Source organism: Homarus americanus, unplaced genomic scaffold, assembly GCF_018991925.1.
Source record: "Homarus americanus isolate GMGI-L3 unplaced genomic scaffold, GMGI_Hamer_2.0 scaffold4060, whole genome shotgun sequence".
NCBI lineage: Eukaryota > Metazoa > Arthropoda > Malacostraca > Decapoda > Nephropidae > Homarus > Homarus americanus.
In genome coordinates this window covers 701,486-773,574 of record NW_024746161.1, presented here as the reverse complement: position 1 = coordinate 773,574, position 72,089 = coordinate 701,486, and the positions used below count along the sequence as shown (strand labels likewise).

Genomic DNA, 72,089 nt, shown 5'->3' with positions numbered 1-72,089 from the left:
ACACACCCCCCCACCACACACCCCACCACACACACCCCACCACACACTCCCTCATCACACCTCCCCCACCACACACACCCCACCGCCTCCACCACCCCACCTGCGCCACACTCTCCCACACACCCCCACCACCTCCCCCACCACCACCCACCACACACCCCCCACCACCTACCCCTGCCACACCCCCACCACACACACCCCCACCACACACACCCCCCACCACACACCCCCACCACCTCCTCACACTCCCCACCACACACTCCCCACCACCACACACCCCCACCACACACTCCCCACCACCACACCCTCATCACACATCCCCACCACACTGCTCCCCACCACACACTCCCCACCACCTCCCCACCACACCTCCCCACCACACACTCCCCACCACACACTCCCCACCACACACCCCCTGCCACCTCCCCCACCACACCCCCACCACACACACCCTCCTCACACACACACCTCACGCTCCACCACTCCCCACCACACACACACCCCCCCCACACTCCCCTGCACACCATCCTCACACTCCCCACAACACATCCCCACCACACATCCCCACCAAACACTCCCCACCACACACACCCCCACCACCACACCACACACTCCCCACCACACACTCCACCACCACACACACCCTCTCACACACTCCCCCACCACACACCCCACCACACACTCCCCACCACACACACCCCCCACCACCTCCCCACCACACACACCCCCACCACACACCTCCCCACCACACACTCCCCACCACACACCTCCCCACCACACACTCCCTACCACACTCCCCACCACCCCACTACCACACACCCCTGCACACACTCCCCACACACACTCTCCCACCACACACTCCACCTCCCCACACACCTCCCCACTACACACCCCTGCCACACACACCCCACACCCATCCACACACTCCCCACCACACACCCCCCCACCACACACTTCCTGCACACACCTTCCCGCCACACACTCCCTCCACTACCGCCACCACACACTCTCCTCACTCCCCGCACACACCCCGCCACGCATACCACACACCATCCTCTACACGCCATCATCACTGCTCCACCACCACCCCTGCCACACTCCCCCCACACACACCCCACCACACACTCCTACCACACTCCCCACCACACACTCCTACCACACACACCCCCACCACACCTCCCCACCACACACACCCCCACCACACACCCCCCACACACTCCCCACCACACACCCCCCCACCACACACACTCCTCCACACACCCCACTGCACACACTCTCCTCACACCTCCCCACCACACACTCCACCACACACCCCCACCACACACCGCCACCACACCCCCCACCACACACCCCCACCACACACCCCCCACCACCTCCCCACCACCTTCCCTCATCACACTCCCCACCACACACACCCCACCACACATCCCCACCACCTCCCCACCACCTCTCCCCACCACACCTCCCCACCACCTCCCATCTACACACATCCCCACCACACACACCCCCACCACCACACCCATCATCACACATCACCACACACCCCCCACCATCACCTGCACACTCCCCACCACACATCATCAACACACATCTCCCCACCCACACACCACACCCCTCCACACCACACATCATAGCCACACATCATGCACCACCCACACCCCCACCACACTCCCCACCACACATCCCCACCACACACACCCCCCACCACCTGACTCAACACCTCCCCCATACACACACACCCCCACCACACACACCCCCACCACACACTCCCCACCACACACACCCATCCTCACACACTCACCACACACTCCCCACCACACCTCCCCACCACACACTCCCCTGCACACACACCCCACCACACGCCTTGCCACCACACCCACCCCACACTCCCCTACACACCCCACCACACCTCCCCACCACACTCCCCACCACACACTCCTCTCCCCACCACACACCCCCACCACCTCCCCCACACTCCTGCCACACATCCCACGCACCCCCCTGCACACTCCCCCCACCACACACTCCCCCACCACACACACCCCCCACCACACTCCCCACCACACACTCCCCCACCACACACTCCCCACCACACACATCCCCCCACCACACACCCCCACCACACACACCCTCCTCACACACCTCCCCCACCACCACACTCCCCACCACACACACACACTCCCCACCACACACACTCCCCACCACACACACCTCCATCACACACTCCCCACCACGCTCCCCCACCACACACTCCCCGCCACACCTCCCCCACCACACTCCCCACCACACCTCCCCACCACACCTCCGCACCACACACCCCCCACCACACTCCCCACCACACACCCCCACCACACACCCATCCTCCACACACCCCTCACCACACACTCCCCACCACACACTCCCCACCACCACACACACCCCTCACACACCTCCCACCACACCTCCTCTGCCTCCCCACCACACATCCCCACCACGCATCACCACACACCCCACCACACACCCCCCACCCCCACCACACACACTCCCCCACACACCCCTCTCCGCCCTCCCCACCACACACTCTCCCACCACACACTCCCCCACCACCACACACACCCCCACCACACACTCCCCACCACACACACCCCCACCACACACCTCCCCCACCACACACCCCACTCCCCACCACACACACCTCCCCCACCACACACTCCCCACCACACCTCCCCCACCACACTCCCCACTACACACACCCCTACCACTCCTCCCCACCACACACACTCCCCACCACACACCTCCCACCACACACTCTCCACCACACACTCTACCACACCTCCCCACTACACACACCCCTACCACTCCCCCACCACACACCCCCATCACTCCTCCACCACACACACCCCCACCACACCACACTTCACCACACCACACCTCCCCACCACACACCCTCCTCACACACCGCCACCACACATCCTCACCACACATCACCACACACCCCCCTACACACTTTCTTCCCCACCACACACACACCTCCCCACCACACACACCCACTCCTCACACAACCCCCACCACACACACACCCTACCACACACACTCCTGCTACCACCCCACCACACTCCCCTACCACACACTCCCCCACCACACTCTACCACTACCCCCCACCACCACTCCCACCACCACACACCCCCACCACACCTCCCCTACCACACTCACCCACCACCTCCACCACCACCTCCTCACTCCCCACTGCACTCTCCTCCACACACACCACCACACCACACCCCCCCACCACCCATCCACACCCACACACCCCACCACACACCCCCACCACCCCCCACCATACCCTCTCCACATCCCCCCACACCCCACACATCCCCACCACACTCCCCCCATCCAACCACTCCCCACCACACACCCTCCTCACCTCCCCACCACACACACACCCCCCACTCCACACACTACCCCACCACACTTACCCTCCTCACACACTCCCCCCACCACCACTCCCCACCACACACCCCCACCACACACTCCCTCACCACACACTCCCCCCCACCACACACTCCCCACCACACACTCTTTCTCCGTCTCTAACCTCCACGAAAAATACTAATACGTAAACTATGTAAATCTTAGAGTTATTTCTTTACTTTCAGTGTCTTTTAATGCTTTGACTTAAGCAACGGAGGAGGAGGAGGGAGGGAGGAGGGGGAGGAGGAGGAGGAGAAGGGGGAGGAGGAGGAGGAGGAAGAGTCACTGAGAGTGAGGTGTTAAGGTGGGGATGAGAGATGGGGTCTCATAATCTCAAATTACAGCCACAGCAGACGTCCATACATATCTAGTACTATTATATTTCACTATTACACGTCCAAGTACAACATATTTCACTATTACGTGTCCAGGTACAACTATGTTCACTATTACACGTGTCCAGATACAACATGTTCAATACACGTGTCCAAGTACAACATGTTCACTATTACACGTGTCCAGGTACAACATGTTCACTATTACACGTGTCCAGATACAACATGTTCAATATTACACAGTACAACATGTTCACTATTACACGTGTCCAGATACAACATGTTCACTATTACACGTGTCCAGATACAACATGTTCACTATTACACGTGTCCAGGTACAACATGTTCACTATTACACGTGTCCAGGTACAACATGTTCACTATTACACGTGTCCAGGTACAACATGTTCACTATTACACGTGTCCAGGTACAACATGTTCACTATTACACGTGTCCAGACACAACATGTTCAATATTACACGTGTCCAAGTACAACATGTTCACTATTACACGTGTCCAAGTACAACATGTTCACTATTACACGTGTCCAGATACAACATGTTCACTATTACACGTGTCCAGATACAACATGTTCACTATTACACGTGTCCAGATACAACATGTTCACTATTACACGTGTCCAGGTACAACATGTTCACTATTACGCGTGTCCAGGTACAACATGTTCACTATTACACGTGTCCAGGTACAACATGTTCACTATTACACGTGTCCAGGTACAACATGTTCACTATTACACATGTTCAACATAAGAGTTACCAACGTGTCCAGTATGAACACAACGATAGGCCAGGTTTAGGGACAATCACACGACAGATGCCACAGATATAGACGAATCAAGAATCAATGTGTCTGAGTGTTCGGTATACAATTGCCTTCACTTCGATATAAACGAGTTTCCAAAACGAATGTCCGAAGCCCAAAATACCATGTTAAAGCTTCGAGGCAACATATCGATACGGAGGCTTTGAGGTGAAGCTCCGAGACGAGGTATTGAAACGAGGATGTGTACTAGGTCAATAGTGGATTCACACATGAGTGACTGAGGTATCGAAATGAGTCAATGAGATGAGACACTGAATCAGATCACCAATTGGAATCAGTTAGAGAAAAAACTGAAGCTAATCTCCGAAAGTCACTGAGACAAGACCGAGTGATAAGATACCGAAAAAGAAGAACTCACGGAAGCGAGTCACCGAGATGATTCACCGTGACGAGTCATCAGTACGAAGCCACCAAGATGAGATACTGAGTTGAGTTACCAGAAACGATTCAGCCAGAGCAAAATCGGGGCGAGATGAGGCTCGGAGGCAGACAATAAAGCACAGGAGTCGGAAGTTGAGGCGGGGTGTAGTGAGTCTGACGGTAATTTATCCAAAGCGGCATGGCGGCGGGTCTCTGATATGTGGGGCACAGTTCCTCCTGATCTACGACGTTAGGAGGCAACAACTCTGCTTTTCAGGTCGACGATACAAAGGCGAGGAAGCTCATCGTTAAGGAAGAGTTTATGAGGGTTCATCGTGGATGGGAGGGGAGGGGAGGGAGGAAGGGGGTAAGGCAACTGAGGTAATGGCTCGCCTGAGGTTCTTCATCGTCTGAAACTGAGTCGTTGGGGAAGTGATCACACGAAGATTAAACCGCCGGGAAAGTGACTAAAGGGAAGACGTAGACAAGGTCGTGGACGAGGATTGGGTTGGTAAGAAGAACTAGAACGATTGGATTGCTGGAGGGAAGAAAATGGACGAATTCTGGATTTTCTTTTAGGGGTAACTTGAGGAAGGCGGATTCATTACCTATTAAGTAATAACTGGGTCACCGGGGACCGACTGAACGATAACTGGGCCATTGAGGTGTGACTAGAAAAAGACTTGCCTGCTGGGAGAGGCAGGGAGAGGGTCTCTAGAATGTTTTGTTGAATGACATGATGCAAGTTGAGTCGTTTGGGATGTGTGTGGCAGATTAAGTGCTCTTTTTAACTTGGTGTGTATCTGGGTCTTTGTCCTGTCTATGAACAAGGTATCCAAAATTTCTAAACAATCAGATTTATCACTACTGATCAAACTTCGTACACATTGTATTACTGAGATGAGTTGTGACTCACGCCTCGAGCAACACACATTTACCTCCTAATACTGACAAGGAAACCGGGACCATGAGAGGATTGACCCACCAGCTTATATCACCTCATGATTAAACACTTTAATGCTACCTGGGAGGTTAAATTAGGTTAGGTGAGCGTTATGATGGTTATTCTTAAGGTGGAATAAGTTGGCGCGGCTAATCTTCAGATGATCCGGAACTCAGTGTTTAATCAGACCAAGTTTGCGTTAACTGTTTGTTACACGAAAATAAACTTATGGAAGCTTGGTTTTGAACAAACCCAGTCAGTCGTTACACTGTTACACAAATCTAACGTTATTGGAACCGTCAACCAAGCCAAGTGTTACGCAGACAGGCCCAAGTCAACACAATATTATACTACAGTGTTCCAACCTCCTCTAACTTCGACCTTTCAGTAACACATGTCAACACAAAATTACATAAACACAATTTTACACATCGATGCACAAACCAATGTTTACACAGACGCAGCAACAACAACAACTTAACTCTAAGTCTACACGAACGCAAAGTCTATTTTTATCCACAACAACAATGAACATATCTCAGGTGTGTGGCGTGAGAAGTGGCCGTGAGAGTTGATCATCAGTGTGGCTGCTGGGCTGGACATTCTACCCTCACGCTCCCTACCTGTTGTTGGAAGGAAGAAAGACAGGATGAAGGGAGGCGAAGAGTCAGGAAACGGCATTGTATAGATCGCGGGGAGGCAGAGAACAGGTTGATAGGGAGACAGATTAAAGTAAGGGGTGATAAATGGGGTTATATAAATAAGGAACTACTGTATAAGAGGAAAATAGTAAGAAAGAGAAAGAGTAATTAGTCTACGCCAAAGGCGCACACGTTAACCTTGGCTCCCCAACACACCTGACAGTACATAAGAAGAGTTATTTAAACACCACCACCACACCACCACTCTTAAGTCAGTTTGTTCCCAGAACTTCATCCTGCCTCTTGTAGAGACCTCACCCAGCCTGTTGTAGTACCTCACCCAGCCTCTTGTGAGAACCTCACCCAGCCTGTTGTAGTACCTCACCCAGCCTGTTGTAGTGCCTCACCCAACCTGTTGAGAACCTCACCCAACCTGTTGTAGTGCCTCACCCAGCCTGTTGTAGTACCTCACCCAGCCTGTTGTAGTGCCTCACCCAGCCTGTTGTAGTACCTCCACCCAGCCTGTTGTAGAACCTCACCCAGCCTGTTGTAGTGCCTCACCCAGCCTGTTGTAGTACCTCACCCAGCCTGTTGTAGTGCCTCACCCAACCTGTTGAGAACCTCACCCAACCTGTTGTAGAACCTCACCCAGCCTGTTGTAGTGCCTCACCCAACCTGTTGAGAACCTCACCCAACCTGTTAGACCTCAAGCCTGTTGTGCCTCACCCAACCTGTTGAGAACCTCACCCAACCTGTTGTAGAACCTCACCCAGCCTGTTGTAGTGCCTCACCCAGCCTGTTGAGAACCTCACCCAACCTGTTGTAGTGCCTCACCCAACCTGTTGAGAACCTCACCCAACCTGTTGTAGAGACCTCACCCAGCCTGTTGTAGTGCCTCACCCAGCCTGTTGAGAACCTCACCCAACCTGTTGTAGTGCCTCACCCAACCTGTTGAGAACCTCACCCAACCTGTTGTAGAACCTCACCCAGCCTGTTGTAGTGCCTCACCCAGCCTGTTGAGAACCTCACCCAACCTGTTGTAGTGCCTCACCCAACCTGTTGTAGACCTCCCTCACCCAGCCTGTTGTAGTGCCTCACCCAGCCTGTTGTGCACTCACCCAGCCTGGGTTGTAGTGCCTCCCACCCAACCTGTTGAGAACCTCACCCAACCTGTTGTAGAACCTCACCCAACCTGGGTTGCTGTAGAACCTCCACCCAGCCTATTGTAGTGCCTCACCCAGCCTGTTGTAGTGCTCCCACCAACCTGTTGAGAACCTCACCCAACCTGTTGTAGAACCTCCTCACCCAGCCTGCCTCACCCAGCCTGCTGGAGAGTCCCCACCCAGCCTGAGAACCCCCACCCAGCCTGTTGAGAACCTCACCCAGCCTGTTGAGAACCTCACCCCCAGCCTGTTGAGAACCTCACCCAACCTGTTGTAGTACCTCACCCAGCCTGTTGTAGTGCCTCACCCAACCTGTTGAGAACCCTCACCCAACCTGTTGTAGAACTCACCCAGCCTGTTGGGTGCTCCTCACCCAGCCTGTTTGAACTCCCACCCAGCCTGTTGAGAACCTCACCCAGCCTGTTGCAGAACCTCACCCAGCCTGTTGAGAACCTCACCCAGCCTGTTGAGAACCCCACCCAGCCTGTTGCCTCCCCAGAACCTCACCAGCCTGTTGTGAATCTCACCCAACCTGTTGAAAACCTCACCCAGCCTGGCTAAGGTTGTAGAACCTCACCCAGCCTGGGTTGTAGAACCTCACCCAGCCTGTTTAGAACCTCACCCAGCCTGTTGTAGAACCTCACCTAACCTGTTGAGAACCTCACCCAGCCTGTTAGAACCTCACCCAGCCTGTTGTAGAACCCTCACCCAGCCTGTTGTAGAGCCTCACTAACCTGTTGAGAACCTCACCCAGCCTGTTGTAGAACCTCCTCACCCAGCCTGTTGTAGAACCTCACCCAGCCTGTTGTAGAACCTCACCTAACCTGTTGAGAACCCCACCCAGCCTGTTGTAGAACCTCACCCAACCTGTTGAGAACCTCACCCAGCCTGTTGTAGAACCTCATCCAACCTGTTGAGAACCCCACCCAGCCTGTTGAGAACCTCACCCAGCCTGTTGTAGACCCAGCCCTCACCCAACCTGTTGAGAACCTCACCCAGCCCAGTTGTAAACCTCACCAGCCTGTTGAGAACCTCACCCAGCCTGTTGTAGAACCTCACCCAACCTGTTGAGAACCTCACCCAGCCTGTTGTAGAACCTCACCCAACCTGTTGAGAACCTCACCCAGCCTGTTGTAGAACCTTACCCAGCCTGTTGTAGAACCTCACCCAACCTGTTGAGAACCTCACCCAGCCTGTTGTAGTACCTCACCCAGCCTGTTGTAGAACCTCACCCAGCCTGTTGTAGAACCTCACCCAGCCTGTTGTAGTACCTCACCCAGCCTGTTGTAGAACCTCACCCAGCCTGTTGTAGAACCTCAGCCAGTGATATTTTGGACCCCTACAGTATACACTCCTTTCTTGTATATAAATAATATTACCACAGTGTCCACCTCAAGCGTATAATTTCTTCACTAGGCTCACATTGCCTCTCTTACTTGGCTCGAGGAAAATTAACATGTGTTTGGGTCTGTGGCTTTGGAGGGCTTTAACCCTTGACGTAGATAACTTGTAACCACGTGAAGATTAACTCGCCTTTTTTATTTCACCTTAAGATTTATCTCCCTAACGCTTACTTAATTAACTCTAACCTAACATACACTAGCCAGACCTAACCTAATTTATCTTAACCTAACCTAACCTTGCCTTATCTAACCCCCATCAGGTAGCATTAGGGTGTTTATTCATCAGGTGAAGTAAACCAGGTGGGCTAATTATAATTATCAGGTGATAGATAATTCCCCTCATCCAGCGCTTCACCTCACAGTGCTTCTGCTTACACACACACACACACACACACACACGAGGACCCCATATGCTGTCTTCATCTCCTCCCCCACTGTCAGACCTCAACAAAGCTCCCATCCCATGGTGACATTCCTCCCCTACTTGTGGAGAAGTTTCCCCCAGAATTAACTCAACGCCTCTTAAGTCTCTCACAAGTTTCGTGTTCTGCCATTACTTTCCTCTTTTCCTGGATCTCTCTCTCTCTCTCTCGCATCGTCTCAAAAATGGTGTCTTCCTCTCGTGTTCTCTCTATATCTCTAAGTCTTTTATATCACACTTCAGTCATCCTCAGAATCATGAAGCTGATTATAATCTTTGTTATTTTGTAAAAGAAGTTGAATCTCAGTGTTCCAACGTGAGGTTGGTGATGGCCGCTACCAATGTCGTCTTCCTCTCACTTCCCACACAACTTTTGGTTTTCATGTCGGTAACTGCGGCAGTGGTGTTGTCCTCCCTCGTCCAGTGTGTCTGAAAACTTGGGGAGAATTTGGCTTAGGTATTCTTGTTCAGCTTCCCGTAGACTGTATCACTAACCTGTTGTTTTGTCTCCTGTCACTAATGTCGCGATCCCAATATCCTTTATACCTGGGTAGTGAAACCTACCCCAAGTTATTATCAAATAAAGGAACAAATAGGGAACACGGCAATAATTATCCCCACAAAAACCTACTCAACTAAATGTACTTGAATAAGTATGAACAAGTTGAAATAAGTAAGTCACAAAAGGGAAGATAATTAATTAATTCAATTTATCTTCTAAAGGGAGTACTGACTAGCAAACAAGAATTTAAGGGAATAAGTAATTGTATATTAAAATAAGAGTGATGCCGGAAGGGTGAAAATACACCGTAAGGAGTTAGACCAAACGAATATTACTTAACATAACTATATTACATAGACATACAATATATATACAATCCCTACAAAATAGTTATTTCCTACCAAACAGGAGATTCCTTACCACCAGGATCCCTTCCTAGGCCTAACTAAACGTGTCACTAATACCTGATACCCCTAGGGCATTGCAGAAGACTGGACAAGGCACTAGACAAGGGTCAAGGCTAGAGAACGAATGGACACGTCTACCATATGCCACGGTTTTTCGCTACTGGGGAAGCGTGGGGCACGCCGTGGAGGAGCGCGTCTCATATCACGTGATCCAGGACATTTGCTAGATATTTTATATAATTAATTAATACTACTCTTGATTTGACTTAACAGAGTAACACAATGATGCATATTAATAACATACATAAATATACAATTAACCTAAGTAACTAAGAACAATAATAATATAATAAGTACAATTAACAAGTTAATAGCTTGTGTGAAATGTAGGCGTGAACATATGCCTCACGCTATGCGAGTTCCCGAGTGCCACAGGCACGTGACACTAAGTATCCAGAGTGTGATGTCGGGACCACCACCTCGTTGTGTTCTTATCCTGACTCTATGGATTAACTTAACCTAAATATAACTTAACCTTAAGACTATATTAACCTAACCTAACCATACCTAGCACTATCCTTACCTTACCTTACCCAATCCAACTTAACCTAACCTAAGACTATGCTAACCGAACTTAACCAAACTTAACACTATCCTAACCTATCCTAACCTAACCTAACCACCGTAACACTATCCTAACCTAACCTAACCCCTCCAGGAAGCTTAGATGAAATAAGCTGTGGGGAGCTAAACTTTAGGTGACTCCTTTTCTCTCTTTCTCTCCTTCCTCTTCCTCATCATTTCCTTCCCCTTCTTTCCTCCCTCACCTTCCTCTCCCTCCTCTTCCTCCCTCTCCTTCGTTCCTCCTCTTCGTTCCTCCCTTCCCCTACTTCCCTTCTTCTCCCTCCATTTCCTCCCTCTTCTTCCTTCCACTTCTTCTCTTCCTCCCCCTTCCCTTCCTCTCTTCCCCCTCTCCCTATTCTCCCCTCCCCTTCCCCTCCCCCTTCCCCTTCACCCCCCCCTTCCCCCTCCCAGCCACCACACCTCACTGTCCATACAAGATAAGACGGGGCGCGGCTCCTCCCACACACTCAGTAGACCTTCTCTCTCTGTCTGTCTCGTCCCTCCTCTTTATTCCTTCCTTTCCTCTCCTCTTCCTCTCCTCTTTGTTCCTACCTCTCGTCTTTGTTCCTCCCTCTCCTCTTCCACTCCTCTTTGTTCCTTCCTCTCCTCTTTATCCCTCCCTCTCATCATCCTCTCCTCTCCCTCTCCTCTTCCTCTCCTCTTTGGTCCTCCCTCTCCTCTTATTTTCTTCCTCCTTCTCCTCTCCCCTTCCTCTCCTCTTTGTTACTCCCTCTCCTCTTCCTCGCCTCTTTGTTCCTCCCTCTCTTTGTTCCTCCCTCTCCTCTTTGTTTTTCTTTCTCCTCTTCCTCTCCCCTTTGTTCCTCCCTCTCCTTTTCTTCTCTTTACTCCTCTCTCTCCTCTTCCTCTCCTCTTTACTCCTTACTTCAGTTTTCTCCCACTCCTCTTCCCTCCTCTCTTACTCTCCTCTTTATTCCACCTTCTCCTCTTCTTATTCTCTCTACAACCTTCGCCACTCCTCCTCTCCTCTTTTACTCCCTCCTCATCTCTTCCTCCTCTTCTACTCCTCCCTCACCTCCTACTCTCCACTCCTCCTCTCCTCTTTTACTCCTTCCTCATCTCTTCCTCCTCTTCTACTCCTCCCTCACCTCCCACTCTCCACTCCTCCCTCTCCCCTTTTACTCCTTCCCCATCTCTTCCTCCCTCTTCCCCACTCCTCCCTCACCCTCCCACTCTCCACTCCTCCCTCTCCCCTTTTACTCCCTTCCCCCATCTCTTCCTCCTCCTTCTACTCCTCCCCACCTCCCACTCTCCACCCTCCCTCTCCTCTTTTACTCCTTCCCTCATCTCTTCCCTCCTCTTCTAATTCTCCCCACCTCCTACTCCCTCCTCCTCTCCTCTTTTTACTCCTTCCTCATCTCTTCCTCCTCTTCACTCCTCCCTCACCTCCTCCTCCTCTCCTCTTTTACTCCCTCCTCATCTCTTCCTCCTCTTCTACTCCTCCCTCACCTCCTACTCTCCACTCCTCCTCTCCTCTTTTACTCCTTCCTCATCTCTTCCTCCTCTTCTACTCCTCCCTCACCTCTTACTCTCCACTCCTCACCTCACTGGGCAGGTAGAACAATAACCTCTGGGTGAACAGAATAACACGAGTTATTTCTGGTGATTTTTTTAGGTGTTTTTATTGTCGTCATATTCGCATTCTATCATTTTATCCAACCTAACCTAACCTAACCTAACCTAACCTAACCTAACCTAACCTAACCTATCCTAACCTAGCCTAACCTAACCTAAACAACCTTGTATTCCTCTTATGTGTTACAGGGAATTTGTCTAACCAGTAATATGTAATTAATGTTAGGTTAGGTTAGGTTTCAGGGGTTTCATGAAATCACTGGTTACACAAATTCCCTGTAACACATACATACAGTACATTTATTAGTTTATTATTATTTATTTATTTTATTTATTTATTTATTTGTCCTTATTTATTTATTTATCATTGGTTGGTTATTTATTAAGTTATTGGAGAATGAAAACGAAATATTTATATACGAATGCTCTTTGATACTCGACATACATGCTCACTGACACTCTATACACATGCTCCCTGACACTCGATACACATGTTCCCTGACACTCGACACACATGCTCACTGACATTAGACACACATGCTCCCTGACACTCGACACACATGCTCCCTGACACTCGACACACATGCTCCCTGACACTCGACACACATGCTCCCTGACACTCGACACACATGCTCCCTGACACTCGACACACATGCTCCCTGACACTCGACACACATGCTCCCTGACACTCGACACACATGCTCCCTGACACTCGACACACATGGAAGTTGTATAGAAAAAAATTTTTTTTTTTTAGCCGTTTAGATTTTTCATTTATTTATTTATTTATTTTTTTTTTAGGGCAATTCTCTATACCGTTCTTTACAAAGTGTGTCCCGAGTTTGATGCAGGATTACCTCGTGAACATTTTTTAGCGCTGGATGCAGTCAGGAAACTCACACCAGCGACCATAACTCCCGCCACGTTTAGTAACATTTGTTATATAGTCTGTATTTCTAGGTCACATTCCTTCATTAGTCTGTAGATAATAATGTTGTTTTATTTTAGTATAACAAAAAATATAATTAAAACACACCGATATTTTACAAAGAAACTCAATGAAGATACATGTTTAAATAGTTAGGTTAGGTTAGGGTGAGTTAGGTTTATGTTAGCCAAAGTTAGGTTTGTATTGGGTTGAGTTAAGTAAGGTTAAGGTATGTTAGCGTTAGGGTGGTTAATATTCACGTGATCCGTTGACTTGTTAAGAGGGTGAAGTGTTGTAGAGGAATGAGGTGACTGAGGTGAGCGGTGAGATGACTGAGGTAGGAGGTGAGGGGTGAATTGACTGAGGGAGGAGGTGAGACTGAGGTGACTGAGGGAAGTGAAGGGTGAGAGTGAGATGTGGTGATTGAGGGATGAAAGTGAGAGGGAAGGTGTGAGGGTGAGGTGACTGAGGGAGGAACTGAGAGATGAGGAGTGAGAGTGAGCTGACTGAGGGAGGAACTAAGGGGTGAGGTGGGGTGACTGAGGGAGGAACTAAGGGGTGAGGTGGGGTGACTGAGGGAGGAACTGAGAGGTGAGGAGTGAGAGTGAGCTGACTGAGAGAGGATTTAAGGGGTGAGATGTGGGTGACTGAGGGGTGAGGTAGGGTGACTGAGAGAGGAGTGAAAGTATCGCCACTAACTGAGGTCTTCTCCACAGACTGCGGGGGCTGCAACATGAAGTTCTCTCACCCACTCTACTACCGGATGCATTGTTCTGTCTTCCACGACCCTAACTACTCTCTCACCATCCGCAAGTACCACTGCAAGGTAACTAACTACCCCCACTGCTTGTTAACACTACTCTCATCAACGCTACTCCAAGGTAACTACTTCCCTTCCTGCCTAACTATTATGACATCTGCTGTACTGTCATCATCACTAATTATAAAGCTAATGACTCCAGGTGTATTTTACATTATTCTCATTATCATTACGAAAATGTAACTACTCTAATGACTATTATAACTAATTTCACCATCACTAATTAGAGCCTAACTCTCTTTATGTTAGCAAGTTAGTTTAATTTTCTTTACAGTAACGTAACTACACGAGTATGCTAATTAAGATGAACTACTGTCATTTTAAATACCATCATTATCATTATCATTAAAATGTAAACACAATATGTATTAACTATTTCATCTTTCCCACTCTACTGAGTTTTATCAAAGGTAAGTTTAGGATTAGCTTAGGTTAAGTTACGTTACGTTACGTTAGTTTATTTTATATTAGTTTAGTTTAGTTTAGTTTAGTTTACGATTAGGTTAATTATTTTAAAATTAGGCTAAGTTATGTTAACTTAGGTTTTTTACAGAGATAGCCCGCGGGCTAAGTCATCTTTCCACCCATCGGGGCCTGGGAGAAGCCAAGTGTAATAATAATATTAATAATTCAGATAAGTAAAATTTACAATAAAAGAAATTAATGATAATAATAATAATAATAATAATAATAATAATAATAATAATAATAATAATAATAATAATAATAATAATAATAATAATAATAATAATAATAATAATAATAATAATAAAGAACCATAAAGAAATACAAAAATAAAAAAGATCAAGAGTGAGAAACAATATATGCATGTTGTGTTGTCAATGGTAAGAGAAACAATTGAGACCCTGCAATTGTGTGTAAATGAGGCAGAAAGTCAGTTCAGCAACCTGGGACTTGGTCACAATTTTCGTGATGCCATATGGCAGCAGGGTCTACCATTAGACAACACATTATGTTCCAATATCTTCCCAGGCGGTAGTACCTCCCTGTTTGGTAGCTGCCGACTACCTAGGTTAGGTTAGGATTAGGATTTACTTAGTTTAGGACTAGGTTAGTTTAGTTTAGGTTTAGGTTATGGTACTTAAGGCTGGTTTAGTTTAGGATTAGGTTAGTTAGTTTAGGATTAGGTTATGTTACTTAAGGCTGGTTTAGTTTAGGATTAGCTTAGTTAGTTTAGGATTAGGTTATGTTACTTAAGCTGGTTTAGTTTAGGATTAGGTTGGTTTAGTTTAGGTTTGGGTTATGGTACTAAGGCTGGTTTAGTTTAGAATTGGGATTAGTTAGTTTAGGATTAGGTTATGTTACTTAAGGCTGGTTTAGTTTAGGATTAGCTTAGTTAGTTTAGGATTAGGTTATGTTACTTAAGGCTGGTTTTAGTTTAGGATTAGGTTAGTTAGTTTAGGATTAGGTTATGTTACTTAAGGCTGGTTTGGTTAGGATTAGCTTAGTTAGTTTAGGATTAGGTTATGTTACTTAAGGTTAGTTTAGTTAGGTTACATTAAATATATATTCAGGGTCACTCTTAAACCTCTTTTATCTTAAGGGATGAGAACCGTTCATATAAACAAGGAAGGTAACTAGAGCCCTCCTCCCTCCCCACCAGCAGGAAGAGTTGCCCCTCCTCCTCCTCCCTCCCCACCAGCAGGAAGAGTTGCCTCCTCCTCCTCCCCTCCCCACCAGCAGGAAGAGTTGCCCCTCCTCCTCCTCCTCCAGTGGGAAGGTTGCCTTCCTCCTCCTCCTCCCCCACCAGCGGGAAGGTTGCCCTCCCTCCTCCTTCCTCACCAGCAGGAAGAGTTGCCCATCCTCTTCCTCCCTCCCACCAGCAGGAAGGTTGCCCCTCCTCCTCCCTCCCCCAGCAGCAGGAAGAACTGCTCCTCCTCCTCCTCCTCCTCCTCCCTTCCCGAGCAGCAGGGAAAAGTTCCTCTTCCTCCTCCTCCTCCCATGACCCAGCGGGAAGAGTTCTCCTCCTCCTCCTCTATCCCCCAACGGCAGGAAGGAGTTGCTCCTCCTCCTCCTCCTCCTCCCCAGCAGCAGGAAGAGTTCTCTTCCTCCTCCTCTCCTCCTCCCCCCCAGCGGGAAAAGTTGCTCCTCCTCCTCCTCCTCTCCTCCCTCCTCCTCCTCTTCCTCTCTTCCCACCCCAGCAGCAGGAAGGAGTTGCTCCTCCTCCTCCTCCTCCTCCTCCTCCCTCCTCCTCCTCCTCCTCCTCCTCTCCTCCTCCCCCAACAGCAGGAAGACTTGCTCCTTCTCCTCCCTCCTCCTCCCTCCCCCAGCAGCGGAAGGTTGCCTCCTCCTCCTCCCTCCCCCAGCAGCAGAAACTTGCTCCTTCTCCTCTCCTCCTCCTCCCTCCCCAGCAGCAGGAAGAGTTGCCCTCCTACTCCTCCTCCTCCTCCTCCTCCTCCTCCTCCCTCCCAGCAGCAGGAAGTTGCTCCTCCCTCCTCCTCTCCTCCCCCAGCAGCAGGAAGAGTTCCTCCTCCTCCTCCTCCTCCTCCCCCCCACACAGCAGCAGAAGGTTGCTCTCCTCCTCCTCCTCCTCCCCTCCCCCCCCCCGCAGCAGCAGAAAGTTGCCCCTCCTCCTCCTCCCCCCCTCCCCAGCAGCAGGAAGTTGCTCCTCCTCCTCCTCCTCCTCCTCCTCCTCCTCCTCCTCCTCCTCCTCCTCCCTCCCCAGCTGCAGGAAGAGTTGCCCCTCCTCCTCCTCCTCCTCCTCCCTCCCAGCAGCAGGAAAAGGTTGCTCTCCTCCTCCCTCCTCCTCCTCCCTCCCCCAGCTGCAGGAAAGGGTGCCCCTCCTCCTCCTCCCTCCCTCCCCAGCAGCTTGAAGGGTGCCCCTCCTCCTCCTCCCTCCTCCCTCCCCTCCCCCCTAGCAGGAAGGTTGCACCTCCTCCTCCTCCTCCCTCCCCCCCACCAGCAGAAAAGTTGCCCCTCCCTCCTCCTCCCTCCTCCCTCCCCCCAGCAGGAAAAATTTGCACCTCCTCCTCCCTCCCTCCCTCCCCCAGCAGCAGGAAGAAGTTGCACCTCCTCCTCCTCCTCCTCCTCCTCCCTCCCCCCAGCACAGGAAGAGAATTGCCCCTCCCTCCTCCTCTCCTCCTCCCTGCCCCAGCAGCAAGAGTTGCTCCTCTCCTCCTCCTCCTCTTCCTCCTCCTCCTCCTCCTCCCTCCTCCCTCCCCAACTTGCTCAGTTTGCTCCTCCTCCTCTACCTCCTCCTCTTCCCTCCTCCTCCCTCCCTCCTCCCTCCTCCCTCCCCCCAGCCAGGAGAGTGCACCTCCTCTCCTCCCTCCTCCCTCCCAGCAGCAAGGAAAAGTTGCACCTCCTCCTCCTCTCCCTCCCAGCAGCAGGGATTTGCTCCTCCTCTCCTCTCCTCCTCCTCCTCCTCCAGCAGCAGGAAAGTTGCTCCTCCTCCTCCTCCTCCCTCCTCCCTCCTCCTCCTCCTCCCTCCTCCAACAGCAGGAAGAGTTGCTCCTCCTCCTCCTCCTCCTCCCTCCCCCCAGCAGCAGGTTGCTCCTCCTCCTCCTCCTCCTCCCTCCCTCCAGCAGCAGGAAGGTTCCTCCTCTCCTCCTCCTCCTCCTCCCTCCCCAGCTGCAGGAAAAGTTGCCCCTCCTCCTCCTCCTCCCTCCCCCACAGCAGGAAAGGATTGCTCCTCCTCCTCCTCCTCCTCCCTCCTCCAGCAGCAGGGAAGAGTTGCTCCTCCTCCTCCTCCTCCTCCTCCTCCTCCTCCCCTCCCCCCAGCAGTAGGAATAGTTGCTCCTCCTCCAGCAGCAGGAATTGATCCTCCTCCTCCCTGCCCCAGCAGCAGGAAAGTTGCCCTCCTTATCTACTCCTCCTCCCTCTCCTCCTCCTCCTCCCTACTCCTCCTCCTCCCTCCCTCAGCAGCAGGAAAGAGTCCCTCCTCCTCCTCCTCCTCCTCCTCCTCCTCCTCCCTCCCCAGCAGCAGGAAAGTTGCCCCTCCTTATCTCTCCTCCTCCTCCTCTCCCTCCTCCTCCTCCTCCTCCTCCCTCCCTCCCCCAGCAGCAGGAAGAGTTGCCCCTCCTCCTCCTCCTCCTCCTCCTCCTCCTCCTCCTCCCTGCCCCAGCAGCAAAGTAACTCCTCCTCTTCCTCCTCCTCCTCTTCCTCCTCCTCCTCCTCCTCCTCCTCCTCCCTCCTCCTTGCAGGGACAGTTGCTCCTCCTCCTCTTCCTCCTCCTCTCCCTCCTCCTCCTCCTCCTCCTCCTCCCTCCCCCAGCAGCGAGAGTGTTGCTCCTCCTCCTCCTCTCCTCCTCCTCCTCCCTCCTCCCTTCCCCAGCAGCAGGAAAGGATTGCCCCCTCCCCTCCCTCCTCCTCCTCCTCCCTCCTCCCTCCCCCAGCAGCAGGAAGAGTTGCTCCTCCTCCTCCTCCTCCTCCCTCCTCCTCCTCCCTGCCCCAGCAGCAAGAAGAGTTGCTCCTCCTCTTCCCTCCTCCTCCTCTTCCTCCTCCTCCTCCTCCCTCCTCCTCCCTCCCCAGCAGCAAGAAGTTGCTCTTCTCTTCCTCCTCCTCCTCTTCCTCCTCCTCCTCCTCCTCCTCCTCCTCCCCTCCCCAGCAGCAGGAAGTGTTGCTCCTCCTCCTCCTCCTCCTCCTCCTCCTCCTCCTCCCTTCCCCAGCAGCAGGAAGAGTTGCCTCCTCCTCCTCCTCCTCCTCCTCCTCCCTCCCCAGCTTAGGAAAGTTGCTCCTCCTCCTCCCTCCTCCTCCCTCCTCCCTCCCTCCCCAGCAGCAGGAAGGTGCCCCCATCCTCCTCCCCTCCTCCTCCTCCTCCCCTCCTCCTCCCTCCTCCTCCTCCTCCCTCCCCTCCTCCTCCTCCCTCCTCCTCCCTCCCCCAGCCAGGAAAAGTTGCTCCCTCCTCCTCCTCCTCCTCCTCCTCCTCCCTCCTCCTCCCATTCCCCCAGCAAGAAAGTTGCTCCTCCTCCTCCTCCTCCTCCTCCCTCCCTCCCCAGCAGCAGGAAGAGTTGCTCATCCTCCTCCTCCTCCTCTCCTCCCTCCCCCAGCAACAGGAAGATTGCCCCCTCCTCCTCCTCCTCCTCCCTCCCTCCCCAGCAGCAAGAAGAGTTGCTCTCGTCCTCCCTTCTCCTCCTCCCTCCCCAGCAGTAGGAATAGTTCCTCCTCCTCCTCCCTCCCCCAGCAGCAGGAAGAGTTGCCTCCTCCTCCTCCTCCTCCTCCCCCCCCAGCAGCAAGAAGATTGCTCCTCGTCCTCTTCCTTCTCCTCCTCCCTCCCCAGGTAGGAATAGTTCCTCCTCCTCCCTCAGCAGCAGGAAGAGTTGCTCCTCTTCCTCCTCCACCTCCTCTCCCTCCGCAGCAGCAGGAAAATGGTCCCTCCTCCTCCTCTCCTCCTCTCCTCCCTCCCTCCTCCTCCTCCTCCTCCTCCTTCCCCAGCAGCAGAAAGAGCTGCTCCTCTTCCCTCCTCCTCCTCCCCTCCTTCCCTCCTCCTCCCTCCCCCAGCAGGAAGAGTTGCTCCTCCTCCTCTTCCTCCTCCTCCTCCCTCCCCAGCAGCAGGAAGAGTTCCTCCTCCCTCCTCCCTCCCCTCCCAGCAGCAGGAAGAGTTGCTCCTCTTCCTCCTCCTCCTCCTCCTCCCCTCCCCGCAGCAGCAGGAAGAATGGCCCCTCCTCCTCCTCCCTCCTCCTCCCTTCCCCCCAGCAGCAAAGCTGCTCCTCTTCCTCCCTCCTCCTCCCCTCCTTCCCCCTTCCTCCCTCCCCAGCAGCAGGAAGAGTTGCTCCTCCCTCCCCTCCCTCCTCCTCCCTCCCCAGCAGCAGGAAAACTGCTCCTCTTCCCCTCCTCCTCCCCTCCTTCCCCTCCTCCTCCCTCCCCCCAGCAGCAGGAAGATTGCTCCTCCTTCTCCTCCTCCCTCCCCAGCAGGAAGAAAAGTTCCTCCTCCTCCTCCTCCTCCTCCTTCCTCCCCAGAAGCAGGAAGAGTTGCTTTTCCTCCTCCCTCCCCAGCAGCAGGAAGGTTGCTCCTCCTCCTCCTCCCTCCCCCAGCAGCAGAAGAGTTGCTCCTTCTCCCTCCCAGCAGCAGGAAAAGTTGCTCCTCCTCCTCTTCCTCCTCCGTCCCCAGCAGCAGGAAGAGTTTCTCCTCCTCCTCTTCCTCCTCCCTCCCCAGCAGCAGGAAGAGTTGCTCCTCCTCCTCTTCCTCATCTTTCCCCAGCAGCAGGTAAGAGTTGCTCCTCCTCCCTCCCCCAGCAGCAGGAAGAGCTTCCTCCTCCTCCTCCTCCTCCTCCTCCTCCTCCTCCTCCTCACTCCCGAGAGAGTTTCCTTCCTTCCTCCATCATCCAAACACTTTCCTAGCGTCTACTATCATCCTTCATCCCTCCCTAGCAGTAACAGGTAAAAGTCCTCCCTCTCCCAGCATTAAACAACACCTCTCCTCCCTCCTAACAACAGCAGCAGCCAACACCCCCCCTCCTTCCCCAGCAACAGCAGCAGGCAACAACCCCCTCCCTTCCCAACAACAGCAGCAGCCAACACCTCCTTCCCCAGCAACAGCAGCAGGCAACACCCCTCCTCCAGCAACAGCAGCAGGCAACACCCCTCCTTCCCCAACAACAGCAGCAGCCAACACCCCCCTCCTTTCCCAGCAACAGCAAACACCTCCCCTTCCACCCCAGCAACAGCAGCAGCCAATACCCCACTCCTTCCCCAGCAACAGTAGCAGCCAACACCTGTCTCAGCAACAAGTCACCTAACCTCCAGTTACTCTTCAGACAGCAGTAGTAACTAACGCTCCTCTCGGCAGGTGTGCGGTCTGGCGGTGCTGGGCAAGGAGAACATCATGCGGCACGCGGCCGAGCAGCACGAGGGACGCGGCGCCTACCAGTGTCAGTACTGCAAGAAGGTAGGTGGTGCTTGACCTGCACGCTCACCTGCATGACACTCGTCTAGTGCTTCAGCCGCTACACCTCACACGCCACCTGCCGCGGGGACACCCACCACCCATGCCTACACTACAGCCCCGCTGGCCACAACTGGTAAAAGTAACTCCCTGGAATAATGAAGTGCTGCGTTACTTATGGGTTACATGTTCAAGTTATAATTGAACTTGTAATCAAGAGCACTGGCTGCCCGTGTAGTGACTCACGCTTCCTACGTATTTTTCCCACAAGGAATTGTGTTAAGGGAAGACACTAACTCGCTTATACAGAGCTCCTCACATCACTGACTCAAAAATTATTCTGCCCTTCGTTCTCAGTTACTTACTTAACACTAATTAGTGTACAGGGCTCACTGCTGCTGTGTCATGTATTTAGTCAACTGAATGTAAGAAGAATTATCATATGACAATTTGAACTACCATATTAAGTTGTTGTTCAAGCTAATTTGGGTAGTTGAAGGAAAGGAACCCAAACTGTGAACTACTGTGCAGGGTATGACATTGAATCTCGTGTATAACACAAGGGTCTGCTGGACGTCACCATGGTGGATTTGTCGCCCTGTGACCCTGCTAAGTGAGTTACGAGGGTGTACCTCATAACCTGTCAGGGGTGATCTGGGAGGTCCTGGTTACTAATGTTTCAGTTCCCTTCCTCCACCACCAATGGGACACAGGTAAACCAGTAAACCTCACCGGGATGAACTGTGATCCTCGCCAGTGTGGTGAGTCTTTCACCCCGGCAGTTGGTCGCCATGGTGAGTTATACAGATGGTAGAGGCTTCACCTGCCAAGTACTCGAGCACTATGTGTTAACGATAATTGTTCAATACAGATATTTAGTAGCTGTAAAGCTAGTACGCCAGAATGCTTCAGACAGACGCACCATTGGGCTAAGGGTAATATAGGACATCTTAAATAAAACAACATTGCAAGAAACAGTTAGAAGGTTGATGACCCTAACAAGGACAGCTAGTCGATGCTTTTAACGAGTCCGTTGGTAACTTGTTACAGCTCCGAGATGTCTGGTTCACACAACCACTAGCAAGTCCCTGTACTGTTTACATACAACAAATATTTGGTGATGTGTAGAAACCCACTGCTGTGTCTACCATGAAAATTAAAGATAGCTTGAAGAAATATGGAGTATGACACCAGAAAGATACTACTGACCAGAGACTCCTGAAGGAAGAGTTATGTTGACAGTTGAAGCGAGTTTAAAGTAAGCGAGGTGTCTGGGAGCCTCTATGTCCCTTTTGGAACTTGTATAAGAAACAAGCATTAGCGATTCACTTCTTCCTGTGTGTCTCAGTGGACGCCAGGGACCCAGGGACGAGTTCAGCATTTTCTGTTCTCAGATGTTGTACAGCACATGTTATTTTTATTGTGATTGTGTATGAAAAAATTAAATAGCAAAAGAATGAATTACGCGATAACTAATTTTATCTTTCATTACATATCTATGAACATGTTTGTTATTAACAACTCGTGGTTGTTCATGAATTACAGTTTGCACATCGTACATCAGATAGAGAAATGTGTGTGTCATGAGCAGTACACGAGGCTGGTGTAGCAGTGTTGCGTGGTGGGCGTCCCCTCGTCAGGTAGGTCTTGTCCTCTCGTTATCAGACTCAAGTTGACCATCTGTCACTACCGGATTAATAGCAGCAATTTTATGATAAACATTTTATTCATTCTATTGTTTTTGTTTTTTTAACCACCAAAGGATGAAACTAATGTTAGAGCTTTCGACCACTTTTTTAGATGCGCAAAAAACCTCCTCCATCACTTAGTCATATTTTAAATTTAGAGAATAAAAAAAAATAAAAGACCCTTACTAATTCGCATAAGACACTTAAAATCCACTATTATTCCCATTTTATTACACATACAAATAAATAAATAAAGGAAAATATTTTCTCTAGAGTAAACATAGACGATGGATGCCTTATAGTGAACACAGCTACTACGGCGGCAGACAGATGATCGGCTCCGGCACTAATAGCATGTAGTCACCTGCTGCACGACGCATGATGGTCTAGTTGTTTGTGCATGTTGCATGGCCAATGTGCACGCCCACACCCCCGCCCGTTTCCCAGCCCGAACTCCAACCCTCCACGCCCGCACCACCACAAGCCCCACGCCCACTCACAGAGAGGGACGGAGGGGAGGGGGGAATGTTCTTCAGGGGTTGTCTCTCCAGTTCTACAAGAAATTATTATTATTATTATTTATACCAGTTATTATTTATTATATCTGGTTAACGTCTTTATGTTTATATTTTTAGTATTATTTGTTGTCTACCTGTGTGTGGTAAGCCAAGAAGATGTTATAATCTTCAGGCAAACTCTTCAACTTTTTTTCTTTAAATTCAGGCATCTGCTTGCTTTCTTCTTCAAGTTTTCATTTTCCACCTTGTTTCTTGAGCTGTATATTAGATCTTTGTTAGGTCTGGTTGTGACTGACTCCGTGATGGTATACATACAGTACTATACAGAAGGAGTCAGTCATCTATACTATTACCGAGACTCACGGTAACTGTTGTATGTAAACTCTTCTTTCGTTAACTTTAGTTCCACCCGCTAAAACTGTCGGTGCTGAACTGCCGAAGGTAGTGGACCAACTATTAGAAATTATTGATCTGTCAGGGGAAAAAGATATCAGAACTGAATTGTCAGTGCAGAGAGCATAAACTTGTTCTGTCAGGGAAAACCTGTCGGAAGTGAATTGACAGAAAGCTTAAGCAAATCTGTCAGTACTTAACCTTTAAAGCTGTATGGTTACTACTCCAGTCTTTAAAGAGTTTAACCGTCAGCACATCTTTAGTGTTTAATGTTGATGTATCCAGCAGCAGACACGTGAATTAGTTAGTGTCTGAGGAAGCTAGTGCTCAGCCTCCTGGTCTAGTGATGTGAGTCCTCTTATTCATACAGTGACTCATACCTTCTGTCATCCATGTTTTTATAATTAGATACTTTTTGACTTCTGGAATATTTGGACTACTTATTATTATTATTATTATTATTATTATTATTATTATTATTATTATTATTATTATTATTATTATTATTATTATTATTATTATTATTATTATTAATATTGTTTCTCTTATCTTGAACGTTTTGTGTTATTGAAGATTGGAATTTACTCCTTTAAGTCTTTTAGATGTCTGACCTAATGTAGTTTTTGGTTGGTCCTTGATTACTCTTTGACTGGTCCTTGTTTGGCCTTTGGTTGGTGTTTTGTTGGTCTTTTTGGGTCTTTTGGTTGACCTTTGTTTGGTTTTTATTTGGCCTTTTGGTAGGTCTTTGTTTGGTCCTTTGGTTGGTCTTTGTTTGGTCTTTTGGTTGGTATTGTTTGGTGTTTTGGTTGATCTTTCTTTGGACCTTGTTTAGTCTTTTGGTTGGTCTTGTTTGGTCATTTGGTTGGTCTATGTTTGATCTTTAGGCTCGTCTTTGTTTGGTCATTGGTTAGCCTTGCTTCATTATATCAAGAGAAGACACATTGCCTAACCACTGTTTAAACAATAATCTGGGTAACATCCTGGCTTTACAAGATCTTCAGTAGATTTCTTGTTATAAGGAACTAAAAGAACACAGTCGAAGTTGGTCATGATAATATTAAGGCTATGAGAATCTTAGTTAAAGTGCCCCCACAACCATGCATGTTTGAGAAATTATTTTGATAGTTATGAATTATTATTACTATTATCAGCTAACGATGATCCCAAAGTGATTATGATCGATAATTGCTCGTGATTATCATAACACGACCCCTTGTTTATTAATTAAAGATTCTAAAAACAACAACAAAGTGATTTTACTAGTTTAGGATGATTATTTTTATTAGTAGTTGCCATGAGCTCAGAAAGAATTTTAAATTTTTTTAAGCACGGATGATAAGATTAAGGATGATATTAATTATTTTATTAATGATCTGATTAATGTTATGAGATCTGGTTAGTATATTAGATCAATTCTTAAAATTTATATAGAATTAATTATTTTGATAACTTAGCTATAAGATTTTTATATAGTGTTTTTTTATTATTAATAGCCTGGTTATGAATGGCTGCTCCTCACTCCATTAGAAAGTAAACGGAGTATTAGTAATGACTTGTACTTGAGGTGTTATTAGTGAGCGGAGGACCACAAGGTACAATAAGACTGTCTTGATCACCACTCGTTCCCCTTGACTACCTTTAACCTACAGTTGCTCATATGGTTGAAAACAAACAAAGGGAAATCTTGAAGTATTGTATTTCAAACTTAAGTAATATTAACACCTCACTTAGTCAGTCTGTAGTGAGGTATGGAGAGAAGTAACACAAAGTAGAAAGCATTACAAATAATTCTAAACAAGATAAAGTAATACGAGAGAAGATATTAAAACCAGGTTGTGACAAAATAGAAAATGAAAACGAGATACAGTGATTTACATTAAATACAGTAGCGTTAAAACCTAACCTAACCAACTTTAGACAAAATATGCATATAAAGAATTAAAATCTGTCTGAAATGAACTAAACATAGACAATATTTATACCAGGTTTAATTAAATTGAAGTGCATCATGGAGAATATTACAAATGGTTTGAGATAAAATTGAGTAACATTTAAAATTCATAAAAACAACTCTTGAATTAAATTAAAATAAAACATGTAAAACATTAATGATCTAGTGAGACAAATTTGCCAGAGAACACAGTTGGCCTGAAACGTTTCCTCTGCCTTAACAGAGCAGAAACAACTTTACTCTGATGTCATTATCCTCTGTTAAATTTCTTTCTTTCAGTAGAAAATTCAGCTGGAAAACTGGGCATAGACAAAATAATTCATATAACAAGAGATTTACTATAAAGCAAAGTTATTACAGGATACTCAACTGTCATCAGAACATTTTGTATAAACAGATACAATATTTGTTTACTGTAGTTTAGTTCTTGATGTTCAATGTTTCCTTCAGGCAATAACTGTGAGACACCACTTAGTCATGGTGGTTTCCCGCAAGTGCCTCTTGGTGTCCCTCAAATGCCAGTTAATTCTTGGAGTCTTCTTCAAGTCCTTGGAGTCTTCTTCAAGTCCTTGGAGTCTTCTTCAAGTCCTTGGAGTCTTCTTAAATTCTTAGAATGTTCTTCAGGTCCTTAAAATGTTCTTCAGGTCCTTGGAGTGTTCGTCGAGTTCTTGGAGTCTTCTGAAGTCCTTGGAGTGTTCGTCGAGTTCTTGGAGACTTATTCAAGTCCTTGGAGTCTTCTTAAATTCTTAGAATGCTCTTCAGGTCCTTAAAATGTTCTTCAGGTCCTTGGAGTGTTCGTCGAGTTCTTGGAGTCTTCTGAAGTCCTTGCAGTCTTCTTCAAGATCCTTGGAGTCTTCTCCAAGTCCTTGGAGTCTTCTTCAAGTTCTTGGAGTCTTCTTCAAGTCCTTGAAGTCTTCTCCATGTCCTTGGAGTCTTCTTCAAGTCCTCGGAGGTTTCTTCAAGTACTTGGAGTCTTTTTGAAGTCTTCTTCAAGTCCTTGAAGTCTTCTTCAAGTCCTCGGAGGTTTCTTCAAGTACTTGGAGTCTTTTTCAAGTCTTTGAAGTCTTCTTCATGTCCTTGGAGTCTTCTTCAAGTCCTTGAAGTCTTCTTCATGTCCTTGGAGTCTTCTTCAAGTCCTTGAAGTCTTCTTCAAGTCCTTGGAGGCTTCTTCAAGTCCTTGGAGTCTTCTTCATGTCCTTGGAGTCTTCTTCAAGTCCTTGAAGTCTTCTTCAAGTCCTTGGAGGCTTCTTCAAGTCCTTGGAGTCTTCTTCATGTCCTTGCAGTCTTCTTCAAGATCCTTGGAGTCTTCTCCAAGTCCTTGGAGTCTTCTTCAAGTTCTTGGAGTCTTCTTCAAGTCCTTGAAGTCTTCTTCATGTCCTTGGAGTCTTCTTCAAGTCCTCGGAGGTTTCTTCAAGTACTTGGAGTCTTTTTGAAGTCTTCTTCATGTCCTTGGAGTCTTCTTCAAGTCCTTGAAGTCTTCTTCAAGTCCTCGGAGGTTTCTTCAAGTACTTGGAGTCTTTTTCAAGTCTTTGAAGTCTTCTTCATGTCCTTGGAGTCTTCTTCAAGTCCTTGAAGTCTTCTTCAAGTCCTCGGAGGTTTCTTCAAGTACTTGGAGTCTTTTTCAAGTCTTTGAAGTCTTCTTCATGTCCTTGGAGTCTTTTTCAAGTCCTTGAAGTCTTCTTCAAGTCCTTGGAGGCTTCTTCAAGTCCTTGGAGGTTTCTTCAAGGCTTTAGAGTCTTTTTCAAGTCTTTGAAGTTTTCTTCAAGTCCTTGGAGTCTTCTTCAAGTCCTTGAAGTCTTTTTCAAGTCCTTGGAGGTTTCTTCAAGTCCTTGGAGGTTTCTTCAAGGCTTTAGAGTCTTCTTCAAGCCCTTGGAGTCTTCTTCAAGTCCTTGGTGTCTTCTTCAAGTTCTTGGAGACTTCTTCAAGTTTTTGGAATGTTCTTCAAGTCCTTGGAGTCTTCTTCAAGTCCTTGGGGTCTTCTTCAAGTCCTAAGAATGTGCTTCAAGTCCTTGAGTCTTCTTTAAGTCCTTGGAGTCTTTTTCAAGTCCTAAGAATGTGCTTCAAGTCCTTGAGTCTTCTTCAAGTTCTTGGAGTATTCTTCAAGCCCTTGGAGTCTTCAAGTACTTGGAGTCTTCTTCAGGTCCTTGGAGACTTCTTCAAGTTTTTGGGATGTTGTTCAAGTCCTTGGTGTCTTTTTTAAGTCCTTGGAGTGTTCTTCAAGTCTTTGGAGTCTTCTTCAAGTCCTAAGAATGTGCTTCAAGTCCTTGAGTCTTCTTCAAGCCCTTTGCGTCATCTTCAATTCCTTGGAGTGTTTTTCAAGTCCAAGTTAGTGTGTTGGTTTCCTCAAGTGGCAGTCAGTCCTGTTGGCGCCTTACATGTATAAACTGGTGGTATTGATGTTGTTCTTCAAGTACTAATTAGTGTTTAATGATATCCCTCTAAGTACTGCCAGATTTTGGGTTCCACTTGATCTTGGTGCTAGACTTTGGTTTCCACTTGGTCTTGGTGCTTGACTTTGGTTTCCACTTGGTCTTGATGCTTGACTTTGGGTTCCACTTGGTCTTGGTGCCTGACTTTGGGTTCCACTTGGTCTTGGTGCCTGACTTTGGGTTCCACTTGGTCTTAGTGCTAGACTTTGGGTTCCACTTGGTCTTAGTGTTAGATTTTGGGTTCCACTTGGTCTTAGTGCTAGACTTTGGGTTCCACTTGGTCTTAGTGCTAGACTTTGGGTTCCACTTGGTCATGGTGCTCGACTTTGGGTTCCACTTGGTCTTAGTGCTAGACTTTGGGTTCCACTTGGTCTTAGTGCTAGACTTTGGGTTCCACTTGGTCTTAGTGCTAGACTTTGGGTTCCACTTGGTCTTTCCTGCTTTTCATGACAAGTTAGTTTTAAGGAAAAAAATATTTATCCATTGGTCTTAGTGACTAGACCCAGGCTCCTGCCGGAAGTGTTTGGTCTTGGTGATGGTTTTAAGACAACTGTGGTGGTCGGTGTTATTCAGAACAACTACTAATGGTCTGGTGTTTACGGTGTGTGGTCTTGGTCTTCTTCCTTCACCCACAGTTAATATAAGTTATTTATTTAGTGTTTAACTTATTATTAAGGTTTTATTTGTTTTGTTTTAAGTTCAGGATATATATATATATATATATATATATATATATATATATATATATATGGGGCTAAGCTTGTGGAAAAAATATATATTGTATGTAATCACTCTCTGTCATTGGCCGTGGTCGATGCATCTGCATGTGTATATATTACCTCATTCCTCCTCCTCTCATCCTCTTCCTTCTCCTTGTCCTTCTCCTTGCTTCAGTCGCCGCCCACCTCACTCTGGGTAGCGACGCGTCCACGTGCATAGGTAGAGTGTTAGGAGCGACCAGTCCCGGCCGCGCGCACGCCCACGGAGTTCCGTGTCTAGGCTCAGTCCAGGACCACGGGCGAGGTCCTCCAGGGTCCACCAGGGTCCAACGGGGCCATAACCATGTCACCACCAGTAGTAGAGTGTCGCGGGCCAGAGCACAGGGTTGGGGCACAGCCAGATGGGGCCTCCTGCTGTACTGCTTCCTCTCATGCGGGGGTTCTGGAAACGCAACCAAAGCCAACATGATATAACATGAGCTGAGTTATAAGTGGTTGTTTTGAGCGAGTTATGGCAGCCACCTCTAAGGCTGAGAAGTGTCCACTTGGCGAGCGTTTCCACCAACCCTCACATGACTGACAACTGCGCCACAGCCTCACGCATACACCTAGTTTCGCGTCAATTTGTTCACTAAGACATTCAAATGAGAAGTATTTTATTTTAAGGTAAAAGTCATAGAATCGAATGAATGGCTATTACTATTTTTGCTTAGTAAGAAGCTAGATAGTGAGCCAAGCTTGGGCTGTGACGCCGGAGGAGCAGAAGAGATACGTCAACACAAATGTTCGACAGACAAGACACTCTTCACGTTATAACAAGACAAGAGTAAGTAGGTGGACATACAGACAGACATAACACATTAAAAGACAGAACTTAGCCTTTGTATAGATGTTCTTCACAGCTTTTGAACACAGTAATATAACCCCACTGCCTTCTCAATATTTCTACGTGAGTGAGCGAGGGTAAGAGTGTTTCACCAGGGTAATGACATTACCAACTCGTGTACCTCCTTGACCTCCAGAAGGAGACTCAAAGATGAACTACTGTTAACTAAGACATTTAACAGGTGCACTTACTAAAAAAAGTGTTTCACGGTCGTACTTGAAGCCTCGAGAATAGGAAAACCACTATCTGTCAGGTATTTCAGTAAACAATGTATCGGGAAAATTTTGTTAGGTGGTCTGGGTTAATTTCACGAGACTCACATAAACGGGCGGACAAATAGAAGACTCCAGATTATAACGTAATTAATGGTAAGGGCAGTACATAGTGAAGGACAGTGTTGAGGACAGTACATAGCGAAGGACAGTGTTGAGGGCAGTACATAGTGAAGGACAGTGTTGAGGACAGTACATAGTGAAGGACAGTGTTGAGGACAGTACATAGTGAAGGACAGTGTTGAGGACAGTACATAGTGAAGGACAGTGTTGAGGGCAGTACATAGTGAAGGACAGTGTTGAGGGCACACATAGTGAAGGACAGGTTGAGGACAGTACATAGTGAAGGAGAGTGTTGAGGGCAGTACATAGTGAAGGACAGTGTTGAGGGCAGTACATAGTGAAGGACAGTGTTGAGGGCAGTACATAGTGAAGGACAGTGTTGAGGACAGTACATAGTGAAGGACAGTGTTGAGGGCAGTACATAGTGAAGGACAGTGTTGGGGCAGTATAGTGAAGGACAGTGTTAGGGGCAGTACATAGTGAAGGACAGTGTTGAGGACAGTACATAGTGAAGGACAGTGTTGAGGGCAGTACATAGTGAAGGACAGTGTTGAGGGCAGTACATAGTGAAGGACAGTGTTGAGGACAGTACATAGTGAAGGAGGTGTTGAGGGCAGTACATAGTGGAACAGTGTTGAGGACAGTACATAGTGAAGGAGAGTGTTGAGGGCAGTACATAGTGAAGGACAGTGTTGAGGGCAGCATAGTGAAGGACAGTGTTGAGGACAGTACATAGTGAAGGACAGTGTTGAGGACAGTACATAGTGAAGGACAGTGTTGTGGACAGTACATAGTGAAGGACAGTGTTGAGGGCAGTACATAATGAAGCACAGTGTTGAGGACAGTACATAATGAAGGACAGTGTTGAGGCAGTACATAGTGAAGGACAGTGTTGAGGGCAGTACATAGTGAAGGACAGTGTTGAGGCAGTACATAGTGAAGGACAGTGTTGAGGCAGTACATAGTGAAGGAGAGTGTTAGGACAGTACATACTGAAGGACAGTGTTAAGGATGGTACTAGTGAAGGACAGTGTTGAGGGCAGTACATAGTGAAGGACAGTGTTAAGGACAGTACATAGTGAAGGACAGTGTTGAGGGCAGTACATAGTGAAGGACAGTGTTGAGGACAGTACATAGTGAAGGACAGTGTTGAGGGCAGTACATTGAAGGACAGTGTGAAGGACAGTGTTGGGACAGTACATAGTGAAGGACAGTGTTGAGGACAGCACATAGTGAAGGACAGTGTTGGACAACATAGTGAAGGACAGTGTTGAGGGCAGTACATAATGAAGGACAGTGTTGGGGGACAGTACATAGTGAAGGACAGTGTTGAGGGCAGTACATAGTGAAGGACAGTGTTGAGAGTACATAGTGAAGGACAGTGTTGAGGACAGTATAGTGAAGGACAGTGTTGAGGCAGTACATAGTGAAGGACAGTGTTGAGGACAGTACATAGTGAAGGACAGTGTTGAGGACAGCACATAGTGAAGGACAGTGTTGAGGACAGTACATAGTGAAGGACAGTGTTGAGGGCAGTACATAGTGAAGGACAGTGTGAAGGACAGTGTGAGGACAGTACATAGTGAAGGACAGTGTTGAGGACAGTACATAGAGAAGGACAGTGTTGAGGACAGTACATAGTGAAGGACAGTGTTGAGGGCAGTACATAGTGAAGGACAGTGTGAAGGACAGTGTTGAGGACAGTACATAGTGAAGGACAGTGTTGAGGACAGTACATAGTGAAGGACAGTGTTGAGACAGTACATAGTGAAGGACAGTGTTGAGGACAGTACATAGTGAAGGACAGTGTTGAGGACAGTACATAGTGAAGGACAGTGTTGAGGACAGTACATAGTGAAGGACAGTGTTGAGGCAGTACATAGTGAAGGACAGTGTGAAGGACAGTGTTGAGGACAGTACATAGTGAAGGACAGTGTTGAGGGCAGTACATAGTGAAGGACAGTGTTGAGGGCAGTACATAGTGAAGGACAGTGTTGGGGCAGTACATAGTGAAGGACAGTGTTGAGGGCAGTACATAGTGAAGGACAGTGTTGAGGGCAGCACATAGTGAAGGACAGTGTTGAGGACAGTACATAGTGAAGGCCAGTGTGAAGGACAGTGTTGAGGGCAGTACATAGTGAAGGACAGTGTTGAGGCAGTACATAGTGAAGGACAGTGTGAAGGACAGTGTTGAGGACAGTACATAGTGAAGGACAGTGTTGAGGACAGCACATAGTGAAGGACAGTGTTGAGGGCAGCACATAGTGAAGGGCAGTGTTGAGGCAGTACATCGTGTGAAGGACAGTGTTGAGGACAGTACATAGTGAAGGACAGTGTTGAGGGCAGTACAAGTGAAGGACAGTGTTGAGGACAGCACATAGTGAAGGACAGTGTTGAGGACAGTACATAGTGAGGCAGTGTGAGGACAGTGTTGAGGCCAGTACATAGTGAAGGACAGTGTTGAGGGCAGTACATAGTGAAGGAAGGTAAGGACAGTACATAGTGAAGGACAGTGTGAAGGACAGTGTTGAGGGCAGTACATAGTGAAGGACAGTGTTGAGGGCAGTACATAGTGAAGGACAGTGTTGAGGGCAGTACATAGTGAAGGACAGTGTTGAGGACAGCACATAGTGAAGGACAGTGTTGAGGGCAGTACATAGTGAAGGACAGTGGGGACAGTACATAGTGAAGGACAGTGTTGAGGACAATCATAGTGAAGGACAGTGTGAGGACAGTGTTGAGGGCAGTACATAGTGAAGGACAGTGTTGAGGGCAGCACAAAGTGAAGGACAGTGTTGAGGGCAGTACATAGTGAAGGCCAGTGTTAGGACAGTACATAGTGAAGGACAGTGTGAAGGACAGTGTTGAGGGCAGTACATAGTGAAGGACAGTGTTGAGGACAGCACATAGTGAAGGACAGTGTTGAGGGCAGCATAGTGAAGAACAGTGTGAGGACAGTACATAGTGAAGGACAGGTGTTGAGGACAGTACATAGTGAAGGACAGTGTTAAGGACAGTACATAGTGAAGGACAGTGTTGAGGGCAGTACATAGTGAAGGACAGTGTTGAGGGCGGTACAGTGAAGGACAGTGTGAAGGACAGTGTTGAGGGCAGTACATAGTGAAGGACAGTGTGAAGGACAGTGTTGAGGGCAGTACATAGTGAAGGACAGTGTTAGGGCAGTACATAGTGAGGACAGTGTTGAGACCACATAGTGAAGGTGTTGAGGGCAGCACATAGTGAAGAACAGTGTTGAGGCAGCACATAGTGAAGGACAGTGTTGAGGGCAGTACATAGTGAAGAACAGTGTTGAGGGCAGTACATAGTGAAGGACAGTGTGAAGGACAGTGTTGAGGACAGTACATAGTGAAGGACAGTGTTGAGGACGCACATAGTGAAGGACAGTGTTGAGGGCAGCACATAGTGAAGGACAGTGTTGAGGACAGGACATAGTGAAGGACAGTGTTGAGGGCAGTACATAGTGAAGAACAGTGTTAAGGACAGTACATAGTGAAGGACAGTGTGAAGGACAGTGTTGAGGACAGTACATAGTGAAGGACAGTGTTGAGGGCAGTACGTGAAGGACAGTGTTGAGGACAGCACATAGTGAAGGACAGTGTTGAGACAGTACATAGTGAGGCCAGTGTGAAGGACAGTGTTGAGGGCAAGTACATTGTGAAGGACAGTGTTGAGGGCAGTACATAGTGAAGGACGGTGAGGACCTAGTGAAGGACAGTGTGAAGGACAGTGTTGAGGGCAGTACATAGTGAAGGACAGTGTTGAGGACAGCACATAGTGAAGGACAGTGTTGAGGACAGACATAGTGAGGACAGTGGAGGAGGTGTTGAGGGCAGTACATAGTGAGGACAGTGTTGAGGGCAGTACATGATGAAGGACAGTGTTGAGACAGCACATAGTGAAGGACAGTGTTGAGACAGCACATAGTGAAGGACAGTGTTGAGGCAGCACATAGAAGGACAGTGTTGAGGCAGTACAATGAAGGACAGTGTTGAAGGACAGCACATAAGTAGGACAGTGTTGAGGGCAGCACATAGTGAAGAACAGTGTTGAGGACAGTACATAGTGAAGGACAGTGTGAAGGACAGTGTTGATGACAGATAGTGAAAGGACAGTGTTAAGGACAGTACATAGTGAAGGACAGTGTTGAGGGCAGTACATAGTGAGGACAGTGTTGGGGCATATGGACAGTGTGAAGGACAGTGTTGAGGCAGGAAGGACAGTGTGAAGGACAGTGTTGAGGGCAGTACATAGTGAAGCACAGTGTTGAGGGCAGTACATAGTGAAGGACAGTGTTGAGGACAGCACATAGTGAAGGACAGTGTTGAGGGCAGCACATAGTGAAGAACAGTGTTAGGGCAGCACATAGTGAAGGACAGTGTTGAGGGCAGTACATAGTGAAGGACAGTGTTGAGGGCAGTACATAGTGAAGGACAGTGTGAAGGACAGTGTTGAGGACAGTACATAGTGAAGGACAGTGTTGAGGACAGCACATAGTGAAGGACAGTGTTGAGGGCAGCACATAGTGAAGGACAGTGTTGAGGACAGGACATAGTGAAGGACAGTGTTGAGGGCAGTACATAGTGAAGAACAGTGTTAAGGACAGTACATAGTGAAGGACAGTGTGAAGGACAGTGTTGAGGACAGTACATAGTGAAGGACAGTGTTGAGGGCAGTACATAGTGAAGGACAGTGTTGAGGACAGCACTAGAATGAAGGACAGTGTTGAGGACAGTACATAGTGAAGGCCAGTGTGAAGGACAGTGTTGAGGGCAGTACATTGTGAAGGACAGTGTTGAGGGCAGTACATAGTGAGGACAGTGTTGAGGACAGCACATAGTGAAGGACAGTGTGAAGGACAGTGTTGAGGGCAGTACATAGTGAAGGACAGTGTTGGGGACAGCACATAGTGAGGACAGTGTTGAGGACAGTACATAGTGAAGGACAGTGTGAGGACAGTGTTGAGGGCAGTACATAGTGAAGGACAGTGTTGAGGGCAGTACATAGTGAAGGACAGTGTTGAGGACAGCACATAGTGAAGGACAGTGTTGAGGACAGCACATAGTGAAGGACAGTGTTGAGGGCAGCACATAGTGAAGGACAGTGTTGAGGGCAGTACATAGTGAAGGACAGTGTTGAGGGCAGTACATAGTGAAGGACAGTGTTGAGGACAGCACATAGTGAAGGACAGTGTTGAGGGCAGTACATAGTGAAGGCCAGTGTTGAGGACAGTACATAGTGAAGGACAGTGTGAAGGACAGTGTTGAGGGCAGTACATAGTGAAGGACAGTGTTGAGGGCAGTACATAGTGAGGACAGTGTTGAGGACAGCACATAGTGAAGGAGAGTGTTGAGGCAGTACATAGTGAAGGACAGTGTTGAGGGCAGTACATAGTGAAGGACAGTGTTGAGGGCAGTACATAGTGAAGGACAGTGTTGAGGACAGCACATAGTGAAGGACAGTGTTGAGGGCAGTACACATAGTGAAGGACAGTGTTGAGGGCAGTACATAGTGAAGGATAGTGTTGAGGCAGTACATAGTGAAGGACAGTGTTGAGGACAGCACATAGTGAAGGACAGTGTTGAGGGCAGTACAGTGAGGCCAGTGTGGGACAGTACATAGTGAAGGACAGTGTGAAGGACAGTGTTGGAGGCAGTACATAGTGAAGGACAGTGTTGAGGCAGTACATAAGTGAAGGACAGTGTTGAGGACAGCACATAGTGAAGGACAGTGTGAAGGACAGTGTTGAGAGTACATAGTGAAAGGACAGTGTTGTGGGCACATAGTGAAGGACAGTGTTGAGGACAGCACATAGTGAAGGACAGTGTGAAGGACAGTGTTGAGGGCAGTACATAGTGAAGGACAGTGTTGAGGGAGCAGTACATAGTGAAGGACAGTGTTGAGGACAGCACATAGTGAAGGACAGTGTTGAGGACAGCACATAGTTGAGTGTTGAGAGCAGTACATAGTGAAGGACAGTGTGAAGGACAGTTGAGGGCAGTACATAGTGAAGGACAGTGTGGGACAGTGTTGAGGGCAGTACATAGTGAAGGACAGTGTTGAGGACAGCACATAGTGAAGGACAGTGTTGAGGACAGCACATAGTGAAGGATGTGAAGGACAGTGTTGAGGGCAGTACATAGTGAAGGACAGTGTTGAGGGCATATAGTGAAAGACAGGAAGAGAAGTGAAGGACAGTGTTGAGGAGCAGCACAGTGAAGGACAGTGTGAAGGACAGAAGGAGGCAGACATAGAAGGACAGGTTGAGGTAAAGATATAGTGAAGGACAGTGTTGAGACAGCATAGTGAGACAGTGTTGAGGACAGTACATATGAAGGACAGTGTTGAGGGAAGCAGAATAGTGAAGGACAATGTTGGAGGACAGTATATAGAAAGAGGGACAGTAAGGACATTGAGACAGCACATAGTGAATGACAGCAGTTGAGGAAGACAGCAAGTGAAGGACAGTGTTGAGGACAGCAATACAGTGAAGGACAGGTTGAGGGCAACATAGAAGAGCAGTGTTGAGGACAGTACATAGTGAAGGACAGGGTGAGGCAGTACATAGTGAAGGACAGTGTTGAGGACACAGTGAAGGACAGTGTTGAGGTAGTGAAGGACAGTGTTGAGGGCAGTACATAGTGAAGACAGAGGTCAATACATAGTGAAGGACAGTGTTGAGGCACACAGTGAGGACAGTGTTGGAAGGTACATAGTGAATAGTGTTAAGGACAGCAAGACAGCAGTGAAGGACAGTGTTAGGACAGTACACAGTGAAGGACAGTGTTGAGGGCAGTACATATGAAGGACAAAAGAGGCAGCACATAGTGAAGGACAGTGTTGAAGGCACATAGGGAAGGACAGTGTTGAGGAAGGCACAGTGAAGGACAGTGTTGAGAAGCACATAGTGAAAGTATATGAGGACAGCAGTGAAGGACATGGCTTGTAGACAGACAAAGTGAAGGACAGTGTTGAGGACAGTACATAGTGAAGGACAGTGTTGAGGGCAGTATAGAAGGACAGTAAGGAGGGTATAGGTGAAGGACAGTGTTGAGGACAGCACATATAAGGAAGGACAGGAGAAGACAGTGAAGGACAAAGATGACAGAAAGGAATGAAGGACAGTGTTGAGGAACAGGAAACAGTGTTGAGGAGGGCAGAGTAAATAATGAATACAGAGGGCAGCACATATGACAAAGGAGGCACATAGTGAAGGACAGTGTTGAGGGCAGTACATAGTAAAGGACAGTGTTGAGGCATATAGGAAGGGGAGTGAAGACAGCACATATTGAAGGACAGTGTTGAGGTACAGTGGATGACAGTGTTGGAGACAGCACATAGGAAGGACAGTGTTGAGGCAGTACATAGTGAAGGACAGTGTTGAGGGGAAAGTACATATGAAGGACAGTGTTGAGGACAGTACATAGTGAAGGACAGTGTTGAGGGCAGTACATAGTGAAAAGTGTGAGGACAGTACATAGTGAAGGACAGTGTTGAGGGCAGTACATATTGAAGGACAGTGTTGAGGGCAATAAGAAGTTAGAGGCAGTGTTCAGGGCAATAAGTAGCAAATGTTCAGGGCAGTAAGAAGGTTCAGGACACTTAATAGCAAAGTGTTCAGGGCAATAAATACTGAATGGCAGTGTTCAGGGCAGGAGGGGTTCAGGGCAATAAGTAGTGAAAGGCATTGTTCAGGGCAATAAGTAGCAAAGTGTTCAGGGCCAAAATACTGAAGGACAGTGTTCAGGGCAACAAGTAATGAAGAGCAGTGCTCAGGGCAATAAGTAGCAAAGTGTTCAGGGCAATAAATACTGAAGGGCAGTGTTCAAGGCAATTTATAGTTTGGGCAATTGCTGAATTAAAAGTTAAGGACAATGTTCACAGGGCAATAAGTAGTTAAAGACAGCCTGGGCAAGTAAGTAGTCAAAAGCAGTGTTCAGGACAATAAGAATTGAATGACAGTTTTCAAGGCAATAAGAACTGAGGTAGTGTTCAGGCAATATAGTTAAGGGCAGTGTTCAGGCCAATGTTCAGGCAATAAGTGAAGGATTTAAAGGCTAAGTAGTTGGCGCACTATTCAGCAATGAGTACTTAAGGGCAGTGTTCAGGCAAAATGAAGGGTAGTGTTCAGGGCAATAAGTAGTTAAGGTGTTCAGGGCAATGTTCAGGGCAATAATAAGTGAAGTGGGATTTAGGGCAATAAGTAGTTAAGGGCACTATTCAGGGCAATGAGTACTTAAGGGCAGTGTTCAGGGCAATAATAAATGAAGGGTAGTGTTCAGGGCAATAAGTAGTTAAGGGCACTGTTCAGGGCAATATAGTTAAGGGCAGTGTTCAGGGCAATAATAAATGAAGGGTAGTGTTACGGATAATAAGTAAGGGGGTGTTCAGGGCAACAGAGTGCAGTTGGCGTTCAGTAAAAAGAGAAGTGTGGGATTTCAGGCAATAGTAGTTAAGGGCACTGTCAGGGCAATGAGTAGTTAAGGGCAGTGTTCAGAGCAGTGTTAAGGGCACAATAAAATGGTAGTGTTCAGGGCAATAAGTAGTTGGCAGTGTTCAGGTATGAGTAGTTAAGGGCAATAATAAATTGTGTAATGTTCAGGACACATGGTTAAAGGCAGTGTTCAGGGCAATGGAATTAGGGAAAGAAGGTTCAGGCAATAAGTAGTTATGGGCAATGTTCAGGGCAATGAGTAAAGGATAGTATTCAAGACAGTAGGTAATAAAGGGCAATGTTCAGGGCAATAGGTAAAAGGGTAGTGTCTACGGCAGTAAGTAAAGGGCAGTGTTCAGGGCAATATGTAGTGAAAGGCAGGTTCCAGGCAATAAGAACTGAAGGCAGTGTTCAGGGCAATGAGTAGATAAAGGCAGTGTTCAGGGCAATAAGTAGTTATGGGTAATGTTCAGGGCAATAGGTAATAAAGGGCAGTGTTCAGGGCAATAAATAGATAAATGCAGTGTTCAGGGCAATAAGTAGTTACGGGCCGTGTTCAGGGCAATAAGTTTTAAAGTACAGTGTTCAGGGCAAGAAGTAGATGCCGTGTTCAGGGCAAGAAGTAGTTACGGGCCGTCTAGGGCAATAAGAATTGAAAGGCAGTGTTCAGGGCAATATGTTATGGGCAGTGTTCTGGGCAATAAGTATTTAAGGGCAGTGTTCTAGTAATAAGTAGATAAAGGCAGTGTTCAGGGAATAAGAAATGAAGGGTAGTGTTCAGGTAAGTAGAAGGGGTAATCTTCAGGGCAAGAAGTACAAAGGCAGTGTTCAGGCAATATGTTAAGGCAGTGCTGCAGAGGCGAAGGGCAGTGTTCAGGGTAAGTAGATAAAGGCAGTGTTCCGGGCAATAAGACATGAATGGTAGTGTTAAGGGCAATAAGAAGTTAGGGCAGTGTTCAGAGCAAAAATAGGGCGGGCAGTGTTCAAAATGAGTAGTGGTATCATGGCAATAAGTAGCCTGCGGCAGTGTTCAGGGCAATACAAAATTAGGGCAGTGTTCTGGAGAATAAATAGTGACGGGCAGTGTTCACGGCAATGAGTATTGTATGTCAGGACAATAAGTAGCCTAGTGCAGTGTTCAGGCAATAAGAATTGAGGCAGTGTTCAGGCAATAAGAATTTAATGGCAGTGACAAAGGCTAAGCAGGCAGTGTTCAGGGCAATAAGGCGAAGGGCAGTGTTCAGGGCAATAAGTAATTTAAGGCAGTGTTCAGGGCTAAGCAGAAGAGCAATGTTTAGGGAAGTAAAATTCAGGTAATAATTAAAGTGTTCAGGCAACAGGTATGAAAGGCAGAGTTCAGGGCAATAAGAATTGGGGCAGTGTTCAGGGCAATAAATACTAGGGGATAGTGTTCAGGGCAATAAATACTAAAGGGTAGTGTTCAGGGCAATAAGTAGTTAAGGGCAATGTTCAGGGCAATAAATACTGAAGGGTAGTGTTGAGAACTGTAATTAGTGTAGTGTTCAGGGCAATAAATAGTGAAGTGCAGTGTTCAGGGCAATAAGGCAATGAAGGGCAGTGTTCAGCAAGGCAATAAGTAGTGAAGGGTAGTATTAAGGGCAATAAGTAATATAAGTGCAGTGTCCAGGACAATCCCAAGGGAACTTGGCTGCAGTCAAATTTTCAATATTGTTCATCATAAGTTAATAAAGGACTTAACAACCTACATCAAAGAAACCGGCCTCGATCGTGTACACTGCCGCTCGGTTCTAATGGAATTTTAATGTTTTCGTGATCAAAATATTCAATTAGTATTAACATTATTTACCTGATTATGTAGTGCCAGTATTTTTAGATAACAGGTGGTGGATTATAGAGATTATTAAAGAGAAATAATTTACGATGGTAGTACTGTACAGAAGTTAGTGAACACGTACAGGTTAGGTGATAACTGTGAAGAAAAAACATATCCTAGATAATAGTTGACATATACGAGTACACCACTTATAACACCGCCCTGATGACGTATCAACAGTGAAATTACAAGTAATTAGAGAAACGACTATGGACGATGGATGTGACTTTGATTAATTTTTTTTTAGAGAGAGAGAGAGAGAGAGAGAGAGAGAGAGAGAGAGAGAGATGTGTGAGAGTGAGTATGGAGTTCAGTTCAGTATAGCTATTCTCAAATTATTTTTAATAGAAAGTTGTAAGGCGAGATTCACATAAATAAACACACACACACACACACACACACACACACACACACACCACACACACACACACACACAGCTTTTAAATGAGAAGAGCGTTTATTTGTAAATGTTGGCAGATGTTCGTGTATCCTACAGTTGAGGCGATGCAGATTACTGTATAAATGAGACATGAGAGATATGTGAGGTACACCCACTAAAAATTATTGGGCACCCTTACGGCGTGATACAATATGACACGAATGCCGAATAATTTTTTAGTGGTGTACAGTACTTGTGAGGTATTGATGAATGAAAGTTGACAAGAAGGAACACGTAATGGCGTTTCGTCATAGTACTGATGACAAGATGTGCTGAGTTAACTTTATTTAGAGCCGAGGATATTTACTTAATAATAACTTCAAGCATTGATCTATAAAGTAATAGTCGAGTAATGATACACTGAACGACGGAAGTACATTAACTTAAAACGTAGAAGTAAGAGCCGAATCACTTATAAAGTTTGTAGTGTTTAGACGGGATTTTTTTTTTAAAGATGGCTAAGAGGAGAGGGATGTGCTCCTTAAACGTGAAATTATTATTCAATAGGAATCATACACAAACTATATTGACAAGTTTCTAGAAAGACTTAGGGTACATTATGAGAGGCGTTGTTGTTAAGAGCGATGATAGGCTTCGTTAGTTCGAATACATTACAGTATGGAGAATGTACTGCAGGATAAGAATGTTGTTGAAGCCTGAAACTTGTCGGCTGATGAGAGGTGGTTGACGTTCAGTGTGTAAGGGTTATATCTCACAGTTTACCTTGATGAAGTGTTTTATAAGAACTGGATCAGAGATGAGAGTGGAGGTGACGCTTATGTGGTGTGTGAGAAAGCATGATGAAGTGTACTGTGAGTGTACAGTAGGTACGGGTGTGATGTTCATTACACACTGATTGTTCCCAACAGTGTCGATGACAGAATTTTGACACAGAGAACTAAGGCGACCGTAGTACTTATTAGCTGAACTCCAAACCATTGGCAGTTGTGAGCGGTTACTAGTTCACAGTAAATTGACCTCAGTGTCTATGAGTATTCCTTCACAATTTGTCCATCAAATTTGACTCCCTCACCTTGTTATACAGATTGGATTCCTCATGGACTCACCAATACCAAACTTTAGAGTACATGTAAATCATGAAAACTGATTCATGAAACAGTAATTGATAGTCCCACTAATTATTTTTGAGCTCCCCATAGAAAACGTTGATTTTGTTTGTACTACTTAGACAACAGTTAAGAAAGCTTAAATATATATTTCTTAAATCTGCCTGACTCCTTCATATCTTAGTGGCAGCACCGGCAGGATCAGGCTGTAGAACAAACACTGGTTCTTATATCAATGATTAAGTTTGGTTGCGACTGTAGACCACCAAAATATGACATGAGTTACGAACTGGTTTGAACTGTAGGACCTGGGTTGTGGACCGTGGACTGGTATAGTGACTGTAGCATCCGGCTGTGCCCCCAACATCGTGCTCCTAAGTTCAGTTAGAAATGAATGTTGTTGGTGTCGTTGCTTTAGCTTAGACGCTGCGCTAGACTAAGTCGGTCCTCCCGGGCCCAGACGAGGGAGCTGCGGGAACACCCGGACACCACCCGGACTCTCATGATGGAGTCACTACCTCACAGGGCGAGCTCGTCAACCCCAGCAGGCTGCCCAGGTTTGTCTCCCATGCTCACTGAGGGCCGCTCTTTCACCTGCGTCCTGGTGAGCATGATCGGAGGCCCCTGGCAGGTGCTGAGGTGGGAGATAAACGCAGGCTTGTCTGAGGGGTGATGCTGGGCTGTCATCGTGTTCATGGCTTGTACAAATCACAAAGCCCTCATTTTAATCTGTGAACACAAGCCTTCATTAATAGTGTCATAAGTAGTGAAGGCGCACAATAGCCTCTTGCAACCCCAGATTGGCTAGCGTTTGACGCCCCGAGTTACGAAGGCAGAGAGCCGCCAGCACAGGGAGAAGTCTTTGGCCTGACGCCGGGAGGCCCCAGGATGACGCGCCGTCACCTGCCCTCGTGACACTTTGCAAGTCCACTGTCATTCCTCGTGGTAGCGCTCACAGTTTCTAGAGGCTTAGAGAGAACGGCTGCTAGAAGGGATTAGATGAAACTAGAATGGCATATCTAGAATAACGAAGGAAATAGAAAAACCATCAACATAGTCCTTTGGTCTTGTTCCAAAATTTTAGGCGTAGATAGATCTATAGTTAAAGAAGCTGTTCTAGACACCAAAGGAATCTGTACATACTACTAGATATGGAAGTTGCATAGAAACTAGGCCTGTTAGATCCTAGTCGACGACTGATGCTGAACACGTCTATGCGTACCGGTAAATCCAGCCAGTACAGCCCCTGTTAATACTTATTTCCTTGTTATTTCATCTTTTTGCACGTTAAATCAGTTATGCACCTTTCCATAATATTTTTTGACTTTTTTCCATTTCGCACAGTCATACGTTCATTCTATGCACCCGATTTAAACTTTTCTTATACAGAGTTTATATACATATATTTACTATTTCTGGTACATTTTGTGTATCAGTTTTGTCCTTTATATTATTATTATTATTCGAATTTACTTCTTTCATTATCCTGTCTATCTGCATTTTGGTGCTAATTATCATTATATTGGCCCGTGCATTTTATCTGTTATTTTTCTATCTTTTTTGCTCGGTGTTATTCTTAATTGCTCTAAAGTACGGGTTTTATTATTAAACCTTTGTTTTCAAGTGTACTTTGCATAACACAATTATAATTAGTTTCGATTCATACTACCAAAGTAGATCTATGATTCAACACTTGCTGTAGGCTATTGACTCATAACACAATTCAGGACTCAAGTCAGTTTAGTCTGATGACATGCGATCAAGAATTAAGTCTATACGTAACACCCTAATTGAAGGCTTAATAAGCTGTGAAGTTGAGTCCAATATTCCTGGCTGAACACTGTAGCCGCGGGGAACTGTGCTGCTCTGCGCTGTGGTCCACCTCTTCTCCACACACAACACGCCATCTTGTGCCTGCCATGCTGCATAACTCTTGTGCAGTTTCTACACTGCCACTGGTGGTCCCACGACGCTGTAGTAAAGCAGAGCAGGCGCGTGAGGTGGTGGGCGGGGAGGAAGGAGGCGGCGCAGCAGGGGCGGCAGCAGCACAGATCCCGGGCGGCGAGCGGCAGCCGGGAGGCGGCAGCGTGCTAGCGCTGCCGCCCCAGCAGCCGAGCCTGATAAGCTGGCACGCTTGGCTCCCCTGGTGATATGGGCGGCTGTAGACGGTGCTTGTGTGGCGTTGCAGTTCTTCCTCCGCCTCAACTACCTGGACATGCACCGCACCTACGGCTGCGCCGCAACCCCAGCGCACACGGCCTCTCTGCGACTTTTGCGGCCGAAAGTTCTGTCAGCCTCAGAAACTGAAGGTGCACATCAAGCGAATGCACAGTGGTGAGTGTCAGGAGGAGGTGAAGGTGGGGAGGTCACACACCCTTGTAAGTGGGGTGAAGAGGATCATCAAGGGAGAGGGGGGAGGGCTCTGGTGACCGGGTACCGGGAGCCCTACGTCAAGGGCCAGAGAGGACGACCTACGGTAAGGGCTGCTGACCAGGGCGAGTGAGACTCCACACACGCCCACAAGTCTCTATCCGACTCTCAGTGTATGGTTTTTTATCATTTATAAAACATACAGGAATTCTTGAATTGTAATGCTGTAATATTTCAAAAAATATAATTAAACTTCTCAGAAATATAATAACACTATGGTAAATTTTACACTACAAGAAAAAAATTAAGACAAGCAAATTCAGTCCATAAAATTCTTGGAGGTAGAGGGACGAGAGTCGTGAAAGCAGGCAGGGAGGGCAGCCTGGAGCCTGTGCCCCGCCCTGGTCACGCACGCCACAGAGAACCACTCTAGCGGAGCGTCTGGGCAGGGAGTGACGGCGGCTGGGGGCGCCTCGACTCTTGTCTTCACTCCTCGCGCAAGATATGTTTGCCACCTTCACTCACAGTCTTAGGGGCCCCCCAGCTTGCCGCCCTCCAGTGTCAGACACTCACTCTTATCCTGACGTTGGTCTCTCCTTTTCTCTCTCGTGTGTGTGTGTGTGTGTGTGTGTGTGTGTTCAAATGAATGTTTATGTGTTTGTGTCATCATAATGTCTGTAATTGTTTTCAAATGTGTGTGTGTGTGTATGTGTGTGTGTGTACGAATATATGTGTGTGTGCTTGTGTGTGTCGACGAGCAGTTCTTCTTGCGGCTACACTCGCTGGACATGCACGTGACGTACTCCTGCAGCCGCAACCCTGCCCGCGTCTTCCCGCTCTGCGACTACTGCGGCAAGAAGTTCTGCAGCCAACACCTCCGCTCTCACCAGAAGCGCATGCATGCAGGTAAGTACGCAGGGGAGGGGGACGCCCAGGCTGTAACACCTCACTTAACAAGGTCCTACACAACAGCGCCAGTGGACTGCAGGCTCGGTGCTCTTGTTGTTGCACGCATAATTTCAAATTTTAAACCTTTTTTGCAATATTTTTCTCTTTCACATTGATGTCATATATTTTTTATAAGTACATGACAAAAAGTTTGGGTATAATAAGGGGCTAAGTTTGGAAAATTTATTCAACTGATACATTTTTTATATTATCAATGCATGGTTTTTGTTGAGTGTTTTAAATATTAATATGGATATAATTTCAACTTTTCATCCAACAGAGGTCAAATATATATGTGCTATCTGGAGACATGTTTATATATATATATATATATATATATATATATATATATATATATATATATATATATATATATATATATATATATATATGTGTGTGTGTGTGTGTGTGTGTGTGTACTATTAATGACAATTATTTTTACATTATCAAAGTTCAGTATAAAAAGACACAGGTTTTGAGAAGTTTATCTGTAATCTGAAGCAGAGACACTGACTCCCGCAGTGATGGAGGTGGTGATGGTGGTAGCTGTCGGTGATGGTGGAGTGGTGGTAACTGTCGGTGGTGGTGATGGGAGTGGTGGTAACTGTCGGTGGTGATGATGGGTGGTGGTAACTGTCGGTGGTGATGGTGGAGTGGTGGTAACTGTCGGTGGTGATGGGAGTGGTGGTAACTGTCGGTGGTGATGGGGTGGTGGTAACTGTCGGTGGTGATGGAGTGGTGGTAACTGTCGGTGGTGATGGGGGTGGTGGTAACTATCGGTGGTGATGGGGGAGTGGTGGTAACTGTCGGTGGTGATGGAGTGGTGGTAACTGTCGGTGGTGATGATGGAGTGGTGGTAACTGTCGGTGGTGATGATGGAGTGGTGGTAACTGTCGATGGTGATGGTGGAGTGGTGGTAACTGTCGGTGGTGATGGTGGAGTGGTGGTAACTGTCGGTGGTGATGATGGAGTGGTGGTAACTGTCGGTGATGGTGGAGTGGTGGTAACTGTCGGTGGTGATGGTGGGTGGTGGTAACGTCGGTGGTGATGCTGGGTGGTGGTAACTGTCGGTGGTGATGGGGAGTGGTGGTAACTGTCGTTGGTGATGCTGGAAGGTGGTAACTGTCGGTGGTGATGCTGGAGTGGTGGTAACTGTCGGTGGTGATGGTGGAGTGGTGGTAACTGTCGGTGGTGATGGGAGTGGTGGTAACTGTCGGTGGTGATGGTGGAGTGGTGGTAACTGTCGGTGGTGATGGGTGGTGGTAACTGTCGGTGGTGATGGGGGTGGTGGTAACTATCGGTGGTGATGGAGTGGTGAACTGTCGGTGGTGATGATGGGTGGTGGTAACTGTCGGTGGTGATGATGGAGTGGTGGTAACTGTCGGTGGTGATGATGGAGTGGTGGTAACTGTCGATGGTGATGGTGGGTGGTGGTAACTGTCGTTATTGGAGTGGTGCTGTCGGTGATGATGGGTGGTAACTGTCGGTGATGGTGGGTGGTGGTAACTGTCGGTGGTGATGGTGGGTGGTGGTAACTGTCGGTGGTGATGCTGGAGTGGTGGTAACTGTCGGTGGTGATGGGGAGTGGTGGTAACTGTCGGTGGTGATGCTGGGTGGTGGTAACTGTCGGTGGTGATGCTGGAGTGGTGGTAACTGTCTGGTGGTGATGGTGGAGTGGTGGTAACTGTCGGTGGTGATGGTGGGTGGTGTGGGGGTGGAGGCAGTGGTGTGGGTGGTGATGTGGGCAGTGGCGTGGCGGTGGGCAGTGGTGTGTGGGTGGTGATGGGGCAGTGGGTGGGGGTGGAGGCTGGCAGTGGTGTGGGTGGTGATGGGGCAGTGGCGTGGCGGGTGGAGGTAGTGGTGGGTGGTGGGGGGCAGTGGCGTGGCGGGTGGAGGCAGTGGTGAGGTGGGGCAGTGGCGTGGGGATGGTGATGTGGGCAGTAGCGTGGGGGTGGTGATGGGGCAATGGCAGCGGCGTGGTGTGGGCAGTGGCGTGGGGTGGTGATGGGGGTAATGGCAGTGGCGTGGTGATGGGGCTGTGGCAGCAGTGGCTTGGGGTTGGTGATGGGGCAGTGGAGAGAGCAGTGATAGTGACAATGGCGTGGGGGTGGTGATGGGGGCAGTGGCATGGGGGTGGTGTTGGGGGCAGTGGCAGTGGTGTGGGGGTGGAGATAGAGGTAGTGGTGAAGGTAGTGGTGGTGGAGGTCGCGACAGTGACATTGTTAGTGGTGAAGGTAGTGGTGATGGAGACAATGATAGTGATGTGAGTAGTGGTCGAGGTAGTGGTGATGGTGGAGATAGTGGAGTAGTGGAGATAGTACTCAAGGTATTGGTGGTGGTGTTGGAGGTGACGTAAACAAAGGTGGATACATTAATCTCTTTTGCATATATGTGTTTCTGTGGTTGTGGTGTAGAGGGTGGCTGAGACATTGTTTGTAGTGTTGGTGATGTTGGGGGTGGCTGAGACAGTGTTTGTAGTGTTGGTGATGTTGGGGGTGGCTGAGACAGTGTTTGTAGTGTTGGTGATGTTGGGGTGGCTGAGACGATGTGTAGTATTATTGGTGATGTTGGAGTGCGCTGAGACAGTGTTTGTAGTGTTGGTGATGTTGGGGGTGGCTGAGACAGTGTTTGTAGTGTTGGTGATGTTGGGGTGGCTGAGACAGTGATTGTAGTGTTGGTGATGTTGGGAGGTGTGGAGACAGTGTTTGTAGTGTTGGTGATGTTGGGGGTGGCTGAGACAGTGTTTGTAGTGTTGGTGATGTTGGGGGTGGCTGAGACAGTGATTGTAGTGTTGGTGATGTTGGGGTGGCTGAGACAGTGTTTGTAGTGTTGGTGATGTTGGGAGTGGCTGAGACAGTGATTTGTTGGTGATGTTGGGGTGGCTGAGACAGTGTTTGTAGTGTTGGTGATGTTGGGGTGGCTGAGACAGTGTTTGGTGTTGGTGATGTTGGGGTGGCTGAGACAGTGTTTGTAGTGTTGGTGATGTTGGGGGTGGCTGAGACAGTGATTGTAGTGTTGGTGATGTAGGGGGCCTCTCCATCGTCAAGACTTCTGCTGTGCCTCCTCGTGGCAACACACGTTAACTTGTGCCTCGTTGGCCCAGGCTAGACCGGCAGGGAATCTCGGAGGAGCAGTGGGCCTCAGAGGGGCGGCGCATAGGCCCACTGGCATGTGGACACGTCTTGGCGCCTACCAACCACTGACCCACTGTCTTGCAAATTAACCTGGGGGGACAAGAATACGGGAATAAACCCCAAACGAAAAATCTGCGGTGGAGCCCCGCAACAGGCAGACATGCACACAGAACTTCAGTAAGACCCCAACCGCGCTGGAGGTGATCATCCTGGGAACCCAACGACTACACCGGCGGATGAAGGCAATGCAAGATGGACAGGCTACTAAAGCGAAACCCAACAAACTGAGCTATCGGCAGTCCATTGCAACTCTCCCTGTCCCCAGTCGTTGCATCACTTGCACCACTGGATCAGGAAAAGGGAGAGCCATGATGTGTGGTACAGCCTGCGCTCCTGCCTCACCACATAAATCAACTCACACGCAACCATCATCCAGCTCATCATACTTCTCGCCATCATCAAAACCCCAATGTCCCTAAAAGTCCTATGGCGACGGGGTCAGGCAGGAGATGGCTGCCGGGAGTCTCTAGTCACAACTCTGCACATGGGCGGCATAGATAAGATGGTCGTTTATGCACTGGTATCTACGCAACAGTGCAATCCGGTCCAGTCTGTGCGACTGAGCAGCCCCTTCAGTGAGACCTCTGCTTCCCCCACATGGGGAGGGGGCTAGAAAACATGCCCTAAACATAGCCTGCCTAAAGTACCAACCTGACTGGGCAACCACACTCAGTAAGGTCATCCTTATGCAATCGAAAGCACAATCAAAATCACAGATAAAAAAAAGCAACCTCTTATGGTTAGAATGTCAGGACCCTTCTAGATACTGGAACAAATGAGCATCCTGAAAGAACAACCGCCCCTGTGGCAAAGAGCTGGCAGTATAACATCGATACAGCAGCCATTAGTAAGTTCCGGCTCCCAGACGAGGGTTGACTCACAGAACGGGAGATCTGGCTATATCTTCTTCTGGAAGGGTATGCCATCTGCGGAGAGAAACCGCATCTATAGAGTTAACGTTGCCATCCGCCAATGCATCCTACATATGCTAACTGAAATGCATGTTGGAATCAACGAGTGCTTCATGACGCTCCGAGTCCCACTGAACCACTCACGTCACGCCTTCTTCATCAGTGCATACGCCTAATACTGGATGCAGAGGATGACATCAAGGAGGCCTTTTTACGCCGACCTTGACGGTACTAATCTCCATCCCCAGAGAATGAGTTGTGCTCCAGGGTGACTTCAATGCCAGAGTTCGCAGAGATGCTGACATATGGCATGGAATCATAGGGAGAAATGGACTAGGCAAATGTAATCCCAACGGCCTAGTCCTCCTCAGCAAGTGTGCTGCACACAACCTCACTATCACCAATACCTTGTTTAGGCAGGTCGACAAGTTCAAGGATTCATTGGCAACACCCACTATCCAAACACTGGCATCTCATTGACTACATCATTGTCAGAGGAAAGGTCGCCAAGAATTCTTCATCACCCGAGCCATGCGTGGCTCAGACCACTGTGACACTGATCATCGGATCGTCAGAGCCAAAGTCTCCCTTCACGTCGCCCCAAAACGGCAAAGGCAACACTCCTCCAATAAAGGCTTTAACACGAATCGTCTGGAGGATCCATGGTGCTTTGAAACACAGCTCGAACACTGGGCTGATAAACAACCCGACAACAAACAACACAAATACCATTGCCAATTAGGACATTCTCGACACTGTCATGACTAAAACCTGCAGAGAGACCCTCGATCAGATCGAAAGAATACACCAGGACTGGTATGATGAATATGACCCAGAAATCAACGAACTCGTCGATGATAAACGTTCTTTAACTGAGTGGCAGAACAACCCTCAGCCTTGGATCAGGGCTGATACCTTCCAGAAAAGCGGCGGCCCAACGCGAACTTCGCAATCTAAAGAACGAATGGTTGAAAAAGAAAGCATGTGAAACACAAAAAGTTGCAGATCAACACAAAACGCGCGAATTTTTCACTTCCACTAAAACATTTTATGGGCCAATCACGTGTGGCGTAGCCCCCCTTTGCTCACCCGACAGTAACTCCCTAATTAAAGACGAAGAAGATATCCTTCAGCGCTGTAAAGAGCACTACCATTCACTGCTCAACCAGAACACCAATGTGGATGTCCTGACTACCCACCAGGTCCCTCAGCATCCAGAGCTGACCCACCTCAGCTATCCTCCATCCCTGGAGAAGTATCTACTGCCGTCAAACAGATGAAAAATAACAAAGCTTCAGTGTTTGACAGAATCAAAGCCGTGGTGTATAAAGCCGGAGGACCTCTGCTTCAGCCGTCTCCACTCTCTCCGGGAGAATATATGGGAAAAGAAGGAAATCCCCCAAGTTCCTAAAGACGCCTCCATCGAGAATATTTTTAAGAACAAGGGAAACTGGTCAGACTGTGGCAACTACCCCTGGATCCTTGCTGCTGTCCGCAGCTGGCAATATTATCACCCTAGTCCTCCGAAACAGACTTCTACCTGAGGCGGAAAATTTCCTCCTAGAATCTCAATGCAGCTTTAGGCTATCATTTGACATCACTGACATGATCTTTGCTGCCCGCCAGATACAGGAAAAGTGCGAAGAACAGCGTCGTGACATATACATGGCCTTCATCGACCTAACCGAGGCCTTCGATGAGTCGCTAAGCTGACCATCTGGCGGACCTCAGCCGTTTTGGCTGCCCTCCAAATTATCGCCATTGTGAGGCAACTCCACGATGGCTTGAACGGCAGTATCCTATGCAATAGCACCCAGTCGGAGTTCTTCCCCATCAGCAGGGTAAAAAGGTACTAGCACCAACTCTCATTTCCATTTTCTTGGCTACCTTCCTTACTCGTGCCTGTGCCAATTTAGCCGCCGGGGTGGACATCCAGTACCGGAGGAAGGGTCTTTTCAACATGAGACGACTCCAGGCAGGAACAAAGGTGTAAGCACCTTCCATTACTGAACTTCAGTATGCAGGCAACCTCACCCTCGTCGCCCACAACGCAATGATACAGTAGATCCTGAACACCTACGCAAATGCATGTGCACACTTCGGCATTAAGGTGAATGTACATAAGACTCGGAGTCTCTTTCAGCCTGCCCCTGGTTCAGCCACACTTCCACCATCCATCCAACAAAACGGTACTACCCTCTTTAATGTTACCCACTTTCAGTGTCTCTGCTCTCACCTGTCCACCACCGCGGACATCGATGAAGACTCAACATCGGATCAGATGTGCATCTCAAGCCTTTGGCAGACTCCGTACTCGTGTCTTCAGCTGTAGGGAGATGAAATTGTTTACAAAGTTGCACGTATATCGACCAGTGGTCCTTCCCACCCTGCTATATAGCAGCGAGACATGGTTCACATACAGGAGGCACCTCAAGGCACTGGCTTTCACCAACGTAGTTTACATTCCATCCTCCAAGTTTCTGAAAAAGAAAACAAATGCCTGTATTATCGCTGACACCAACTATAGTAGCATCGAAGCTAACGTTATCCATAAACAACTACGTTAGACTGGCCGTGTTACTCGCATGGGCGACATTCGACTGCCAAAGCAGCTTCTTTATAGTCACCTAACGAACAGTAAACGTAACGCTGGCATACAACGGAAAAGGTATAAGGATAGTCTTAAGACAAACCTGAAAAAGTGCCATCCCCTCCTCACCTGGGGGCGATCACTCCACACCGTCACGCTTGGAGGAGCACCACAAGGTGTCAATACTTTCGAGTTAGCCCGACTGCATACCGAGGCAGACAAGCGCCAACGTCGGAGAGACGCTGCCGCTGCCCCTCCCACACTAGATGTAGCCGTCCACACGTGCAACATCTGTGGTCGACCCTGCTGGTTCTGTATCAGCCTTTCGAGTCACCTCAGAGCTCACCAACGAAGGTGACATCCTTTATAACTCATATCATTGTATCATAGCTGGATGGTCGCATACTCGCTTCAGAGTGACAGCAAAGTATTAGTAGGCTGAGACAATGATTGTAGTGTTGGTCATGAGGGGTGGCTGAGGCAGTAATGAATATATATATATATATATATATATATATATATATATATATATATATATATATATATATATATATATATATATATATATATATATATATATAATTTTTTTTTTTTTTACTTATTAAGTCATAACCCTCACCACCTCCACAACCCACACCACCACCACTACTTTCACCACCATCCACAATATGCCACCACCAGAACCTTCCACAAACACACCACAACCCACACTACAACCATAACCCAGACCACCACCATAACCCACACCACCACCACAACCTTCACCACACACCTGACCTGCACACCACCACCGCCAACCCACACCACCACAACTCCACCACCACCATCACAACCTGCACCACCACGAATACTGCCTTCCCACACCAAATTCACCACCACCACAATCTACACCCACAACCTTCACAACCACAACCACAACCTTCACCACCAGCACAGTCTACACCACCAGCCTTCATCCATACCAACACAACCTGCCACCACCAACCTTCATCAACACCAACATGCCACCACCAACACAGCCTTCACCACCAACAACCTATCAACACCAGCTAGCCTAAACCACCTCCAACACAGCCTTCCCACCACCAACTAGCCTTCACCACCACCAACACAGCCTTCACCACACCCAGCCTTCACCACAAACCACCACCACCACCACCACAGCCTTCACCACCACCAGCACAACCTGCTTCACCTCCACCACCACAACTTCACCACCACCAACCACAACTTCACAGCCTTCACCAACACAGCCTTCACCCACCACAGCCTTCACCACCACCAACACAGCCTTCACCACCACCAGCACAACTTCACACCACCACCAGCACAACCTTCACCACCACAGCACACCACCAGCGCCTTCACCACCACCAGCACAACTTCACCACCACCACCAACACAGCTTTCACCACCACCAAACCAGCCTTCACCACCACCAGCACAACTTTCACCACACCAACACAGCTTCACCACCACCACCAACACAACCTTCACCGCCACCAACACAAGCTTCACCACCACCACCAGCACAACCTTCACCACCACAGCCTTCACCGCCACCAACGCAGCTTCCACCACCACCAGCACCAGCCTTCACCACCACCAGCACAGCCTTCACCACCACCAACGCACCTTCACCACCCACCACCAGCACAACTACCACCACCAGTACCAGCCTTCACCGCCAACCTGCCAGCCCTGCCAACCTGACCTTCACCACCGGCCAGCCACCCACCACCAACCACCCAGCCTTCACCACCACCAGCACAGCTTCACTACCGCCACCAACACAGCTTCACCACCACCACCAACACAGCTACCACCAGCCTGACACTTCACCAGCACAACCTTCACCACCTGACCTTCACCACCGCAACCTGCTATTCACCACCACCAGCACCATTTACCACCGCCAACAGCCACCAGCACAGCCCTTCACCCACCACAATGACCTTCACCCGCCACCAACTGGCTTCATCCACCACCAGCACAGCTTCACCACCACCACCAACACCACCTTCACCACCACCAGCACAGTATTCACCAACTACAGCCTGCCGCCTGACCTTCACCACCGCAGCCTTCACCACCACCAGCACGCCTTCACCACCACCACCAGCACCAGCTTCACCACCACCAAGCAAGCCTTCACCACCACCAGCACAACCTTCACCAACGCAACCTTCACCACCACCAAGCCTTCACCACCACCAGCACAACCTTCACCACCACCAGCACAGCTACCTGCCACCACCAACTGGCTTCACCACCACCACCAGCCAGACTTCACCACCACCAAACTGGCCTTCGCACCCGCCAGCTGTTCGCCACCCAACACCACCACCAGCACAATATTCGCCAGCCTGACCTTCACCACCGCCCAGCCTACACCCCACCACCAGCCTGACCTTCACCACCACCAACTGTTATTCACCACCACCAGCACGTCTTCACCAGCCTGTATTCGCCACCACCACCAACTGTATTCACCACCACCAGCACCGTATTCACCACCACAACCCCTGTTATTCACCACACCACCAACACAATATTCACGCCTGTTTTCCACCACCACCAGCACATCTTCACCACCAACACAGTCTTCACCACCACCACCAGCTGTCACCACCACCAGCACAATATTCACCACCACCATAACATTGCCGCCACCACCAACCTGTATTCACCACCACCAGCCACCAATATTCCACCACCACCAGCACAATATTCACCAACCTGACCTTCACCACCACCAACCTGACCTTCACCACCAGCCGAGCCTTCACCACCACCAACTGGCCTTCAACCTGACCTTCACCACCACCAGCACAGCCTTCACCACCACCAACCTGTTATTCACCACCACCAACCCACAATATTCACCACCACCAGCACTTCACCACCACCAGCACAGCCTTCACCACCACCAGCACAGCCTTCACCACCGCCAACCGCAGCCCCTTCACCACCGCCACCAGCACCGGCCTTCACCTGCCACCACCAGCCTTCACCACCGCAGCACACATCTTCACCAGCACAGCCTTCACCACCACCACCAGCTGGCCTTCGCACCACCACCAGCACACAGCCTCCACCACCACCAACCCACAGCCCCTTCACCCGCCGCAACACCAGCCTTCACCGCCACCAACGCATCTTCGCCACCAACACAGCCGCCACCAACCTGGCTTTCACCACCACCAGTACTACCACCACCACCAGCACAGCAGCCCGCACCACCAACTGACCTTCACCACCACCAGCACAACCTTCACCACCGCCAACAATATTACCGCCAGCACGGTATTCACCTGCCACCAGCCAGTATTCGCCACCAGCCAGATTCGCCGCCAGCCCTGTTATTCACCGCCAGCACAATATTCGCCACCACCAGCACAATATTCACAGCCTGACCTTCACCACCAGCACAAGCCTGCAACCCGCAATATTCACCACCACAACCCTTCACCACCACCAGCGCAAGCTTCACCGCCACCAGCCTGTTATTCACCGCCACCAGCACAATATTCACAGCACAATATTCACCACCACCAGCACATTATTCACCACCACCAGCACAATATTCACACCAACCCTGTTATTCACCACCACCAGCACAGCCTTCACCGCCAACACATCTTCACCACCAACCACAAACCTTCACCACCACCACCAGCACAACCTTCACCACCACCAGCTGACCCAATACCCACCACCAACTGTTATTCACCACCACCAGCATGACCTTCACCACCACCAACACGCTTCACCACTATTATTCCACCACCACCAACTATTCGCCACCGCCAGCACGTATTCGCCACCACCGCCAGCGCAATATTCGCACCACCAACGCAATATTCACCACCGCCAGCGTCTTCCGCCAGCCCTGACCTTCACCACCACCAGCCACAGCCAGCCCGCCACCACCAGCATATTCACCACCACCACCAGCTGACATTCTCACCAAGCACAATATTCACCACCACCAGCACAATATTCACCACCACCAACACAATCTTCACCACCACCAGCCTGTTATTCACCACCACCAACTGGCCCCTTCACCACCACCAACTGGTATTCACCACCACCAGCACATCTTCACCACCACACAACCTTCCACCACCACCAACACAACCTTCACCACCACCGCCAACACCAGTATTCACCACCACCACCAGCACAATCTTCACCCCACCAGCCTGACCTTCACCACCACCAGCGCATCTTCACCACCAGCACAATATTCACCGCCACCAGCACCAGTATTCACCACCCGCCAGCACCATATTCTGCCACCGCCAGCTTTTATTCCACCACCAACACAACCCCTTCACCGCCAGCACAACCCTTACCACACACCAGCCTTCACCCACCACCAACACAACTTCACCACCACCAGCACAACCTTCACCACCACCAGCACAGCCTTCACCACCACCAACCTGACCTTCACCACCACCAGCCTGACCTTCTCACCACCAGCACGTCTTCACCACCAGCCTGACCTTCACCACCGCACCAACACCCCTCACCACCGCACCAGCACAATATTCACCACCGCAACCTGACCTTCCCACCACCACCAACACGTATTCCACCACCAGCCACCGTATTCACCACCACCAGCACAGCCTTCACCACCACCAACACAACCACCACCACCAACACAGCCTTCACCACCACCAACACAACATTCACCACCCACCAACCCTGTTCACCACCACCAGCCTTCGCACCACCAGCCTGACCTTCACCACCACCAACACAGCCCATTCACCACCACCAGCACAGACTTCACCACCACCAGCCTTCACCACCACCAACACAACTTCACCCACCCTGTTCACCTGCCAACACAATTCACCACCACCAACACAACCTTCACCCACCACCACAATTCCGCCGCCCAATTCACCCACCCCAACCTTCACCACCACCAACACACCTTCACCACCACCAACACAATATTCACCACCACCAGCTCTATTCACCACCACCAAACCCACCACTTTCACCACCACAACCTTTATTCACCACCACCAACCTATTCACCACCACCAACCTGACATTCACTTCCACCACATTCACCACCACCAACACAATTCACCACCACCAACACAACCTCCACCACCAACACAACCTTCACCACCACCAACACAACCTTCAATTCACCACCCAACACAACCTTCACCACCACCAACACAAACCCTTCACCACCACCAACACAACCTCTCACCACCACCAACACAACCTTCATCACCACCACCAACACAACCTTCACCACCACCACCAACACAACCTTCACCACCACCACCAACACAACCTTCTCACCACCACCACCAACACAACCTTCACCACCACCAACACAACCTCACACCACACCAACACAACCTTCCACCACCACCAACACAACCTTCACCACCACCAACACAACCTCTCACCACCACCAACACAACCTTCATCACCACCAACACAACCTCACACCACACCAACACAACCTTCCACCACCACCAACACAACCTCACCACCACCCCAACACAACCTTCACCACCACCAACACAACCTTCCACCACCACCAACACAACCTTCACCACCACCAACACAACCTCACCACCACCAACACAACCCTTCACCACCACCACCAACACAACCTTTCACCACCACCAACACAACCTTCCACCACCACCAACACAACCTCACCACCACCAACACAACCTTCACCACCACCAACACAACCTCACCACCACCAACACAACCCTTCCACCACCACCACCAACACAACCCTCTCTCACCACCACCAACACAACCTTCACCACCACACCAACACAACCTTCACACCACCACCAACACAACCTCTCACCACCACCAACACAACCCTTCACCACCACCTCAACACAACCTTCCCACCACCACCAACACACAACCTCACCACCACCAACACAACCTCCACCACCACCAACACAACCTTCACCACCACCAACACAACCCCACCACCAAACACAACCTCATCACCACCACCAACACAACCTCTACCCACCACCCAACACAACTTTCTCACCACCACCAACACAACCTCTCCACCACCACCAACACAACTCCTCACCACCACCCAACACAACCTCCACCACCACCAACACAACCTTCACCACCACCAACACACAACCTCCACCACCACCAACACAACCTTCACCACCACCAACACAACCTCTCACCACCACCACCACAACCTTCACCACCACCAACACAACCTTCACCACCACCCAACACAACCTTCATCACCACCTCCACCAACACAACCTTCACTCCACACCACCAACACAACCTTCACCACCACCAACACAACCTTCACCACCACCACCACAACCTTCACCACCACCAACACACAACCTCTCACCACTCACCAACACAACCTTCATCACCACCACCAACACAACCTTCCCCACCACCACCAACACAACCTTCACCACCACACCAACACACCCTTCATCACCACCACCAACACAACCTTCATCACCACCACCAACACAACCTTCACCACCACCAGCACAACCTTCACCACCTCCAACACAACCTTCACCACCACCAACACAACCTTCACCCCACCAACACAACCCTTTCACCACCAACACAACCTTCACCACCACCACCAGCACAACCTTTCACCACCACCCAACAACCTTCACCACCACCACCAACACAACCTTCACCACCACCAACACAACCTTCACCAACACAACCTTCACCACCACCACCACAACCTTCACCACCACCAACACTATACAGTATTCACCCCCAACACAACATCCAGCTGTTCACTAAATTATAAACAAGACAAGTCACATCTCTGTATTGTCGCGTTGTGTCATAGTTGGTACCATAAAAGAGCGCTACATTACTGCCAGCAGAAGTGGTGCGCACGATTCTCTGTTGTAGCCTCCATAACGCCAGGCGCAGATGACTTATCGTGGCGGCGCTGGTTTTATGGTACGAACCTTTGCTGTAATGTGTTCCATGCCGTCCCCTTTTAACTCCTCATCCTTCATAGTGTTACAGCTCTCGGCGCCTGGGAACAGTTTGCTCTCATCTCTTTTACGCCAAACACTTCATGTTTATTTTACATGTTGGTAGGCAAAGAAACAAGTGGAGGTTTGAATGAGGATAAACACAGGACATTTGGTAATGAGTTGCTTTCCCCCCTGCGACACAGACATGGCAGAGGTGCTGAGGGAGTTCCAGTGTAAACTCTGCTTCAAGGTGCTAGGGTCCCGGGCAGCGCTCCAGAGACATCTAAAGGAGGTTCACCACAAGGTTAGTAAACTTCAGCAACTCAGCTGAACTACAGTAAGACGCGAGATGGTCAGAACTTAACTTGTGAAGGTCCACCGTCTCTCAACGAACTTCAATTTGGTGTTGGTATGAATGCTAATTCTAGCTACACGGGTCTTCTAGCCTCCCATGGCATCATTGATGTCTATCCTGGATAGTTGGTTTTGTTATTGTTTCGTGATTATTGTCTTTCCTAGTCTCTTCCATGTCTTTTTGTATACCCTGGCGTCCTGTAATGTCTCTTGGCCTTCTTTCAATCATCCTGGCATCCTGTAATCCCACTTGGCGTTCTTTTAATCATCTTGGCGTCTTGTAATGCCACTTCTCTTTTAATCATCCTGGTGTCCTGTAATCTCACTTGGCCTTCGTTCAATCATTCTGGCGTCTTGTAGTGTCTCTTCGCTTGCTCTTAATAATCCTGGCGTCATGTGTGTAAATTTATATTTTTTACACATGAATAGTAACGGGAACTTTGGGCAAAAAAAAATTCTTTGACGTATTTTAAGGTGATTTAAATTTCATTTCAGGAATTATAGTGACCCTAACCTAACCTAACCTAACCCAACTCATCTTAAACTAACCTAACCTAACCTATCAAAATTAGGTTATTTCTCCTATAAGTGAAGTTATATTATCTTTTTCATAAACAATTTAATGCCATAGTCCCTCAGCCGCCAAATGTAAACACACACTCGGTGCTTTCGGAAACTTAACACATGATTGTAAGTTTAGATTTGTTTCGTCTAAAATCTTGCATTGGATTCTTTCACACCACCTCAGAGTGCTTTCAATATAAAGATTTCCATAAAAATCCAAAAATAAACATGTGCAAAAAAAGTAAAGGACAATATTATCAGTGTCACAATAAACATGGACCGACTCGAGTAAGTTGGGCGATCAGTACTGTCTGTGTTTTTGTATATTTATTTCATTTATTGTACACCTGATGTATTGTGTATGTTGGCTGTATGAATCAAGAAGGGAGAGTTATGATGTTAAAACACACACACACACACACACACACACACACACACACACACACACACACACACACACACACACACACACACACACACACACACACACACGACAATTCTCGAAACTCTTGTGGCTCCGTCCAGCACCAAACAATGACTAGCACACTTCACATTATCATCATATTTATTTTCCATTAATATCTGTTACAAAATTTTATTATTATTCCCATTTATTCTATCTTATTAACATCTTCCACCTACTTCACCCACCCAACCCCCACCAGCGTGACATTTCCCCTTGTATCTCGCGCCACGACAAACTCTCACTGTTTCTTGGTATTCGCAGGACCTCAGTACGGGCGCCACTTGTGATCGCTGCGGCAAGATGTTCCAGAATAAGAGTAACCTCAAGATCCACATGCTAACCCACTCCGGCGTCAAGCCCTTCAAGTGAGTCAACAAGAGGTGGACTGGGTGGGTGGTTAAGGAGTAGACTAAGGAGGTGGACTAAGGGTGTCCGGGGTGGGTCAGAAAGTAGATTAGTGGGGGTGGGCTGGTAGGTCAAAGTGGATCAGGGGTGGGTTGGTAGGTCAAGGGTTGGTCAGTAATCGAACATAAAAGATATTTTTTTTAGATATCAAATATACTGAATATTTTTCTTGGATCAGGAAAGAAGTTTTACTAGCCTTATTATTACACTACACCTTAACATTGAGATTTTGTTAGTGTGTGTATATAACTAACTGATGGTTAATACTTGTGTGTTCGTCCACAGGTGTATAGAGACGAGCTGTAATGCGGCCTTCACGACCAAACAATGTTTACAGTTCCACTACAAGAAGGTGCACGGCTACACGGGGGATAGCATGCTCGCTGCATCCCATACACTTTCGACTCGTACTCTGGTGGGATGGTGAATGACCCGGGCCGGGGAAAGGTGCCTTCTCTGCCCAACCAGAATTCAGATTCCCTGGGTCAGCAACCTACCCCAGACACCACCCCGGCCGAGCCTCCTACCCCAGACGACTCCTCACACAGCGCCGACCCTCCCCTCTCCTCCCTCACCTCAAATGAAGGACCACCAACCTCGAGAGCAGATATTCTACTTGCTGCTGCAGCAGCTAGCTTACCGCCTGCAGCTACCTTACACGGATACGTTACTAAATACGCAGCGACAGCGACTCGTCTGGTCAGTAAAGGATCACGCAAGTGGCTTGGCGACCCGTTAGATATGCAAGACCGAGATTATGATCCTGATGATGCTCGCGATGTTTATGACTTCGATGACCGCTTAGAGGAAGAGCTGATGCAGAAAAGAAAGAAAGAAGAAGAAATCACTGGGGAGGAAAAACTATACCGACGAGAGTCTAATGCTTCGCTTCTGGTGGAGGCGGCGCTGAACGTGGCGGAGCAGACCATGAAGATGGACGGGCGTGGTGTGGGCAGCCATGACCGTCTGCTGGGGTACAGTGGCCGCTACTCTCCCTTACCTCCCAACACAGTCGTCACATCCATGGAGCACATACTACCACACGACGCAGCCTTCAACACACATAAAATACACTAGCGCTGCTGACGACGAGCGAGCACACCTGGAATACACCTTAGAACGGGAGTATGACCCACGAGACCTGCCGGAGGTGATGGTGGTACATGAAACGATAGGCAGCCGTGAACTGAGCGAACAACTGAGCCACGACTTGCAAGACAATCTGCATGCTGCCCTGGACCACTTGCCACCCACCTCTGTCGGTGATGATCTTCACCACCATCACCACCAACACTCGGACCACACGCCACAATCTCACTTTAGTTAAGTCAGATGACCTCCCACCACCAACCCCTGCCACGCCGGTAGACCCCGGCACACCCATGGCCCCGCCTACGCCGCTCAGTTCCAGCGGTGGGCTGGAGCCGACGCTGCAAGTGCTGGACCAGTTGCCGGTGTCTCAGGGGCTGCCAGTGTCGTTATCGTCCTCACTATCTGTGGGTCTGGATATGAGTTACAAACACTACCGTCATGCGGAGTTGACGCCTGTGAGTCAAGAACACTGCCTGCCAGGCCAGCTGGACGACTCTGAGGCTTCAATGGGGCTGGACCCCATGGGTGAGAGTGGGCATCTGTCACCTCGTAATGACCACCTGGCAGACCAACTACCACTGCCGGAGCTGCAACCTCATGACTTCCGGAGACTTCCTGCACTACGTTCCCCAGAACCTCCAAGGTCACCTTATCTTTCTCCCAGCCCAACACCTGATGCTCTTCGTTCATATCTAGTAACCACTGATGGCCTACGCTCACCTGTACCCCTGGACCAGTGTGTTGATATGACACGAGCGAACCTCTTCCTTCGACCGGCTGATCTTGCGAGTCTCCAGCAACGATATCACGGTGAAGTTGGCCACCAGTCCGGTCGTGCACAGCTCTATGAACTAGAACGAGTACCCTCACATTCAGTGGATCTCAGTGTAACAGGCCGCACACTGACCTACACGAGTGAGGCACTCAGACCAGGGTCTGTCTGCACAACTGTGTATGTAGCCGACTCCCACCCAGATGACCGTCACTCCCTTGACCTAACCCTTCCCCGACATGACCCTGATTTGCATAGATTAAATTCTCCCATTCACAACCACCCTGCAAACCGTGGAATGTCCCCACATTCTCAGCTCTCTCCGCACAACCAGCTGTCGCCTAATAATCAGTTATCGCCACACAATCAGTTGTCACCGCACAACCAACTCTCCCCTCATAACCAACTGTCCCCCCACACTCAGCTCCCACCATACTCCCAACTTTCTCCACATGGACAAATGTCACCTCTTGTGAACTTAGGTATGGTGGAGCGAGGAGGGATGTGCAGCCCCCACTCTCCCCAGCTAACCCCCCACTACCTCCCATTAGCCGCATCGTGGCTCCTTCATCTCACTCACCATTATTTACCTCGCGACAAATGTCTCCAATACCAAGACCTGAGTTGTCACCATCCTTCACCACCCACACCCATGGGGAGGTGTTTGTTACAGGGGGTGCTGTGCCCCTTCAACCCAGTACCCCAGGGCCCCCGCTCACCCCAACCCCTCAGAGTAGCAAGGATAGATCCTCTCCCTACTCACAGTACCCTTCCTCCCCATACCCTCGTCATCATAACCATTCCTCCCACCCCGACATACCATTACCAGTACTACTGACCTCGGCTCACACCTTCACCCTCACATTCACCTGAGAGTTGGCAAGACTCTCTGGCTCCCTTCGATAACCCTGATAGTGCTGCACCTACCCTCTTTGCCCACTGTTCCTAGTACTGTACCAACGATGATGGGCCTTCTTAACCCACCAGGTGTGCAACCAGTACCGGGATTGTTCATGATCCTTCTTTATATGTGTTACAACGACTGGGGTATACCTCACTGAAGGCCACACATTCTAATGGCGATTTTTACTCAATTATTTTTAGGTACTGTCGTTCATTGTGGGCATTTCCAGTTTAAATAATCCCGTTTCATAATTTATAAGCTCAAACCAACCAATACTGATTACTCAAAGGTTTTAACGACCGTGATATAAATTTAACTCCTGATAAAGAGTTGTGCTTTTTTATATCCTATGGGTAAATACTCTCTTGTATTTGTGGTTCATCTTCCTCCTCCTCAGTGACCCACATAGTCTTCCCTGTTCTGTCCTTTCCTCCTTCATTGTGTGAGGCTGTCCTATGTGTGGCGGTCTTCCTTCAACGTGAGGGGCTGCCCAGTGTGAGATGATGGTTGTCTTTTTACGGCCTCTGAATGAACCAGAGTGATGTTGTGTCTGTAGGAGGACCTGCAATTTCCTCATGTATTGTGTCTAGGGTCACTTTTTTCCCTCATTTCTCAAATACCTTCTTGTCTCAGTTGTGACCCTCAACTTTAATCGTGTATACATGATTGCCTCTTCCAACTCAGGGAGTGCTGTTTTATGGAGTTCTTTCTAGTGATCTGAGAGGCATGACCTTAGCCTGGATGGCCACTGAGCAGTGGATAAATGAATTGCCGACACACTCCTCCTATGCACTCAACCATAACATATGCAAATGCAATATATATGCAATGTGTAACGAAGCCTGGCAATTGCATAGGCCATGTTTGTGCCCCAAAGCAAAGCCAGGCGTCGAGCTGAGTCACTCAAGAGGCGGGCGGGGTGATGACTGTGTCGTGTGGGGTATGCCTCCCCGAATCCACAGTGGCCCTCGTGGCTGGCACCCACCTCCTAAAATGGCACCCACTGCATCATTCTTATTTTTCAATTTCGTGCCAAGACACGGCGCGAGGAGGCTTAGCCTTCTGTCAGGTGGTCATGTTTCACAGGACCCTGGGACCGTTGCTTGAACCAAAGGTTGTAGTGAAGGGAATGAAATATATATTTTGCTGTTACGATTTTTCTAATTTTCTTTTACTAGTTTTCTCAACTGTGAGTTGTGTATATTCTTAGAGAATTGAACTATGGCAAGTGAATTCTTATGTGGGGTTATCGGCAGCCTGTCATTTTCTTTATCATTATGTACAAAGGGAGAGTGGAAAGCTCGATGTGAACCTTATGTGCCAATGTTTCTAGGTAACACTTGTTAGCTACTGTGTCTGAATCATTCATGTTGACGATATTTGAAGGTGTTGCAATTGTTTTACATGTGAAAATGGATTATAAGTGTATCCTTTGGATTAGTGTACTTACTGGATTGGGATTGAACTCAAAGCAATAACGTAAAATCGCTCTCAGTGCACCAGCACCAGGACTGTGTCCGTCAGTGGTGGCAGGACACTTGTTGCACTGACCTTCACAACAACAGTGATACTTACACATAATCATTATTTAACAAACCAGAAAACAGAAAACTAAACAATGGTGATTTGGGATTTATTAGCAGCGGTGTTAGTAGTTAAGTGATGACTGGAACACTGCTGCAACATTATTAGTGAGATTTAAAACTGCAACATTCCAAGAATACATTTAGCAAAAATGTTATTGCGGTTGCATGCACTAACCATCCATCAAGAGGAGCTATAAACTGTGTTTGTGAAACACGCGTGTCCTCCCTGCACCAGCTTGGCCTCCGCTTATTTTCCTCACAATCATGTACGTAATGTTGACAAGTCCAACTCCAGATCACAAAAAAAAGTTGAAAATATTTTCTTGTGGTGCCACAAATAGTCAAATATTAAACTCCTGATACAAACTTACTCGTAAGTTTTGAGTAAATATAGATGTATTGTCTTGGCTGTTGTAGTCAATTAACATCTAGAGGTACAAAAAAATTTGTAACACAAGAGATAATTTACTTATGTACCGACATTTAATAATTCCCTTGTCATAAACTTACACAAAATTCTTTAGTATACTAAAAAGTCTTAGCTTTATTATATTGATAAACTGGAAGACGGGCTACAAGACTTGAGGAGAGTTATAAGCTGCCCAGTTGTACAGTGGGGGCATGACAACTGAAAATTGTAAACAAATCGTAGGATTAAGAATTAAAGGTACAAATTGTATGGGCATTTAAATTACAAAGTGGATATATGATATCCGTTTGTGAGGATCAAATTTTCTTGCAGATTTAGTAGGTGTTTGTTGTTGTAGCTCGAGTATTGCTGTGGGCATGGATGATATTCATCATATCTTTGTCTGTTACCGCATGCACGGTCACAAACAAAAATACAAACACCATGCAGACCCGGAGACCACTTTGAATATTTCTGATATGCCTAAATATAATATGTCCTGCGTAATTACCCTCCGTTATTGTGGAGGACTCTATATGAATGGGAAAAGATAAAAACGTGTTTAGAGAGGGTAAGAGTGCTCCAAGTGCTGCTGCCCCTGACGACCCCCTGTGACCCTCCCCAACCCACCCCCTGGACGTTGTGATGAGTGTCCGCAATGCGCTCCGCGTACGACCCTAAGTGTTCCCGTGGTGTCAACTACATTATATTGTACTCAGCTAATTATGACACGCATACCTGACATATCACGTAAGGCGACAAAACTGAATTCCTATGATATAACAGTGAAAGCAAAGCTTAAAATATGAAATGTAAACAAACGTTCTAACGGTTCTATTAGGTTAACCTACCGTTCAATACGTTCTCATAGTAATACTTTCATACAGTCAGTGAGGCAGTATCTCCATCATCAACACACCAAATCAACTGTGATTATTTGACGAGGAATTCATCAATAATATACTACAAGTTGACACCTACTAAGGTTGTAGTTCCCCGTCAGTCCTTCCCGGCCTTGGAAGCCACCTTCAGAAATTTTTATAGAAAATGGTCATTTTGGAATCTTAACACATCAACACACACACACACAAATGGAAACCCGAGGAAATTTTTAGGTTAAAAATTATCCTTTGGAGTATTATGGTAATGAAGCAATAATGTACAACACTACAAATTAATATTTTGCTAGCACTTATCAGTTGGGATTCCATGACAAAAAATTCTGGCAATAGGAGGCTTTATGAGGTGTCATGCATCCTAGTTGTTACCTGCACTCTGGCATAACAAATAGCTAGTAAGTTCTGAAGTGGCTTCCAGCTCAAGTTTTTCAACAAAGAATGGTTGTCAGTTTCCGTGTTAGGAGGTTTTAGAAGATCCTGTAGTAGAGCTCACCCCAGGCTCCCCGCGGGCCAGACGGGCACACCCGAGTGTGTAGGAGAGGTCAATTTCAACATTTAGGTACATTATGACACATCTGGTAGATTTGGGCCTTGCATGGTATTAAATTGAGGGTTTTCATTCTTTGTTGTCCCTTTTACATTTAAATATGTTGTATTATTGTAATTTTCAGGGATCAAATTTGCCATTTGTGACATTATTAGGAATCTTTGTAGTTTCCTTTTGTGGTGTTATAGTGTGTTTTTGTACCTGGCTGGGTGGTGAAGCGCGACACTTTAAAAAATATAAATACGCAAAATACACGAGTTTGAGAAGGTATGAAAGAATGATGTCTAGTTTTTAAATAATCTGAAAGGTTCAAAACAGGTGTGGTGGGAAAACATATACACAAGTGAGAAACCATTTTTTTTTATTCTTACTATAAATTCAACCCCAAAACTAGAAACAAACAGACAGTAACTTGTGAGACAACTGCCCAAAGACAGTTTTGCTACATTTGTGATTTGGTTTGCAATTTTGAGTCTTGTTATTGTTGTGTAAAGAATCATGATCTGTGTTAATGGACGGTGATTCCTCTGGTCACAACAGTCGTCCTCGATATTGTTATTCACTAAAGAAATAATAAACTTTATTGGCAATCATGTTTAATATATTCAAAGTATATATGATATGATATATATGATATTTCGCTTATAAATTTTCTTCAAAATATTGTATGGTGGTATTATGACTATTTTTTTTTTTTTAATATTGAAGCCCAATTATTTGCACAAGACCAGACTAGCAGACCATAACAAAGTGAACGACATTATTTCTTGGCCCAGACCCCTCAAGCCAAGTTGATTCTCGTGACACACCAGCCCAGCTGAGTGACCGGTGTCGACTACTTTCCCGTGTTGGGGAGACTCATACGAGCCGGGAAACTATTCTCAGCGGTGTTTGGTATTGAGCTTTAGACCTCGATTCTTCCATGTTTTAGATTATGGAAATGTTGAAGTTTTTTGGATTTATGAATCTTTGTACCCTACAGATTGAATGTTGTTTGTACATTCCTTGGAAATAAATATTATTTTCTTGTCTAAAGTGTTCAGCATGACTAATGGATGTACTAATGAGATGTACTTCATGTTATCCCAATGACACCCATGCTTGACTCTTGTAACGAAGCTCAAATATTTGAATTTTAATGTTAAATGATCTTTATACATTTTCCCTGCTATTAAGTGAACATTTTATTGTTTGTTTCTGTGATATAAGTTACATTAAACATTATTATTATAAAACTGGCTTTGTGGTTTCATTTATATATACATCTAACGTTATGTTTATACTTGTTGTTGATGTTTCATCAGTTTATTCCAGGTTTAAACTGTGGAAACAAAGCTGTGTTTTCCAAGTGGCAGTAGGTTGAATAAGACAATCATGACTCGTTAATAAAGATTGAATTGGAATTGTGTTTCTACCATACATGTTCTCCCGCTGGGCTCCACCACAAAATTCCACTAAATCTTCCCTAATGCCAACCTATCCTAACCTAGCTTAGCCTAACCTAACCTAGCTTCGTCTAACCTAAATCCCCTTCCAGAATTCCTTACTCACATAACCCTATCCAAGCTTAAAATCATCTTTTCCTAAGTCCTTCCCTAATCCAAAATATACCTGACCTTATTCTTAAGTTTGCGACTAACCTAACATTCTTAACGTTTGATAAACACGTATACTCTAAGTTTACAAACATATACATATGTCTAAGTATGTTTCTTAAGTCACAGAAAAAAGTGTTTTAGAATTGTTTACACTATTGTTTGCTAAGATAAAATTGCCGATATTCGGTTGGTGGCAACAAATGCAGTATACTGTACAATACCTTTTCTAGTAGTTTTCTGATTTTCAGCTCACAATATCTCCGTTGTGTGTAAAATGCGTCATAAGTGTCATAAAAGAAACTCGTCTTGTGTTTGTCTGAAATTATCATTAAACAGAAAAAAATATCATCTATCTAATTATGTCCCATATTAATACTATTATAAAACGACCATTGTTTTTTGCTAAAAAAAAAATACAGTAGTGTCGTGCGGGTCGAGTTGTGTTGCATCTCTGAAACAAAGCTTGTTGGCACTTGGGCCTTCGTTGCTGTTGAACGGCGGCAATTGGATAGTGATTACATACTGTAAGATCGCCTTAGTGGTGTGAAAGTGTAAATCGATGTAGGATTTTTAATGCTAGACGCGATTGTATTTTTGAAAACTCAATCTCCACCGAGTTGGAAGTACAGCCCAGGTCAAGAGGCCTACAACCACAAAATCATTGCCAATTGACAAAACTTTAATTCTATTTTTTTACCGAGTTGTGGTCACGGCTGTGATAAAGGCCAACCAGGTAGTGTAGTACTGTGCCTTTAGTTAAATCAGTTCATAGTGTCATCAGTGACCGCGGAAGAGGTTGTAAATAACTTAAAGTGAATACAAATTGGCAAGCAAGCTGGTAAGGCACCACTGCCAGCAGAAACCAAGTCGTGTTATAGGTGCCACAGAGAGTTAAAATTTTATTTTTTTTGTGTGCTTTCTCGTGGACTGAAACTGTGCCTACAATACATCATTCACAGGGAGGTACAGTGTACACAGTGATAGCACTAAGAGATATAGTCGTTGATGAGAACGGGAAAAGAAAGTATAAGGATATACTAGTTAAAATAAAACAAAATAAAATAAATAAGCTCGGCTATCCTAAAAGGAATTCTATTACCGCCCCAAAGAAAGTTTAATTTTATTTTTCTGTGTTTCTAAAGGACTGAGTGGGTGTATAAAATATGTTATTCATAGCAAAATGCAGTGTACATGGAGATAGCACATAAATACCGACAAATCGCCGAAGTGAACTGAAAAAAAAGCAAAGAAAAACAGAAGACAACTCTGAAGGCAACAGGGGAGATTAAAACCAGCAGAGGGCAGCTAAGTACTGTTTTTTCTCTTTATTTTTAAATAGGTGTAGATCTATACAAAGTCTGCAACCCCCCCTGTAACCAACAACCATGAGGGATATGATATGTGATTACTGCGGGGAGATGACCAAGGCAACGTTTAGGAAGATGCAAACTGCCGTAAAGCATGAAGGCTGTTGCTCGTATTGCCATGACTGCATAGTCAAGGTGAAAGAGGCGATTGCAAGCCATAGGGGAACGAGTTCCCTAGGGACGAAAATAGATGAAGCTGGAGCCTTGCTAGTTGCCAAGCTAGAACAAGTTGGGAAAGAGATCCTTGCTAAGACTGAGGAAGTAGCCGACAGAATGGAGGTGGTTGCTAAGAGGAGTAATGCTGAGGCATTAGCAGGGCCACAGGAGGTGAAGGAGAGCAATGCAGGATCAGAACAGGTTCTACAGCAGCTAGGGACTCTGAAGAAGTGTGTCGAAGAAATTAAAATTAACGGACCTACTGTTAGAGGAGAGGAGGAACAACGGGAAGTTTCCAGCGCAGGAACAATGTAATAGTTTTTGGAGTCCCAGAGAGCTTAGCAATATTTGTACAGAGGTTCTAAGGATGCCATCAACCCCTTAGGATATGAGGAGGCTGGTACAAAAGCAGGGGGATAAGTCTCACCCCCCTCAGGATCACACTAGTGAGCGAGGAGGAGAAATGGGAGGTTATTCGGCAGGCAAAAAACTTAGCAAGTAACAAGGTATCTCGGAGTGTATTCATTCACCCAGACCGCACGGTAATGCTGAGGGAACAGCACAAGAAGCTCCTGCAGGGTTTGAAGCAGAGAAGGGAAGAGTCGAGGAGGAACGAGGACGGGTGTACATGGGTTATATTCAGGGAGAGGGTAGTAGAAACAAGTGTGCCGACACAGGGCCAGGGGACAGCAGCTCCACCCGCTCTACCCCCACCCGGGAGGTGGCACCAGCTCCGCCTATCAGCGGGGAGGAGGCGAGCGCCTTGTAAACAATAACATTTCTAACAACACCCTGCAAAATACAGTGTACTTAGCAAATGCTGCAGCTTCTGAGAATGGGGGGAGGGGGGTTACTAATAAGAGCAGAGACGTTACCGAGAACAAATTCCAGCTTGAATGTCATGTACACTAATACTGACTTGTTCCTTGAAAAGAGAGAGGAGTTTGAAACACTACTGAAGGTACACCAACCAGATATTGTAGGAGTTGTAGAACTGTTGTACAAGAACAGGAGAATCGACCCAGAGGAATGTGAGTTCAATATTGCTGGATATGACTCATTTACGAACCTTTCTCAAGAAACTTGCAAGAGGGGTGTGGTTATCTATGCCAGGCGAGAGGATGTTTTTGAAGAGTCCAAGTGGTGTAAAATTAAACTAAAGGGAAGGGACTTACTTATCGTCGGGTGTATCTACAGATCCCCAAACTGTGGCCCACTAAATCACAGGAACTTAAGAGCCATAATAGACAATGCGGCGATGCTCAACCCTAGTCAGCTCCTTATCATGGGGGACTTTAACTATGGCGACATCGACTGGAGAAACGAGTTCACCCAAAGTGACTTGAATAACCCTGCTACTCTTTTTGTAGAAACTCTGAGAGATAATTTTCTGCTCCGACATGCTAGAGACCCGGCACATTATAGAGGGGAGCAAACACCCAAGCCACTAGACCTCATCATAACAAACGAGGAGGGTATGGTGGCCAAACTGGAACACCTTGGCCCAGTTGGCACCAGTCACCATATAATGTTGTCATTCTGATTTAACTGTTACCTAGTTCAAGATAAGGCCAGGCCAAGGTGCAAATATTACAAGGGAAATTACAACGGGATGAGAGAAGAGATGAGGGGTATCAACTGGCCTGACTCATTAAGGTACAAGAACGCAGACACTACGCTGAATATCATAACTAATAAAGTGACCCATTTGATCGAGAAAGATATACCCAAGACCAAACCCAGTGCTTCTAGGAATACGAGAGGGATCCCTACACATGAACCATGAGGCGGTCGATAAAGTTAAGAAGAAAACGCAGAAATTCAAGACGTGGGTTGGGTCAAACGATGAGCAGGACAGTAGGATGTATGCAAGAGCCAGAAACCAAGCAAAGAAAGAGTGTTAAAGGGCAGAAAAGGAGTTCCAGAGGCTGG

At 47.8% G+C, this 72,089-nt stretch overlaps 1 protein-coding gene across 1 annotated transcript; it reads left to right on the top strand.

Moving 5' to 3' along the window:
* Positions 1-14,339: 14,339 nt before the first annotated feature.
* LOC121878953 (homeotic protein spalt-major-like) lies at positions 14,340-61,904 on the top strand. Its single transcript, XM_042385405.1, has 7 exons — positions 14,340-14,443; positions 21,185-21,283; positions 45,144-45,288; positions 59,242-59,342; positions 60,684-60,787; positions 61,113-61,242; positions 61,317-61,904. Exons 1-7 carry the CDS (start codon positions 14,351-14,353, stop codon positions 61,902-61,904), a joined length of 1,260 nt encoding a protein of 419 aa, XP_042241339.1. The 5' UTR covers positions 14,340-14,350.
* The last annotated feature ends 10,185 nt before the right edge of the window (positions 61,905-72,089 follow it).

What these genes read in the sequence shown, in the direction of transcription:
- LOC121878953 (XM_042385405.1), top strand. Translation starts at nt 14,351, where the DNA reads ATGAAGTTCTCTCACCCACTCTACTACCGGATGCATTGTTCTGTCTTC. An exon ending in AGTGTCAGTACTGCAAGAAG is followed by an intron (nt 21,284 to 45,143) that starts GTAGGTGGTGCT and finishes GTCGACGAGCAG; the next exon opens with TTCTTCTTGCGGCTACACTC. An exon ending in CCAGAAGCGCATGCATGCAG is followed by an intron (nt 45,289 to 59,241) that starts GTAAGTACGCAG and finishes CCTGCGACACAG; the next exon opens with ACATGGCAGAGGTGCTGAGG.